Raw genomic sequence first — 60,948 nt, forward strand, 5'->3', positions numbered from 1 at the left:
TTCAACTGTAGCAGCTGATGGTTTAAGGAACCATATAGGGAATCTGCTGTGGGACGTTTTTTGCAATTTTTTAGACATATTTCCTAAATTTAGGGAACAGACTCCCTTATAGGGAGTCTGCTGGGAATGCTCTAATATATATATATATATATGAGCCTCTCATAACATAATTCTAATGAAGATTCGAAGTTTATAGAATTTTTTAAACCCAAGGCCGGCCCTTTGAAATATATATATATATATATATATATATATATATATATAATGGTTTCTCCTCATAACGTGACACATTTTCACAACTTTTTTTTTTTTTTTTTTCCCTCTCAGCAAAGTAGATGTTGATTATTTTTTTTTCTGAGCACATTATGTTGATTATTAATTCAGTGGCTTTATTGTTTTTCTTTTTTGGATAACTTATTCAGCTTTTTTGAGGGGAGAGGGTGGGGGGCCGCAGACAAAACAGAAAATCAATTACTTAAATTCTGACTCCGCCACTCACCTCATCCTCATGAGTTCATGGAATTATTTATATTATTACATATTCTCATGCAGGACATATATAGTAGCATTAACTTGCTTTTCTATAATACACCAAAAAAAAGAAGAAAAAAAATACACAAGAAAAAAATATCTGCCTGAGTTTATTGACTTGTCCTAGAATAACTGCTTGTAATTACATTTTGCACCATGCTAATTAACATGAGAGTAACCATTTTTTTACTTGATTAACTTGTTAGTTGTTAAAAGAAGGGTGTCCTCCCTTCCTTTGCCTTGTCTAACAGAGCTATGGCTAAAACTATAGAACCGTGGAGTGAAATTTTCAACTTTCAGGATATGCCAATATTGCAAATGTGGATCAAACACTGAGCTTTGGGTGGAAATCAGAGCTAATCAATGGTGTGATGAACTCATCCAAACAAGCCATTCGGATGCGTTCAGGTGTTGCTGGATTATCCAGAGGAAACCAGTCATTACAACCCACTTCAGATCTTGCAGCCATAATGGCATCTTTGATGGCAAAAAAGACAGCAGAGGCCAGAAAGAAGGGAGGCTCTCCAACAGCTTTAGATGAATGGATAGCCTTCACATTTGGATGACCCTGTCAATTAGCAAAGAAACACATAAGCCAGAGAAGTTTAAAAATAATAAAAAAAACTAAGATTTAATTGAGTAGCTGCACTGCAGCTAACTCATGAAATGCATGGGAAGCCAATAAGTTAATTTTGAAATTAAAAGTTCAAATCGAAAAATCGCAGCTCTTACCAGCAAAGATAATATGATCTACTTAAACTTACCAAATGGGACCAGTGGCGGAGCCAGGCAATTCATATTGGGGGTGCCGCAAAAAAAAAATTTTGCGTCCTAAAAATGTTTTTTGGCGTACTAAAAATTTTCTCCACCCTAAAAATTTGGTAATTCACATAATATATGTATCACAGAAAAATATCTATAAAAGTTCATAAATATGTGCTTAAATTAATATATTAGAAATGTAACATGCCGGCACTATATCAAAAAGACAAATACAAAAAAAAAAAAAAAAAAAAAAAAAAGTGTCTAGAACTGCACTTTACGGTCTCTTAGAAGTACAAAATCAACAAGTATCGAATCTAAATCATATTTTGTATAATGAAATGCTACAAGCAGGCTATCCACAACAAGTCATGCTTCAAATGTCTAAAAGATCCTACACATGTTTTAGGAAAGAAATTTAACAAAGATTGCACAGCTCTCTTTTTAAACCTTTGAAAAAAAAAAATTAAACCACGGCACCCCCAAAGGCTAACGTGGCTCCGCCACTGAATGGGACTCATCATTTAAGAAACCAGGATATAAGCAACAGAATTTCATTCCTATACCATTATGTTGTTGCTTTATTAGGTTTGACAGATGCATGGCAAAAATAATTGATTTAACTTGGCTAGAAATGTATGTCAGAAGAGCCATACTGGTACAATCATGGAAAGCATAGGCCAGTAAAGATTTTTTGTACTTCGAAACGTTTCGACAGTTTTGGAATTTTGATGCAGTTGCTGTTAACTTGGTTTATTAAATTAATTTTCCTTTTCCCACCTTATCCATCCCTAAAGTGAGATAATTAATTGCATGCTTACATTATGGCCTAAAAGCATCTCTTCTTTCTCTATAATGGGATCCCTCAAGTACAATACATATTTGTGTTTTTTCACATCATATAAGTATGGGGGTTCTCAACACTTGCTTTAATTGACGATATTATTTCTAATTATGTTTTTCGTTTTCAACCTAATCTCCAGGTTTGCATAGACTCTTTATGATAATAGAGATGATTCCATATCAAAACAACCAACCATAAAGGTATATTCAGTTATTTGGAACATCAGGATGCAACCCCACCCCCCTCCCCACTCTTGCACTTTTTTGACAAAGGTAATTGAGAAGCAATTAGTTGAGTGTACCTTCAGAAGGGCAACATTGAACTTGAAGGGGACATCATTCATAGAAGGAATTTTGTAACTTCCAGGCCCGCATGTGTAAAGGCAGCCAGGTGGGATCCACTTATGAGCTGCATCTCCCCACTTTAGTTCTTCTAGGGCTACCCAACCTACACCTTGGATAAAGGCTCCTTCAATCTGTTAGAATATCAAAGCATGCACCAAATCATGAGAAGATAATGTGATTCAAAGATGTACTAATCCAATTTTTTTTATTTTTCTAAAAAAAAATTAATAGTAATAAATTTAAAAAGAAAAGCTAAAATTTGCAGGTCCTGCATAAAGGTGTCATAATAACTTGACACCTTAGAATAAAATGAAGGAGAAAATGAAAAAGGAAATTAAAAGAAAAGAACCTGTCCAACATCAATTGCTGGATTGAGAGAATATCCAAGATCCAAGAAAATGTTTGCTGCCCTTGTGTGAAAATCTCCAGTCAATGTATCAATTTCAACCTCTGCAAACGCGGCACCATATGTGAAGTACTTGAATGGGTGTCCTTGACCAGTACTCCAATCAAAGCCAATTTCAGGTGTAATATAGAATCCATGTGCTGAAAGATCTATTCGCTCCATATAGCATGCATTTGCCAGCTGGGAATAATTGAAAACAACAAAGTTCTCATCATTAGAAAATTTCCAACAAAAAGAAAGGAGGCCAGTATAAAACCTTACTTGGAGTTAACAAGTTAATGATAAAGAGAAGCTATACAACATGGATTTCTTTAGTCATCAACCGTTCCATGTCTTCTATAGCTACCGAAATAAAGGAGCATATAGTGCAATTCTACAATCAATTGCATTCCGAACAGTTTAATTGGCGACCAAAGGGTAGTTTTTGGCATGATGTGTGGTGTGAGGATAGTCCGTTGAAGATATCTTATCTGGATTTGTTCAGTATTGCACAAAGAAAGGATGCGTGGGTGGCAAATAACTTGCAGTTTTGAGAAAGGACTATTCATTGGATTTTTACTAGACCAGTTCAGGATTGGAAGGTAGAGGTGGCATTATCTTTCTTCGAGTCTTTTAGACTAAGAGAAGGAGATAAGGATAGAATAGGATGTAGTCCTTCCAAAAGGAGCAAGTTTGAAGTGAAATCGTTTTATCAAGTGTCAATTAGTCTGAAAGGATCCCCTTTTCCATTGAAGAGTATATGGATAGTCAAGGCTCCCTCGCTGGGTGGCATTTTTTGTGTGGACAACAGCCTTAAGGAAAATATTAGTGCTGGATAATTTGAGAAAGAGGAATGTTGTGGTGGTTGAGTGGTGGTGCATGTACAAGAAGAATGGGGAGTCCATCAATCACTTGCTGATTTATTGTGGATTAGCAAGAGTTATGGAATTCCATTCTTAATCAGCCTAGAAACGGGTGATTGATTTGTTGGTCAGTTTTGAAAGACAAGAAGGGTGTGGTAGAGTTATGGAAGTATGGAGGTTGGCTCCATTGTGTTTAATGTAGTGCCTTTGGCAAGAAGGGAATGCTCCGAGCTTTAAAGATGTAGAGACTTCGGTGTTAGATATGTTCAACACTTTCTGTACTTGGATATTTGCACATCATAGTTTGCTTGTCTTTAGTTTTGAAGATTTTTTGAACTTGTGTTCATCTTTTTCTTCAGATTATGGGTTCTCTTGTATACTCTATATGTACTAGGGTTGCGCCGCTTTGCGCTTATTTAATGATAATGAAATTACTTACTAAAAATATATATTTGCAGGAATTCCAACAAACATTTTCTTACGCATAACAAACTCAAACTTACTTTTTTTTCGTAACCTCACTATTTATAATAAAACACAGGAGAAGAATACTATACATCTAAGATATCATTCACATCAAATACTATGTTCTCCTTTTCATTAACCATTTCTTTGTTCCTCTTGGAAGAAAAGGAACTTATCCATTCTATAAAAAGAAACAGATCATACACTTGATGATTGGATCATCCAAGGGTCGATGCAGTAATTTTATGTAAAATTATGAAAATGAAGGTACCTCAGCAAACGAGCTGAAATTATTTTGTCTAGAAATGGGCTCCATTCTTGCCTTTATTTGCTCACATGCATCCAAAACTGCATATCCATACATATCAGAACTTGCAGAAGCAGCTGTCGGTGATGAATTGGGAACCTGACTCAGTACCACCATGAAAACAAAATGAATATATGATTGTTTCTGTATACAATATATGTATTTATGCATGAAGCATAAAAGAATTCAAGACTATATTTAATTCTAAAGCAATCCATGATCTATTTCCAGTTCACATGCAGAATCTTGTAAGAATAAATTCCTTTCACTTAAAATAATGTTATTAAATGGTTCTACGGAGACTGGTGACAGAAAACATATCTTGTCACAAAACTGCCAATACAGAGAGCTTCAGAATCTATTAGAAAGCACAAACACATTTTCCTTTTGAATTGTTCTGAAAAATAGAAGCAAGTGGAAGGGGCATCCTCTCTTAAAGTGGTGCAGCTCTCTATGTCAGATAGGCATACGGAATTCCTATATGTTTGATTCCATCATCATCTCACATACATCAAGGCTTTCTATAAATATAAGGAAAAGTATTATACATTCGTGCCATTGTATTCAACATTGCTAATACTTAGCTAACAGGAACAGCCAAGCAATGTCCCACCAGTAGTACCAAGGAGTTTTTTCCACCGAATGTGGTCAACAGTAAATTACTTTGCAAGAAACAAGATGAAAAACTTTTAACAAAAACAGGGCTGATTACCTTGTCAGTACTTGTCTCTGATATAAAGACAGAACTGAGAGGGATATTGAACGCAGAAGCAGCAATCTGAGCAATTTTTGTATATAAACCTTGTCCCATTTCAACACCTCCATGTGTAACTAAAACAGTTCCATCAGTATAAACATGAACAAGAGCACCAGCCTACAGTGAATAGGAAAACTTGCATAATCAGGATTCTGTTAACATGATTTCGTAATAAACATAGAATGCAAGAGTCATATCCCAAAATAATAAACACAAAACCAATTCCACCAGCAATGAAATGGTTGAAACATCTGTAAATATTCAGAACAGATCAATACGTGCGTTCTAGGAAAATGTTAAGACTTGAAAAAATGATAAGAATGAATTCAATGCATCACGTGAAGCAAGTTAAAGATGTATTTTGCATCCAAGAACTCATCAGAACTTGGAATGATGAAACAAACTGTATCAAAATTTGGAATGACAAAACAGACTGCAGTTAACACTTCAAGAAGGAGCATAGACATAATACCGTGCAGAATATGCAGCATACGTCAATCATACACCTTGGTTCCATGTTTCAAAACCATGCTCTTAAATGTGCAAACGTACTATTGAGGTTTCAAGAAAGATAAATGTGCAAAATTTTTCTCTTAAATCACACAGCTATGTGTATCCATAGGTTTTCATACATTTTAAAATAACACAAGAATTTCATAGTGGCAAGACTAAAATAAAACATTTTGAATTTAAATAGGAATTTAAGGAATCAAAAGAATAATGGTAAAAACAAACAATAAAAAGAAAAAATTAATTAGTGAGTTCATAGATGCATCGATTAAAATAAGAAAAAAGAACAGGAAAAAAATAATAAAGAGAAAAAAACACAAAACACAAAACACAAAAGCAAAGAAAAGAGCAAAGGAAACAAATGAGTGGCATGTAATAGTTATTCATTTAATAAATGAATTTGTTAATATTTAGATCATGCAATATTTAGAATATACAACAATCCAATACAACCATTAAATGGTAAAATGGAAGTTTCAAACTTTCAATAACTTAAGTTGTGCCACCTCATCCATGACGCCCACTACACATTTCTGCAATTCAAGCAGGTTGGATTAATTGAAACATGATGGGAGAATTGATATGTGGAAAGGAAAACACACAGTATGCACCACCCTCTAGTACATAATAATCAAATCAAGCATCAGACAAGAAATCTTACCCCAAAGATCTCTCTGTCCAATCGATAGATTCAAAGTGAAGAAGAAAAATATATAAGCAAAATTTTGGAGCAGAAGTGCCTCATCTCCCAGTTCATATCCAAGGGAGTTCTATCCTGTTTCGCTAGCATAGGTTATATGAACCAAGAAATTATAAATACAGGAACTTCACCTAGACTCATCTCTGACAGTCACGCCCCTGCTCTCATGCAGCAGGAGCATATCCTATCCTCTCAAGTAACAATACTTCTTTCAGAGCACACAACCAAACTGATCCCCAAAGATGCCAGTAATTCCATATAGAGCCACTTTATGTGATTAAAAATAAAACACCAATCATGATTCTAGAACTAACAACTAATATTGTTTCACATGTTACCTGGTTCATAAACTTAGCCGTAAAGGATATGCCGAATTTGGTTGGAACCATAGTGATTCCACGCTTCCTCCACCGGTTGTTAGCATTGAACTGGTTAACTTCGTTACGGGCATTCAAAAAGTCACAAGATAACTTCAGCTCATTCCAGAGCGGGGCCAAGGTACAGTGTTGAAGTTGTTGGCCATAGTGCAATATTGAACCTTCACCTTGAAAATTATTTTCCTAAAAAGAAACCCAAATGACAAATTCAATAGGAAAAACAATTAAGAACAATGAGGGTAGTGATTATAAACTGCAGCCATATCAAAAGAATGACAAATGAAGGAGACTATATAACTTACCCTTATCTCTTCCGGGCTTTTCTCGAGTTCTACTGCAATTCTTTGAATCCAATTTTCAGTAATAATCATGCCTTGAGGACCACCAAATCCTCGAAAGGCAGTGTTACTGGGGATATTGGTGAAGCAAGCCCTTCCAATAATCCTCACATTAGGTATCTCATAGACATTATCCGAGTGAAACATAGCACGCTCAAGGACAGCAAGAGAAAGGTCCAGTGAATTTCCAGCATTATTGTAGATTTCAAGATCCAGTGCAAGCACTTTCCCCTCATTTGTGAACCCGACCTAAGTCATGCCATTTCATCATTATTTTGTTCCATTACATCAACTTTCAATAAAAAAAGAGAAGTTAGTTGGGAATATTCTGAATTGGAAATTGTTTTCCATTGACCAACATCTTTCACCCACATGCCGCAACTAACACCAGAAATTACAGAAAACATTTTATGCTGAAACAAACACAGCCTAAGGGTCAATTTCAGCTGAATACATTATCTTTAACGACAAGATTTAAAACAAAATAAAAAGAAACAAAAAGAAAACAAAAAATAGAAAAGAATTAGAGGAGCAACAGTTTATAGAAAAATTCAACATGTGCACGAGCTACAGTTTTTTTTTTTTTTTCACATTCCTCTTCTTCTCCATTTCCTTACATGAAATATTAAAAATAAAAAATAAATAAAAGAAGCCTTCGTACAACCAGCAACACCCTCTTACTTTACTTCAAACAGAAGCAAGACTTAAATGATATTAAATAATTTTGGTCAAATTTTAATAAAAACCATGTTCTAGTATAGATGCTAAATTAATATGTGCTGCTGAAAGCTGAGGTTACTTTTTTTCCACTTCAAACACAAGCAAGAGTAAAACCAGATTTAAAAGATTTTGGTTACATCTGGTAAAAAACCATATGATAAGATGTCATCAGGCCTCTATATACTAAAAGCCAACATCTTAACATATGGAGTTGAACGAAAACTCTTCTCTATCGGTTTATCCTTCTTTCATGTTTGTCAAAGAAATTCAAAAACTAAAACAAAACTGAATCCTTTAGCACATATCTATGTTCAGAATTCATCTTAAACATTATCAAGTGGTCTTGTAGAAATAGAACTAATTGTTGAACTTCAGTATACTGATTCTACAGCATAATCAAATTAGAGTAACGAATATGATACCTTGTACTTCCCAAGAAAGCTATGCCGCTGCCCAGTTATCATCATGTCTATATCCCTGTCTAATGTCAATTTCACTGGTCGATTCAACAGATATGATGGTACAGAAGCCGCAGCAGCAACGAAAGCTGATCTTGTCTCCTTCCCACCAAATCCACCACCAATTCGCTTGGTTTTACAAACCACTTTTGACATTGGAAGACCAAGAACATGAGAAACGTACTTCTGGTGCTTCTGAGGGGCCTGCACAAAGTGTTGTACTGTGATCTTAAAATAGAAAAATGTTAAGCAATACGAGAACCATCTTTGAGGCATCCGAGTTGACGTTGGCAACTAATAAGCTTCTAGGCAGTGAAATTTGAAACTTTTCACAACAATATTGCTAATACATAAGAAATATGTGCAGACCAGTGACAAGAGACAAAACATACCATAAATATATACAGTGAGTACAAAGGTTTTTATAAGAGGCAGCCTTCAGAAAGCTTTACAAAAGGTAGTAAGCAATAACAATCAGAGAGGTCACTTCTGTGGCTTTGAACCAACACATGCCGACAAACAGATGTGCAAGAATTGCTAACATAGACTCTACAATCTGAAAATTAACCACAAGAGATGCATTTACTTTAAAACAATAACTAGGAGCAGTAAACAGCTAGGCACCTGGGAAGACTATGGCAGATATCAAATTGACATATATGGAAAGAAGAATCAGAATATCGAAGCCCATCACTTTGATCAGGTAAAAGTCATGCCAAATCTTTATTCTATAAATGAATTGCTGGGAAAATTTCATCATGCCAATTCATCCAACTAAAGAATAAGAATGTGTAAAGCCAATGTTGAACTTCTTATTTATTATGTAAACATCCTGCGTTTCCACACAAATATTCAGCTGATACAAAATCCCTAAGTTTCATAACAACAGAATACACTCATATAGCAGAATATATCCAGAAGTTTGTAGTAAAGAAGCTAAATACTGCAAAAAGCGGCTCAATTCATATTCTATTTCATCAGATATCTTATTAAATCGGAATTGGTTCAGAGAAGCCCATGGCTTGGATAAGTCTATGAAATAGAGGTGACAAGCTAACTTACTTGGGTGGATGAGATCATATAAACTTCGTTGCCACCATCCGTTGTCCATATCAAGCTGCTATGTGGCTCTAAGTAAAAATGTTCTTGACCTCCCACTTGAACCTCCCCCTCTATGATCCTGTGACACTGAGAGGATTTAAAACAGAGATCCACATCCCCTTTTCTCAAGCATCTCTCGGTATTAGGATGGAAACTTTTAGCATTGATGGCATCCTCTATTGATAAGATGGCTGGGAGCTCTTCATACTCAATATGAACTTTTCTTGCGGCTAGTTTTGCATTTTCATGTGTATCAGCAACAACAACTCCTATAACCTGCATACAGATTCATACATAGTTCCATGGATTAAAAAGGAAATAGGATAAGGGATATCCAAAACATCCCATAGAAAAAAGAAGAGTGCACCCAAATGAATGAACATTAAATTAGATTAAAAAAATTTATTCAGGAAGCTTCATACATGACCCACACAAGTGACAAATTCTGTAGCAAATAGTTCCTCATCATGGATAACTGCTCCAATATCATTACCGCCAGGCACATCTTTAGCTAGAAATATGCCTGCAAAACCAGGTGAAGCCATGGCTCCTGAGTCATCTATTGAAAGAATACGGGCATGAGGTTTTCTGCTCAATACCAATGCAGCATGCAAACCATTAGGTGGTAACGGTGTATCATCAGTGTATTCTGCCTCTCCTGTAACCTAGAAGAAGTAATTATATCAACAAAAATATCATGATGATACACTTTATCAACTAAGAATAATTATATAGACAATAACTACCAACTCTAGCACTTTTACATGATTTAAGATACAGGCAAACCCAATTTAAGACAATCAACAAATGAGAAGATAATCTCCTCATACTCTGCAAATGTGAACAAATTTCCAAATGTCCACATGTGATGAGTATGAAGAGCAACAGAGTAGAAGTTATGCAAGCCTCATACCTGCAAATTTCTATTATAAAATACAGAGAGAAATGCATATCAACATTTGATAGATCAACATGGATACAACACCATAAAAACTATAATTTTTCCCATGTACATACCTGAAGTCTTGATGAGAGATGAACCTCAGGAGAACCCACAGCAGTCCCATGTTTCCTAACTTCATAGTCCTGACTTCCTATAACAGGTGGGCGGTGGAATGATTGTATAGCAGATAGATGTGATAATTGTACATTCTCAATGGATTTCTTTCCATTTATTTGATGAGATACCCATAGAAAAAATTTGAAAAAGAAACTAAGTATTAAAGATTTCCGAAATTCCACCATCCCACCAGGAGCATCTTCCTTTAGAAAGATATCCTTTTGCAAAATTTTCAAAGCACCCTTCAACAGCTCCTGGTTCCAATACTTCCCAATGAGAAACTCTTTTGTTTTCACTGCAGAAAGGGAGAGTGGAGCAACACCACCATAATCAATGCTAGCATCTGAAACAATCCAGTCTTCACATTTTTCCGCAAGATAAACACGCATCCCAGCATTTACAATTGCAATATCATCATCTCGACGGTGAGCCTGTTTAAATTCTTTCACGTACTCAAAGGGCCTAGTCCAAGGTAAGAATACAGAAAGTAAGATTTCATCACTTGCCATATCCACCTTACGATAACCCAGGAAGAAATTTTCAGCCATGACCGTTCTAATGTTTCCTTTACAATCAATGATTCGAAACTTTGCACCAGCAGCCATCCAAAGAGGGTTCAAATCAGATATCGGACTGGCTGTACATATATTCCCACCAACAGATGCAACATTTTTTATCTGTGTTCCAGCAAACCATTTCAACTGTTCAATGAAGGCCTTACAGGAAGAGGTTTCCTGAGCATCACGCTCTTTTACAACCTTTCTGAAAACATTCAAGAGTTCAGAGAGCCTTACTGCAGAGCCTATCTCTAAGCCATCATCCTTAACACTCAATACATTAAGTTCAGGCACATGCATAATAGAGATCAAAACCTGATATTGCATTCTCTTCAACCTCATTTCAATTCCTACTTCAGTATTACCTACCAATAACTTCGCATCTCGATATTTTGCTTTTAACTCTAGCACATGTTGAAGTCTTAAGGGTCGATACCACTTAAGCCCACCAAATCCACTCAAATTCAAATAAGTTAATTTCCTCAATAATAGCTCAGGGGGGAAGATAAGCTCTTTTTCTGTATATCTGCTTCCATCTGTCTCACTGTAAGAGACAGGTTCATACCTATCATTACAAGGCATACTTTGTTTGGTGGAGTCTGTACCACCACTTGGAGATTTTGACCTACATGAACACGGCTTACCAGTAGAAGGACAAACAGAATCACCTCCTTGAAGGTTTAGTGAAGAGATATCAGAGTATAGAACATCATTTGTTTTGGCAAAGACTCGAAATGCATCAGCAATTGGTCTGTATCCTGTGCATCGACACAAATTTCCAGCAAGGCATTCTTCAATCTGCTCCTCACTAGGTGGTGTTTGACATGACCTTAGTAATGCATACATGGACATGATAAAACCAGGAGTACAAAATCCACATTGTGAGCCATGAGATTGTGCCAATGATTCCTACAGAACATTGTGGACAAACAAATATGGTTGATGACCTCAGTAAGTCAAACTCAACACCAAAGAAAATAACTGCAATAAGTTTGATTCAAAATAAACTTTCAATTAATGAAAATTTTACTAAACACAACTGTAAAAACAGTTCCAAACAAAAACTCCAGCTCAACAGCCAGAATTCAACTGACCCCGCAGTAACCTGAGATTCAAAATAAACATAACTATACTTCTGCACTTTCAAGAGCAGAGAAAATTGATCAACTAAAATGCTAGCTACTAGGGTTTTTTTCTGAATCTAGCTACTAGGTTTACAAGGTATGAGCAACTTTCTCTAGAAGAGAATAATTTCCCAATGCTTTGAAGAAACTGGTTTTGCAATTATATCAAGATGAATTGTTAAATTTATTAATACATCTTTATCTTTTCATCTCTAGAGAAAACACTCGTGATGAAATTACTAAGCGCTACATTCCTTTCTGATACAAATCATACACATACATATTGCACCAATTTAGATTAATTCCACAACAACAGAAAAAAGTTTATTGTCTTACCTGTTAGAGGCAAAAAGAAAACGAGGGGGGGAAGTTCTGGACCAGATCTAAATTCTCTACTCCATTAGCAAAATATTGTAAAATTCCAATGATGGAAATAGATTTCTGAATAGCGCATTATACAGATATTTTGAATTATTAATGACAAAAAAATTTTATTACTAACTGAGCATATTAATAACATAATAACAACAATAATAAAATTCAACAGGAGTAGATACAATCATGAAAAGCAGAGAATATTACTTGAATTGGGTGCAAGCCATGTTTGTGGGTCCCTACTCCCTCCACTGTAATAACATGCATCCCTTCTACAGAATAAAGAGGAGCCAAGCATGCATTTACAGCATAGTGCCTGAAAGAGAGCTATCAGAACAAGATTTTCAATTCCTAACATACCCCTCACAGGAAGGAGACATGAGAGGCAAACATGCAGACAGAGAGAGCAAGAGAGAGAGAGAGACTCACACGCATCTCCTCAAATTTTTATCATAATGAGAAACCATAACAGTGCAGGCTCCACAACCACCTTCTCCGCAGCCAAGCTTTGTCCCCGTCAGACCAATATCTTTATTGCCAAAATGGAAAATGAAGTTTTATGATGAGGTTTTTCCCCATAGAGGACTACATACACTGACACTAAGAGGAAGTATATAATAAACATTTGAAGAAATGATAAAACCAGAGCTCAAACTGTTACTATAATAAAACAAAGAAAAAGAAATGAAGATGAAGACATTTTAGTCAATAACAGAACAATGTATTGCCACCAAATTTATAACGAATAAGCAATCAAGGGATAAGACAGGAAAAGGCACGGGCAATTAAGGAAAAAGAAAGAACTAAAAAAAAAAACATTTTAATGAAATTAAAGATAAAATATCCACCCCGAAACAACTTAAACTCAGGCATTTGAAATACATGCAAGTTTAGAACCAAAGAGTAACATTTTTTTTTTTTTTCAAAAGTTATGTCCAGGTAAAGCATATTGTATGATGAGCTTCATAAAGAACAATCAGCTCTGCAATTCAATTATGCTAGAAAAAAGCCCTTTCAAAAGAAGCACCGGCCACAATTATAAACTATTTCTTGTGGTACTGCAATTTAAACTGCAAATTTCCAAGATTTTGACCTCAATCAAGTAGGCAATTAGATTTGGAATACTACAATATGTTAGAAATGATGATTACATTATAACAAACGACCATTAGAAAATATTATCAGAACATCAAAGAAAAATTATTAATAAGATGTTCCTTAACTTCTATTAGTAAGCTGCTACTCTGTTGCCGATAAATTGTGGGGCAGGGAAAATAAAAATAGCAGATTATTTTAAGCACAACAAAAACATTGCTTTAGAATCGGTGAATAGTAATTCTTTTTTTCTTTTTCTTTTTCTTTTTTTCCATTTAACTCCTTTCTTTAATCTTGCCAGAAATCCGGGGGAGACAAATCAACAAAGAACAAAAAACAGCATTCCGTTTATCAAACTTCTTAGCACCCAAACAGAGTCTTACATTTTATCAAAAAAAATAGCATAACTTACGGTTAACTGGAGGTGAATGATTCTAAATTAAAGTCTGAAGAAAAGCAAAAGCATATGTTAAACTTTATCAAAAATAAACATAGCTCAGAAACAAATGTCAATCCTTTCTAGGTTGCTGACAAAAAAATGGGATATGGTAAAAGATACTTTTCAAGCCTAGCCCACATATAAGGCAATTCAAATCAAAAAAGCATGATTCAAAAAGTGTAAGAAACTTCAAGTGGGGCGAACCACCAGACTTGATTGATTCGCAAATAACCCAATATATATTAGGCAATTCTACATCATATCAAAACTAAGTCAAAAATTCAAAACTCTTTCCCTTTTCTCTTCTATTCCTCTAATTTCTAAGCAAGCAAACAAACTAAAGAAACCCAGATCACAAAATTATCTGAGAAATGGATCATAGCTTGAGAAACCATGTTGTACCTCTGAGATACTCCAGAAGAGTCATGTGGGCCAACCCATCAGGCAAAGTTCTACGAACTCCATTAACGTACAGTATCGCTTCCCCTCCGACTTGTTCCAGCTCGTCATCTTTGTCCTTCAAAGATCCCATGTTGTCAATTCGAATTCGAAATCAGACAGAAAGTATCGCTGTTCCTTTTACGCTACGCTATTCTCAAAGTGTGTTTATGGAGTTTTTTGCGTTTGATTTAGTTTTGGTAAAGAAATTGAATGGAATAGTTGGTAGGAGACGATAATTCATCAACAGAGAAAACTCCGTTCTCTTTGTTTGACTGATGTCATGCAAGAGAGTCGGTCCCCAATCTAATCGTTTCTACTTTCTACACGTGTATAAGAAAATCCATAAGGAGAAAAGGGAAAAGCTCAGACTCATGAATTTGGCCACGAGTTCCCATTTTATAGGGAAAAATAAAAAAATAAAAAAATAAAAATCCCATCAGTTACAGACGGGTATCACTGTCAGATATGCGCGTGATTTTTTTTTATAATTTAATTTTAAAATTTAAATGCATCTCTATATTATTTTTCATATAAAAAAAATTATCATGTCTCTTTTAATGAAAAGATATACTAAAAGTTATACATCAGTATATTATTGAGCATGCATTTTTTTTTGAAATGTAATGAACATGTATTTAATAACACAATCACACATAGATGAATTAAAACATAAGATCATTGAATTTAATTTAATTTATATAAACTAAAACATGGTAAAGTCTTTGTTCCGGTTAGAGTAGTTTAAAATGAAAAAGAAATATAAAGCCAAAAAAAAAAAAAAATAGTGAGAATAAAACTTGGATTTTGATTATCAAAGCATTAATAAAAATTAGTAAGAATTTATCATATTGTTGGTGTAATACTTATTATATTTCAATACAAATATCGTATACTTATGAACATTCGAAGAATAAAAAAACAGAGAAAAAGAAACAAAATATTTTTTTATGAGTATAACACAAACGAACAAAAAAAAAAATCTCATAAAATATTCAAATGCATTACAACATATTTGTAAAAATGTTAAAATATTTGTTCTCATGTGAGTAGTTTAAAATGAAAATAATAGCAAGATGAAAACATGTGGATTTTGATTATCAAAGCATTAGTTTTTAATATTATTGGTCTGATACCTATTATATTTCAATGAAAATTAAAATTCATATAATTCTAAACATTCTAAAAAAATACAAAGCAAACTAAACAAAATATTTTTTTTATGAATACAAAACAAAACAAAATATTTTACTGACTCTTTAACACAATCAAATCAATCCTCACATAAGGTGCAATGTTTAATATTTCTTTGGTCTTTTGAAAGTATTTATGTTCGATTTATGCTTATTAATCAAATAAATGTTTGCATTGTTTTGCTTTCAAAAGCATAAAAACACTTTCAAAAATGGTCGAAAATCAACTAAATCATATAAACAAAACAAAAAATCAGGTAAAACACAAGAGCCTTTATTTTAGTTTAACTCATATACATTAAAACATGTCTAAATCTTTGTTCGTATAAGTATATATAATTTAAAATGAAAAATTATAAATAAAAAAAAAAAGTAAGAAGAATACATGAATTATAATATAAAAAATTAGTAGGAATATTTAAAAAATTTAGTGTGATATCTATTAAAAAAACATATTAGCACGTTGGTAATCTGTTTCCAATTTCATAGCACCAAATCCTATATATTGTTAAAAAAATCTTATATATGGTTATATATATATATATATATATATATATATATATACACTACGGTTTAAAAAAAAAAAAATAGCAAGAAGAATACATGGATTATAATATAGAAAATTAGCATGAATATTTAATATTTGTAGTGTGGCATCTATAATATTTCAATATAAATCAAACGCATAGAATTTTGAACATTTGGAAAAAAAAAAAAAAATACAAAGGAAAATAAACATTTTTTTAATAAAATTTTGTTCCTATAGATATACACGGTTTAAAATGAAATGTATAAAGAAAAAAAAAATAGCCTTTTAAAAAAAGGATTTTTTATTTTTTTTATTTTTTTAATTCTTTATGACTTATATGGCCGATTATGAATAGTTAATTAATGTAGTATGTTTTTAAATTCTAAATGTTGTCTTTATATAGTTTTGGAAAGTAAGAAATTTTAAGAAAATAATATCATACATTAAAGTTTTGAACTTAATGAAATCACATATAATGAAAATTATTGAAATATAATTAAATGCTCTTAATTATGCCTTAAAAAACCAGTTTAGCCTTTAAAAAAAATGGGTTCATGCCACATGTCGCAATTTTTTTTTTAAAAAAAAATTTCAATCTCATTAAAGAAGGATCACGAGCATAATGCTCTTACATCACAAAGCAAAAAGTTCGGAAAAATCACAGCGAAAGAAGCTACGAGATAACAAATCATAGATGCTTACATAAAAATCAAGCATTTAAGACCTATCTATGACATCAATATCCGCTAACCTATGACTATTTTTCAATTGTAACACCAGATTTGTTCCAAACAAACTCAACTCAATGCATAAGTAGCTCATCTTCCTCGCTTTGAAAACAAATCACATCCACAACCCAAAGTCTGGACAATCCTTATTCAAACAAAAATACAGACAACAAAAAATAGTTAAAACCCAGCCCCAGCAGAAAAATAGCCATAAAAGCACAGATCTGCTCCTGAGAAGACTAGATCTACTCCTCATCGACCCAAAATGGTTGAGAAACTACATCATTTTTCTCGTAGATCGCTCACAAGAGCAAATCTAAAGAGAAAACTATTATTCAAAACAAACAAAACAAGCAACACAGCCAGCAAATCAGTAGTGACTGGAGTGGAGGAGATGATGGGTGTAGTGTCCCAGAATTTTCAAAGCTATTTAAATAGATTATGATGTTATTTTAATATCCATTGTAGCTAAGGATTTTAATTCTTGGGAAATTTATGAGAGTGGTAATTAGAGAATGGTAATTGGTGAAATAATAGGATAGTAAATGGTAGGTATAAGGATGGTAGAATAAGAAGGTAGAATAGTATAGGTAGAATAGTATAGGGTTGGTAGAATAGTATAGGGTTGGTGAAATAGTATAGGGTTGGTGAAATAGTAAAATGAGGGTATAATTGTAAATTGAAGGTAGAATAGTATTTGATTTTCTCCTATAAATAGAGCTCTTCTCCTTCACAATTTTCACCACTCATCTCCTCTCCCATCTCTTGCATATATTCTTCCTTCTTCCGCTTTTTACTCGGTCTTTCTTCTTTCTAAGAGTGTTTACTCAGAACAGAGAGAGAAAGGGCGAGACCAAGCGCTACAAGAAAGAAAGAACACAAGAGATAGCGGACTTTAGAAATTAGTTTCAAAAGATATACTAGTGGTGTTAGTCATATTGGAGCAACTAGATTCCTTCATACCACTTTTAGCTTCAGTCTAGAGGTAAGTAAATTCATTACCCCTTCTAAAATTACTTCATGTCATGCTATTTATTCATTCTTTAGTAAATTGTAAATGATTATTTTATTTATGTATTATGAAGTTATGTTGCATGCATGAAGGATTTCTAAAAGAATTATCTAGAAAGTTTCTATTTATTTAAACGCTTTTCTAAATACAACAAGTTTATATTTGAAAAGGTTTTCAATTTGAGAAAAGAAAGTTGAGAAATGATGATGATTATAAGAAAGAAAAATGATGATAAACCCTCCTACATGTTGCCCTAAGATGCATCAAAAGAAGTACAAAGAAAAGTACAAGAGATGAGATAAATGTTTATGAAATGAGGGCACATGTATGGAGGAGAGTATTTTTGGCCCCAAGATAAGTAAAGATGAGAGTTCGGTACCGATACTCGGATGGAGGCGAAACCACTGAAGGAGGCTATGCCAGAAGGTGGTATTCCATCAACTAGACTGTTGAGTGCACCAAGAAAGAGTTAATTGACGGTCGGGCATGGCTGTGGCCACAGTTCAGTGCCATGGTCACAAGGACCCGCAACCCTCGTGCACAGGGGTAATAGTGTACATGGGCCCTATTATGAGAAAATGATACTATATTTTCAACGATGATATGCTATGATGATTTACAAAGATTATTTATAATGATGCATTATGATGATGATTTATAAAGATGATTTACAACGATGATCTATTACTAGATGTAATAGTATGTATATGTTACGGGAGATGCAACCGTACATACAGATATTATTATGGCTAGAATTATATTTATTTGCGAAAACGATTTTCAAAACTGAGAACAAGGAGTAAAACTATTTATGGTTGTGGATTTTACTTGCTGGGCCCCCTTTGGGCTCATTCAGTTTTATTTATTGTTTTCAGGTAGAAAGGATGCTGGAATAGGAGGCCGGAATGGGGACGAGAATAATTATTAATTTTCAAAGTCTTTTCATATCAGTGATTATAATAATATGATATTCTGCAACTAAAGTTTAATGTTTTCTAATTTCGCTTGTAATAAAATCTCTTGAATAATGTTTTATACATATTTTGTATCCTTTAAAATCAAGTACTCTGATAGACCTTATAGATCTTTGCAAGAACTTTTGTTGTAACAGAAGAAAAGTGGCAAACTCAGCCTTAACGGGCTGGGAATGTTACAATGGGCACTGGCAAACGTTGGCACGTGGTAGAGCGGATGGAGGAAAAGGGAAGGGCAGCACCTTGGAGGGCAGGCGGTAGCGGCCGGAGTTGCTGATTTTTGGCCGAAAAACACCTACAAAAACAAAGAAAACTAGAGAATCCCTCCTCCTCCTCCTCTCTTTGCTTATATATGATGATTAGAGGTGAAAATACGGATAATAGTTCTGGTATTCACATCTTCATCGAATAATTATTATTTGTATCTGTGCGATTATTGTGGTTAATAAATATGGTTATCATCTACTATTCGCATATAAAATAATAAGCGTTTTGCACCTTAAAGTTGTAATGTTTGCTTCTAGTAAATACAAAAAGACATTATCTATAATTGAACACTATTTTTCAAATCATTTTTGCTAATCATTTTGCCAATAAATTCTCATCTCATACATTATTTCGCTTCCTACATCATATGATTAAGAGTTTCTCATGAGTGAAATCCAATAACACTACAAATGCAACCAAAAAAAAAGAAGGTTATGTTTGCGATGCGTGAGGTTGACTTTGAGATGATAGTAGGAGAAAAAAAAAACTAACATAACCTAAAGTTCATAAACTTATCAAATCCAAAATGACGTCGATTTAGTGAATTTAATTAAATATAGGATTTATATGTTATATATAAAGGGCTTGCAGATGCGATTATTATCCGCATCTACATACCCTAAAACGGCTATCTGCATTCACATAAACTATTCATTTATATATGAACAACAAATAAGTGCGGATAGCAGATGCAAGCGGTTATTATTTGCCCGCTTTTTCACCCCTACATTAAACTACGAATATGTGGCAAAAATACCACTTTGTGACCGTTAGATTTCCCATCGGTGCACATGACCACTTTCTGTCATTCTTCCTAAAATGCTCTGATTTTCTTAAAAACAAAAATTAAAATTAATTGAGAAAACTAAAATCAAAATAAGAAAATAAAAAAGGGTATATTGCAAATTTTAATTCACGTGGAATCTATTCTTGTTTTACTATATCAAATGTTGCAGCTTTACCAAATTGATGCCATAATCCTGTCGAACTGTTTCCTTGAATGTTCTTACCCTTTTTGTTGGCTACTGTTTTGATGTTTATGGGATAAATCAATAAATCTTTCCTTTATAGGCATGTTTGGAGGATTTGGTCAACAAAGATGCTGCAGAGAAGGTTAATGCTGTAATAGAAGCTCTGTTAACACAGCTTGCTCTTAATGCCAAGAACACTAACAAAAGAGAAAGACAAGGACCGGAAAATCAATGAAGAAATTAAAGGATCACAGAAAGGCTAAAGTTTCTGAGGTTTGTATTACTGGTTTTGTCCTGTTTCTTTTTACTGTGGCAAACGTTGTCTTGTATATAAAATGTAGTATACAATAAAGTAATGTCTCAATAACATACAATTTCTATATTGTAGCTTGAAAAAAATCGCCTTGCTGAGAAAAATAAGAACATTGGTGGCACCAGAGCAGAGAATGTCATTTTACTTTCATTTGGGAGTAGTTTCAGCTTGTCATCAATCTATGCATAAGAAAGGTGGCCCCATGGATTCAATTACTGTATAGTTACTGACAATGATAATGAACATGCATTGAAAAGAAGGGTTCTTGGATATGTCTCCTTTCCATGAGGATAAGAGATAAGAGCATTGAAAGAATATGAAGATGCAGTAGACAAGGAGACATATCCAACAAATTACAACCTGTTTGCGGAGCAAAATCAGATTACAAATGAGAAAATGGATAATAACTTCAATTTTGTTCAAATTATGAGACTGTTATCTTACAAACAAAGACTTTATGGGTCGACCAATATTGTTTTTGGTGTTGTAGGTCACTGAATGAGTCTTTACAAAATTATCTCTTCAATAAAGCATCCTGATCAGTTAGAGAAAAGGGAGAAAAAAAAATTAAAATAAATAAATACAGAAAGAAAGAAAACATAAAACATTTATATGCATTTATAGCTCCTCAAAATAAATAATGACACCTACTATTATTATTATTATTTTTGGCTCTCTGTATTAATTATTTTCTAACTTCCCCAATATACCACAGAAATTGGTGCCAAAAAGCTGAAAAGCTTTCTGGGAATTGCATTAGTTTTATAAATCAAGAACTTATATTGGGCCCCAATGACCCATTAATTAGTATTCCCTTGTAGATTCTCAAATTTTGAGGGTCTATAAATATTATTATCCTCATTTGGTGCCAAAAAGCTGAATAGTTTTTTTGAGAATAGCATTAGTTTTATAAATCAAGAACGTATATTGGTCCCCAATGACTCATTAGCACCCCCTAAACCCTTTGTGGGTAGTTTCGGCCACTTCATTTCAGTCAAATAGGATTTCTTAAACAAATTGACGCATACTAAATTTTAATTTCAAAAGAAAAATGGAAGAAATGTTTTAGAATCTCTAATTGGCAATGTAGTAGCACAAAAGGTTAATAAGGATTAAGGCATTTGTTCTTAATTTTGTTCTTGGCTCAAATCTAATAACCCTTCAAATATCCAATAGTTGATGGCTTGTCAGCATAATCTAAGCTTAAAACGAAGTGACTTTTACTATAAATATACCTTATTTTGTCGATGTAGTAGCACAAAAGGTTAATAAGGAATTTGTCCCTTTTTTTCTTGGCCCAAATTTAATAACCCTTTGAAATATCCAATGGTTGATGGCACGTTTACAACTTGATGAAGTATTAGCATAATTCAACCCTGAAACAATGTAACTTTTGATATAAATACTTCCTTTTTCCCATTGTATTTGGCACAGGAGAAAAAAAGTATGGCTAAAATTATAATATCCATTTTTATCGTTGTTATCCTCATCAACTTCGGCTTTCCTGTAAACGGAGATAAGTAGTTTTAAGGGTAAAGTCTACTTAACCCCCTCGAATTACCACCCCAATGACAATTTACCCCTTAAACTATCAATTACGACAATCTACCCTCCAAACTACCAAAACAATGAAAATGTACCCCCAAATGCTAGCAAAATGACAAAATTACCCCTATAAAATTTTCAATAAGACAAAAATACCCTTAAATTTTTGAAAAAAAAAGTTAAATTTTAATACTTTTGTTTTTATTTTAATAAGAGTAATTTCGTCATTTTGTTAAAATTTGGGGTACATTGTCATTGTTTTGGTAGTTTGGGAGGTAAATTGTCGCAATTGATAATTTGGGGGGTAAATTAACATTAAGGTGGTAGCTTGAAGGGGTTAAATGGACGTTACCCTAGTTTTAATTTTTCTTTGTTATACCCATATATAGCATAAAATATAGCCTTTAACTTGGAATATGTCAAGCCAAAAGTAGTTCATGTCATTATTGTGCATGTTATATAATTTTTTTTCCTAATTATTGTCATAGTATTAACTAAATTCTTAAGTCAACCATTTTTTTATAAGTTTAACTTTTTGGGTTAAATTGTGATTTGACATGATTTAACTTTGGCTATATATATATATATATATACGGTTTATCCAATTTCAATTAATCATTCCATGTGTTAGGCGAATGTTAGAATATAAATTAAATTATTAAATTTACTTTTTCCTAGCAAGTTAAGCTTTTGGAATAATTAGTGATTTAACTTGGTATAAGAGCAGTCTCTGTAATTCACCTCCTATTTTAATTAAATATTCTACATATTAAATCTCACTTGTGATTTAAAAATCTTGATGATTCATATTTATCTCATTCTTAAATTTGCACTCATTGATATATATTTCACCTACAATGTTAAATTTTGAGTAGCTCTAAACCTTTATTGATTTATAGATGAATTTTACTCAAAGATCAAGAAAATTTTCTCTAAACATTGTTATACAAAAAAAAAAAAAAAATGCTATATGTATCGGTGTTTTAGAAATTGTATTTATAAAATTAACACTATTTTATAATTCACAATGTCACTTCAATAACCGTGAGAATATTGAGCAAATAAAGTTCTCTTTCTTTGTCGGTCTAATTGGCTTCAAAACTTTCTCATATCGTAGAAGGTGGACATGAATTTCCTTATGAAGTAAGCAAAAAATTCCATGGAAGATGTGTGAGCACCAAACACTTACAGGTTTGGACTTGATTGCAAGTCGGAGGGTTATCAAAATGGAGTATGCTTCATGGGTAAGTGCTGCTGCTTTCACAAGAAAAGTCACAAACCCTAGAGGCCAAGGGATTAAGGCTAGCATACAAAGATGAAAGAAGGATACAATGAGCTGCAGATGGTTGGCTAATAAATCTTTTTCTTTAGGCTTTTTTTTCTTTAAACAATTGATCATATCCTCCAAAAATACGTTGAGCATCCAAATACATACGATTCAAAGTTTTGAATTGTTGAAGATAAGGAAATAAGTAAAAGATACCATTAACTAGGATTCAAATTCAAAGCGTAGACGTGTAGATAAGCTTGAGATGTATTTGTTGTGCAACAAATCCTCCTCCTCTGCACCCTCGCCCTCCGCCGACCGATCCCCCACCGCCTGATGGCTCAAGAATACGATCACACCGTCCAGTCTCTCAGCGAAGCCGTGGAACTAGTGGAGGCCGCGTTTTCCCAATGCGACGACGTTCCTTCACGCTACGAGGCAGTACTGATCCAACAATGCGAGCGCTCGTTGATGATCCTCGAGAAATCCAGAAAGCGACTCATGGAGATTATGGAGAAATCCCAGGTGAAGACAGAGGCCAAGTTCGAGGCTTTGCAGCGGAGAAAGAAGGGCATCGGGGGGTTGAAGGATCTGGTCGACAAAGAGAAGAACATTGTTATGGTAAGACAAGAACAGGGTTTTCTCTCTGTTTTCGCAATAGTTGTCCTGTCTCTGTTATAACGATCTACAAATCTTGTACTCTAGGCAACTGGTGGCTGTCACTGTGAGGAGCAGGATCCTCTGCATCAGGAAAATTTGGAACAAGCGTAAGTCCTCAATTGTTTTGCATTTTTTTGAAACTTTTGTCTTCTTTTTTGGCTAAAAAATACATGCATTTGTGTTTGTTTTACCCTGTATTATATATGCTTCAGCTGCTTTCCTGCCGCCCATGGTGGAAAGATTGGCAGTGTGGAACTGAGTCAACAGGAAGAGGAATTGAGGAGTACTGTGGATGAAGAAGATGTTGGTTCAATTGAGCAATTACAGCACTCTGAAGTAGTTGGCTCAAATGAAGAGGAATTACTTAATTTGATTATCTCAACGATCATCACAAATTTCTGCAAAAGATCGCATACCCATTTCATTTGAGTGTCATTTTCTGTCATTTCTGAACCCATTATTATGGCTTTTGGGAATTGAATTTTATTTTATGGTGCTAGTTTATTTAAAAACGACAATGATGCATGTCTTATGATTTTACATGCATAGAGATCGACATGGAAAGAAATTAAGGAACCATGCATTTATTTTTCATTCTTGATATGGTATTTATCTAGAAGGCCTAGCTTTATTTAAAAGGTAAATATATTATAAATCTATGAATCAACGGGCTAAAACTGAAAAATTCTTAAGCTTTTTTTTTTTTTTTTTTTGGGAATTTTTACTCATTTGGTTAATGCAAATAAAACCCTACCATTACATTTTCCCCCAAATGTTTAGCTCCCATAAGTCCCAACTAAACGCATTGTTTTGCGATGTCAACATATTAATTTTTTATTAATTTAATTTAAAAATTAAATCTAACAAAAAAAATTGAAGGAGTGGCTTGCGGCAAGAGTTGTTTCTCATCCCTCTTCCCTTTCCTTTTTGGTTCCACAAGAGAGAGAGAGAGAGAGCTGGGCGAGAGGCAGAGATAAGAGATCATGGTGCTCTGAGTTTTTAATTTGTAACTAAGCTCTCTTTGCCAGAATAACATACAGTCATTATGACAAGCCGAAATCTTCTCATACCCATGTCCTATGTCCCTTAGAAACTTTTTGGCCTCATATGTATTAACTGGCAAAGTTCTATCATCCGCAGGCAGCAACTAATTTATGAACTCAAGGAAAGACAAGAATATCGTGTTACTAAGTCAATCCATACACTTCAAGTTGTACAGATGTACAGTAACACTCAGTTTGCTATGTTTGGTCTTATCATGAAGTGACTTGTTTGCCTTTTTAACCTTCATCGGCTTCTTCATACACAATTTCTTCATCCCCTGCACTATGATCTGAGGCTCACGATTGTCTTTCCTGACTTCATGCATGCCGAATATATCACGCAACATGGCGTGCATATTTCCACCATGTTCTATGCTTGCACCCACATCTGCGGCCGGACGATTCAAATTAGAGCCTTCAATAGGAGCCTGTACAGGCTTTTCACTGTGATAAAGCAGGTGTCATTGGTTAAGGCGACACATCTTATAGGGACAGTAAATTAATCCATCAGGTATTGTACAGTTCCTAACTGCACATTCGATGAACGATCTACACACGTCTCTGTATTCCTTCGTACCCCTAGACTTTGTTATCCAACTCTTGTCTATAGCATTACTACGTACATTACGAACAAATATATAATACTTAAAAAATAACACGTCACTAAATACATAATTTAGTCTAAATTCAAACTAATAAATATAGTCCAAATTGAAATGCATTTGTTATACATAAAAGAAACATGCATTTTTTAGTGACGTGTCAAAGTTCAAACATAACTAATTTGTGACTTGTGAACTTTAACACGTCACTAAAAATTTTTAGTGACGTGTTAATTTTTAACACGTCACTAAATGGTGACGTTCCAAAAATAATATGTTGTACAACAGCTTGTAAGAATTACTCCATAATATAATAAGTTGTGATGCTTCTTAGAAATTAATTTGTTGTACTTGTATGTTGTTAGTTTACCTTTTTAATTTTGTGGTATAAATAAAATAAGAGGGTATCCTCTTAGGAATTAAATTCAGCTATTTCTTTTATTGTCTTTTCATAGCAAATGCAAAGATGAATTAATGTAATTTTTTATTTATTTTATGGATTTGGATCTGTCGGGACTGACGGGGCTCGAATCCGTAGTTTTTGCCTTAAGAGGCAATGCTCTACCCAATTGAACTACAATCTCAATGCTTTAGCTGGTTGGCTTTCATCACTTAGAGCACTCACATTAGAATAATCATATTGCACTTTTATGCAAAATGGCTAAGCAAATGAGTAAAAGTGTTTCCACATCAGATTAGCCATCTAAAATGTATTTTACGATTTGGATTCATTTGTGCATATGACCACGCCACATGTGGCGCTTTGTGCACATATGCATCTGTTTTTTTAAACTTTCTTTCTCTCACTCACGCTTTCAATTAATACTATTCTTCTTCTCTTTTTATTTATTTATTCTATAACTTTTCCCGCAACACTCATTCTTTGCCTTGAAGCAAGTCACTGACGTTTTTATTTTAACTATTGATTGTCAGAAGTCGGACGGTAGGCGGTTGATAATGGGTTGGGAGCGGTTGATATATAAGTGGCAATCGGATATTCTGTCCACCCCTAACAAACGGAACTACATTGGGGCTTGGAGGGCTCAATGTGTTCCTTCTTAAATATAGTTATTTAAAAGTATCTCTATAAGCTTTCAAAATCAGAGCTTTACCCCTAATATGTTTTATTATTTAAATTTGCCCCCGCAGTTCTACCCGAAAATTGATTACATACCCTGTTTAAAGAAGAATATTCAACAGAGAGAGAGAGCGAACGACGTGGTTGGCATTTGAAAGCTGAAGTAAAAATGGCGAATCTGAGATGCCAAAAACTCAGCGCTTCATTCAACGATAAAACGAACTCTTCGTTGAGATCCCCAAATCCTCTCTCTCTCTCGTTGGCTTTGGTCTTTGCAGTTATCTCTTTAATTTGTTGTCTCTGCCCCATCCCCATAGCAGGCAGGACAAGGCATGGCGATCCCAGCTGTACTTGCCGTTGTTCCTCTGGGCATACTGTTCATTCTCTCAGGCCTCATTGTCAATCTCATCCAGGTATTTGTGATACTACCCATTTGGGTTTCTTCATTTTATCGTTTCTTTTGCTATGTGTTTCGCTTGAGCTTCTTGGTTTTGGGGTGCTGGATTATTTAGCAGCATAGTATGGAATGTGGTGCCCTTGTGTTTCACTTGGACCATATGGCAGGCGACTGGAGTTTTGAGTGGCTGAGGTTTCCATGGATAGGCTTAATTTTGTGTTTTTGAGATTGCTTTTTATTGGTGTCTTAGGATGTCGAATTGTCGATTGTCCATTTTCTTTTCTGGATTTCTTTTGAATTTTCTACAATTTTTTGTTGTAATGTTAGGGGGAGACAGCGCAGAGCTTCTGACCTTAGTCATCCATTTCTGTTTATTTTCAATGAGATTTTGTTTACTTCTCAGAATGAGGTTCTGTAATGTTGCCACTGAAGGGATAGAAGATAAAAATCTTTATTTCATATGAAATGCCTTTATGCATTTGTTCAGCTTTTATGCATATTTTGCTTTTTCAGGCAGTTTTTTTTATCCTTGTTCGTCCGCTATCAAAAAATATGTACAGAAGGATCAACAAAATAGTTGCAGAGCTACTGTGGTTGGAGCTTATATGGCTCATTGATTGGTGGGCTGGTGTCAAGGTGATGGATTTCTTTCTTAGAACTGTTTATGCATTTGCTTATTTGTATGCATCTTTTTCTCATACTTTCACCTTGCATCCCAGATGCTTATATAGTCCACATTAACGGTATGTTTTTTGAAGTTGTAATTTCATTTGGTATTAGGCATGGTTCTAAAATAGCTATGATTAAATAAAAATCTAATTTTTTCATACTGTAACATACAAACACTATTAGCCTTAATATTACAACATGCTGACACATCTAACCAAATTAATTCTGTGTGCGCGTTTTCCTTGTCCACTCTTTGGAATAATGCTATAGAGGCTTCCATATTGGTAAATTCTAGATTGTTTCCTCCAAAGTTCTAGCTCTGCTTATAGTTGTGAAGCTCAGTTTTCTCTGTTTTTCTCACTCTAAATCCTCCTTTGCACTTGAAAAACATTAATATTCATAAACTGCAGGAGTTGTTTTCCCATGCATGAGACTACATGCCAGAACTAGGAATTCGCCCTAACTGTAGGAATACATTTTGGAGAATTAGAAAGAAGCTATTAAACAACATGAATTTTCATATTGAGGAAGTTAAGTATAGCTAAGTTTACTAAGCAAAACGTTTTACGAACTTCATAACATATTGACAGGCAATCCAAGAATCAACAAATTCAAATTTGTAAGATAAGAAGCTATTGCATCTGGATATTGTCAAGAACATGTTATTTGCACGATACTAAACATTATATATGGAGATACTACTTAAATTGTCCACTCATTGTCAAGTAGAAGTTTTCAGAACTGGTTCCTTGATGAGTGTCATCTTCAGGCTTGTGTACTGAGGGAAATGTTCATCTTAAACCGTCTCACTCATTTGTGCATTCAGGATATAGTTGAATGTAACTAAACACAGAAACACTCAGGTTTTATCCATTCTTATGTTCCATATATAGAGGCAAGGGAAGTATAGAATCTCTTCCTACACCCTGAAAACGTGGAATGTCTAAGGTCATGATAGATGGACATACATCTCTATCTTTGTTTTTTTTTTTTTTGAAAAAAAAGAGCTTACATCGCTATAAATATAATAAGAAACAATATAGTTTGAATCTATACCTCAATTATTCTACATTTTCTCCTTACACTGCATAGTAACCAAGACCAAAAGTTGCCATTTTGAGTGACCTCCTTGCCAGAGTAGGTTTTCTTTGGAACAAATTTTTATCTTTTCTTTCCATCATGCTTTTGGCATGTACAACATCCAAGGTTGCAAATCAACCTTCACTTTGTTTAGCAGCAATAAAGTAATCCAAAGGCATCAAAACCTGAAAGAGAATAATCCTCTTCCAGAGTTGCCACAAATAAAGTAAATTATTTGCTAATTTTCAATACATAGGTATACAAAATATTTATGAGGTGAGCACACCCCTGGTCAATTGTGAATCCTCCTAACTTTAAAGTGTGCCTACAAAATTGTAAGGGGTTCATTAGGAAGAGAGGCGATGAAAGTAAGGAAAGAAGGAAAAATATATGCACCTCAAAATAAGAAGAAAAAAAAAATCACTTTTCATTTTTTTTCAACGTGTTAACTTGCCAGTATGTTGAAAGTGATTATTCCATGGAATTCATGTGTTGCTTTGTTTTTTGTGTACAAAATTCTGCTTACATTCTCTGTTAACACCAAAACTATGATGGTTTGGGAGATCCAAAGTTTAGTCTAAATCATGTGATATAATAGTGGCTATGTTTTTGCATATTGATCCACTTACCTGCCTAGGATTCCTCACCATTTGCGTCTACATGGGTTTTTATATCCACATTGCAGTATAACTAATTAGACCTTCTGCGTGCAGGTTGAGGTGTACACAGATTCAGAAACCTTTCAATTAATGGGTAAGCCAAAATGTTTCTTCTTCTTTTTTTCCCCCTTTTTGTTCATTGTGAAACTCTAACACCATGACAGTTGCAAATCTAACATATAGTAAATTATCTTTTGTTGGAGATATATTCAGGTAAAGAACGTGCACTTCTCATATGCAATCATAGGAGCGACATTGATTGGCTTGTTGGTTGGGTTGTGGCTCAGGTAGCTTACCCTTGAGAACTGTAATTTTGAGGCAACTCTTATACAATTCTGTGTGTCCCATATGCAATTTCTAGAAAACCACTTCTACCCTCTTCCTTTGTATTGGGAAAGCGCAAGTGGAGGTAAAGTTGGCTTTATTTATTTTAGACTAAGTTTTTCTTAAATCACATTTTGTTCCTTGTGCTGAATCTGAATTGATCAGAAAACTTATAATAGCTGGCGAGCATTTAAAAACCATCAGGTGTACTTCAATATTCAGAGAATGTGTGCATGTCATAACGCTATAGGCCTTGTTTGAAATTATATTATATAGAAACATTGATTTTTACAGCGTGCTTATCTTACTGCTCCTTTTCTTTTCTTATTGGTGTGGCCCATGACAGCGCTCGGGTTGCCTTGGTAGTACACTAGCCATCATGAAGAAAGCAGCCAAATGCCTCCCTGTGAGTTTTAAATCTAACCTATATGCCTCTGTTGTTAAATTTGACAAGTCATTTAGGAATGAAAAAACAATATTAGTTAGATCCTACATTTAAGATTTTATTTGGGTAGCACTGGCAATTCGCAACTCCAGATTCATTGATGAAGATGATAGTTCATGAAAGGGTTTCTTAATCCTTTATATTTATATTTTTTGTGGGTTCGATTCCCACAAACGCAGGAGTGGAACTACCTCTGGGCTTGGGCAGTCCCCAGCCCCCCCAAGCCAAGGGGGGGTGCCCCCAAAAAAAATAAAAATAAAAATAAAAATACCTTTAAAAATTAACTTTTGCCTCCCCCACCCCCCGAAAAAAAAAAAAAAAAAATTGCCCCCCAAAACTAAATATTCTAGTTCCACCCCTGCACAGACGGCGGCTTCTTGCATTCTATTTTTCTATAACTATCATCCTTCATATTTTACTTATCAAAAAAAATATTTATATTTTGGTAAGCATGCTTTATTAAAAGTATGATAGACATAATTGATGAAGTAAAAGAAAAATGAACTTAGTTTTCACACATTGATCACCTTAATCAATTTGACTAAAAATAATTACATCCTAAATCTTTTGGTAATTGCGACTTGAGGAAGCCCAATTTGCAATGAAGTGCAATAAAGCATGAGCGAATTATTTGGTTTAACTAAGTTGAACCAATTTTTCTAGAGGCTGAAAGAACAATAGACCTAAGTTATTAATCTACCTTTTTCATATATGTTTTCTAAGTGTAGCTCTAAAGATTTTATCTTATTTTTGTTTTCTGCAACTCTGTTACACAATATCATCTCATTGATGATATCTTTATGTATTCTTCACTTTCTTTTACTTATTTTCTACTCCTTTTCCAATGTGATACTCATTTGGCTTCTCTTCTGATTTCTGATAGATTTTTTTTACTATTGCGAACTTTGACATATTTGCTTGCTTTGCTCCTAGTTCTTCTAAACTATTAGAATGGTCATGACCTCCATCATCATCTCTGTCATCACTGTTGTTGTGAAGAATCAAATCATCAAACTAAATGCATCACTTGTGGAAATTTTTTAGAGGAATGGCTAGTTAGATAAGTTACTTGAAATATATATTTAGTGTCCATTGTTGGTATTTCTTTCCATTTGGGTTTGTGTAATTATTTGTCTAAGTTTCTTATTTTGAGTCGTAGGTTATAGTTGATGTTTCTTTGTTTGATGATAAAGGGGTAAAGGATGGGGTAAAATTTTGCAGGTCATAGGTTGGTCAATGTGGTTTTCTGATTATCTTTTTCTAGAAAGAAACTGGGCCAGGGATGAAAGCACATTGCAGGTACCTTTCAATGCATTTGAAGAGACATTAATACATGTGTGCTTTGTCACATTCATATCAAATATGGTTCTTCTGTGCTGCAGTCAGGTTTTCAACAACTGGAGGATTTTCCCTTGCCTTTCTGGCTGGCTCTTTTTGTTGAGGGAACACGCTTTACACAGGAAAAGCTATTAGCAGCTCAGAATTATGCTGCTTCAAGAGGATTGCATAGTCCTAAAAATGTTTTGATTCCCCGCACTAAGGTGAATTTTGCTGAAAATTTTGCTAAGATTAGATGCTATCTGATTATTGCTCAACAAGTTATTGCCACTCCTATTAGCACACAGACTTTACTGTATATTCTTTTCTTTTTATTTTTTTCTAGTCATCTGGAGTATTTACTTTTGATATTGATTTTAATTGCTTTCAGGGTTTTGTTTCAGCAGTAAGTCATATGCGTTCATTTGTTCCAGCAATTTATGATTGTACAGTAGCCGTTCCTCGAAATCGGGATCCACCTACAATGTTGAGGATATTTAGAGCGCAATCTTCTGTGGTAGGAAGACAAAACACTTTTGACAGCTTTATTTACCATCCTAATATTTATCAATGGTATTGTAAGCAATTGATTAATGAGTCTGAATTATAAATTGGCCTGATAGATGATTAAGTGCTTGTGCTTATTTGAACCCTGTGGAAACCAAAACAAATTTCTGTTAACTGACATGTACAAAAGAAGTCTCACTGGCTTGTGGCTAGTAGCAAACAACGGATGGACATTTTATGCTGAGCAGGCTAGGTGGGTCATTGTAGCCCAATATACGTTCTTGATTTATAAGCCTAATACTATTCTCAAAAAAGAAATTCAGCTTTTTGGCACCAATTTTTGTGTTATATTGGGGAAGTTAGAAAATAATTAATACAGAGAGCCACCATTAACTATGCCTTTTTTACAGGGAGTTGTGGCAAGAAAGTCATGAGAATATCCTTTTCATGTTAATAATAGGTGTCATTATTCTTTACTCTTATAGGTAAAGGTGCAAATCAGGAGATATTCAATGCAGGAATTGCCGGAAACAGTTGATGGCATTGCACAATGGTGTAAAGATATATTCGTGACGAAGGTATGCAATTTGATGTTTTAATATAATTGTTGAGAGTTGAGTGTGCCTAATTTTGAGGGGCTATAAATGTTTTATGTTTTCTTTCTGTATTTATTTTTTTATTTTTTTTCCCCTTTTCTCTAACCCACCAGGATGCTTTTCTGGAGAGATACTTTTGTAAGGACTCATTCAGTGACCTACAACAGCAAGACATTGGTCGACCCAAAAAGTCTTTGTTTGTAAGATAACAGTCTCATAACTTGAACAAAATTAATGTCATTATCAATTTTTCTCATTTATAATCTGATTTTGTTCTGCAAACAGGTTGTAATTTGTTGGATATGTCTCCTTGCCTACTGCATCTTCATATTCTTTCAATGGTCTTCTCTCCTATCCTCATGGAAAGGCATTGCATTTTCAGCAACCTTCTTGGTCCTTGTTATAATTGTTATGCAGATTCTAGTCCAATCTTCTGAGTCGGAGCATTCTACCCCTGTCAGTATACCGCCACAAGACCCAACGGAGGAGCGGTTTCTTTAGAAATAATTCGAGATTCAGCACTAGTTTGTAGCCAGTCCATTTGTGATCACAAAAATTTTCTGATTTCATCATGGAATCACCTAGCTCACCTATACCCTTATTATATGGCTTGGAAAATGTAGTATATGTTCATAGGTTATTATTATATGGGCTTGGAGAAGGCAGCACATGTGCATAACTTGCATTTGAGTTTGTTGGGACCGGGATCTCCTTATAGATTAAAACAATATTCCAGGCACAAAACCCTTCTTTTCAAAACATGTTCATTTATCATTATCATTAATTCTCAGTAACTATACAGTATTGAATCCATGGGGCCACCTTTCTTATGCATGGAGCGATGACAAGCTGAAACAAATCCCAAGTGAAATGGCTCCAGAGAAGTATCTATGCTTTCATATTTATATTCCTACTCTTATTCAATTTGCCTCTTCAAATCCAAATTTTCTTCAAGCTTTCTTTGCTCCTCTTCATACTCACCCCTAACTAATTTCCTCTTCCTGTTGGGTACTACCAACATCTTGATTAGGTTCAGAGGAGACAAAAGGCAGCTGCTCCTCACTACCACCTGCTGGCTACAATTAATACAGGAATTGTATGTTACATTTTATATACAATGAAAAGAAACAGAAGAAAACCAGTAATACAAATCTCAGAAACCTTAGCCTTTCCGCGATGATTTTTCTTCTTTTCCTTGTTTGATTTTCCCGGTCCTTGTCTTTCTCCTTTGTTGGTGTTCTTGGCACCAAGAGCATACTTTGCCGACAAAAATTTTATTGCAGCATTAACCACCTCTGCAGCATCTTTGTTGACCAAATCCTCCAAACATGCCTATAAAAGGAAAGATTTATTGATTTATCCCATAAACATCAAAACAGTAACCAACAAAAAGGGTAAGAACATTCAAGAGAAGCCAATGCAAACCTTGATGAATGATTTCAACATGGGCACCACGACGAACTGATAGTCAAAAACACATGCCGTCCCAGCTGGCTGCCTAATCTGCCGCCGCATGGCGGCAAGAGTCGACAGGATTATGGCATCAATTTGGTAAAGCTGCAACATTTGACATAGTAAAACAAGCATTGATGTTATTTTATTTTTGTCAATAAAGAATAATAAATAAAAAAGCATTAATTTACCACTCGAACCAGGCGATTTTTCAGCCTCTCGATTGCCAGTTGAACTTGACTCTCTTCTTCTGTTTCTTTCATAATGCTCCATATCATATCCAACTCAGCATTATCATCATCATCATCATCCTCGGTCACAGTGTCCAGCTCTTTCCACCGTTTGAGCAAGAGGGATACATCATAAGCACATATGTTCTCAACATTCTCCAATGCTTTCAGATAACTCAAATACTCGCGTTTTCTTTCACACATTCTGCGCAAACGGCCACATTCATCTTCAACGATCTTGTAGAACTCCATTGCTTGACTTTTGCTAGCTTCTATCAAACTTTTCCATGCATTTATTTGCTCCCCAGTTGTAGGACCTTCCGCCCAAAGCCAAGAAACAAGATCAGTCTCTCCTCCCAAAAACCTGTCATCAAAAAGGAGAGTGGATTTGTCGCAGCTGAGAACAATCGTCTGTGGAGTAATCCATAACAACTTATTGCCTCTATCGCCATCATCCTCATCCTCCGACGTGCAACCCAATTGGCAAACACCGGCCAGATCTTCCAAGAACTCAACAACACTGTTGAGTTCCGGAACTTCCAAAAAGCATATCAAGGGGAGCGATTGGTGAAGCCAATCATCTGTAACTGTAATCATCGATTCTGGAGGAACATGCTTTTGCAGCAATTCGATTATCAAGCTCTGCAGTTTATTGAGATGGCTCCAAGCAAGACATCCATTACTCGTAAACAATTGCAGTTTCTTACGAATTCTGTCGATGATTTCTGCCCGCTCACTTTTCTCGTCAATATAAGGCCAATCTGCAGCAGCAGACCGGCGTTCCATGATCTTGGCAGCGGAAGTCGATTCCGCTGGCTTCCAAACGCCGTTTATGGCCCATTTGGGGGCTTTAATCGGCATAATCGATTGAAAACTCTCAGACAGAGGACCTAAATGTAACGAAATATGCATGTCAGAGGAATCTAGATCACAAAGCTTCTCTTCACAGCAACAGCACGCCCAAAACATCCATTTATTGGTCGCCTTAGCGAAATCTAACGCTTCCGTGAAAACCTTCATTGCCATTCGCAAATCATTCTTTTCCAAATACCCGTTGAGGTCTTCGATTCCGATTCTGAACAACTTCCTCTTGTCTTCCACACTCATTTTGTCGTTCCAGAAGGCCCTGACTCGTCGGATTGTAGCGACGTCTTTTTTCTCGCCTTTCTTTAACTTCCTTTTCTCTCCCAACCAATCGTCCAGCGAGGGCCTCCACCCTGCAATCTCCTTCTTTCTCCGAAGCGCAGTCTCGAACTCGGCCTTTACCTCCTCCAGGGAATTATCATCTACAAGCCGTTTCCACTTGTCCCTCCTGTTCCCACCTCCAAGAACGATGATCTTCCACTTGGATTTCTCTGTCAGCTCCACGAGTTCCTTCCTCAAATTCTCGAGCTGCGAGGCCGAGAACGGAATTGGGTCCGCCGAATTCTTGATCAGCAACCCGCGTTCGCATTCTTGGACGACGGCTTCGTACGAGCCGGCTTCTTCTTGGAGCACGGCTTCTTTTTGTCGGGCGATTTCGAAGAGTAAGCTGGCGTGTGTGTGCGCTATGGAGACAGAGTTCGGGAAAAGCGGTAGGGCTTGGCGTAAGGACTCAAGGGCTTCGTTGAACTGTTCGAGTCTACCGGTGTGGTTGCAGATGAATGACGCGATTAAGCAGAGTCTGAACAGAATGGCACTTCGGCTGACGTCGTAAAGTTCTGGGTGGCCGGTAGAGGAAAAGGCAGCCTTCAGGGCTCCCCATGATTCGTCGTAGGAAGTTTCGAGGATTCTATAGGGTTCTTGAGCGACGGATGCTGATGGAGAAGCACCGGCCGATGATGGGGGATCGGTGGAGGGAGATGGCGAAGCAGGGGAGGACTCCATTTTCTTGGAGGGAAGTGGAAGGACCTTCGATTTGATTTAAATATATACATATAAAAGAATGGGTGGGTCCGTGGGTGGGAGGGGTAGGGGTTAAATAGGTCATTTAATAACAAACCGGATGTTTCAGTTTTTTTTTTTTACTCTTTCATTTCTTTATTATTATTATTATTATTATTATTATTATTATAAAAAATAGTGTGTTTAGGTTTAGCGCTATCTTATTTAAAAATTGTTCTTTGACTTTTATTTATTTTTAAAAATTAAACCCTTTTTTTTTTTATCTAAGCAAATTACAAGTTGAAGGAAATGGTTAAATTTATGACTGATAATTTTTTACACGACTCGTGAACTTGATATGAATTTAACACAAAATTGCAAGATTATAGTTGATGAGTGGTTGACCTATAAAATCTTATATATGACTGACAGAATGGGTTGGCGTGTCGAGTTCGTGTTAACCTAGTTGACCTGCAAACTCGTTTATGCCAACTCAAACTCAACACGTCACACATTTTCTTAACGAGTAACATGACACGACAAATGTAATCCATTTAGATAAACATGTTGTTTTAGGTTGACATGGCCCAACCCGACATGTGAGACACATTTTATTTAGATGCCAAGGCATTCTGACCCACGACAATGAAGTCATTTTAATTTTTATAGCCTAACCAAAATCTCAGGCTCCAACAACTGAGTAGCAATGTGACAGTTTTTAATTTAAAAAGAATGGTGGTTGAGAGAGGGAGATTGGAGATTGAGACCTGCGACAGTTTGAGAGAGAGCGGCTATCAGTTGAGGTAGAAAAGAAAGGGAGAAAACTATGAAAAGTTAGGTTACAAATTTAAGTTAAAAAATAAAAAAGGGGTCAACCCGCGAACCTGTAGGTTGACACGATCCGACACGTCTATTAAATGGTCCAAATGGATAACCTGTTTATGACCCAAACTTGTTTAACATAAACACTAACCTTAAAATTATGTGTTTGCAGGTCGTGGGCTAAATTGCTAGCCCTACTCTTATATTCAAAGCTTTGACACAACTCGAATTGGATATGCGACTCACATGACCTACGATTTTTTTTTTTTTTTTTTTTTTTTTACATGTCCGCACAAGAGGAGGAGAAGAATTTGTGGTCTCCGCTTCATTATGCATCGTTCCAACTAATTGAACTACTTTTTGAGAATAGGTGATCTACAAACTCAACATGAATCAAAAACAAACTTAGAGGATAACGAGGAAGAATTTAACACACCCAGAATTAAAATTAATATATAAAGTATCCATCTCGACATAGCTGCGCGAAAACGAATTACCGCCCTCAAATTAAGCTTTATCCTGTGAGAGAGAGAGAGAGAGAGAGAGAGTAATAGCAGCGGTGGGTGATGAGCGCGCAGTCACAACCCCACCATTACCAAGCATATACAACGGCAACAACAGCGATGGCAACGATGTCGTCTCAGGGTTACCACCAGCCAACTACCGTCGAGGAAGTCAGAACTCTCTGGATAGGTGATTTGCAGTACTGGGTCGAAGAGTCCTACCTCCATGGCTGCTTCGCTCACACCGGCGAGGTCCTCTCTCTCTCTCTCTCTCTCTCTCTCTCTCTCTCTATATATATATATATATATAAATGTATGTATTTAGTTACACTTGTAAGGAAAATTTAATTCATCCAAAAAAAGAAGAACGAAAATTTGATGCTTGTCTTCAAATTCAGGCGCCCAAATGGAAGTGTTAAACTCCCAGTTGGTTATGGGTTGTTATCTTGTCTTTCGCTTTCTTGATGTGGGGTTCTTAGGGTTCCTAATGCTGCTTTGAGTTTGTGATGTTTCTAGGTGGTAGAGAGCTCGGATTTGAAAATTTTCAATTGCTTTTACATGTTCACATACTCAATAAAAATGGGTATTTGTTTTTTTTAGTATGAAAAATGAAATGCCATTGTTCGGGTTATTGGCTTTCGGTGTGGGGGAGTTGTAAGTTAATTTGTGATTGGTGTTTAAAATTTGAATTTTTCGTAAATATAAGCCAATCGATTAGGGTATGAATTCGTGATTACTTGTGGGGTTATGTGAATTATGGGCATATACAAGTTCTGAATGCGTGTTGGGGCAAGTTTTGCTCTATCTATAGGCTATGTGAACTTGATGGGATTCAGAGTACCTTTGTACCTTGTCTGATCATTATAAAACTTGGTCAATGGAAGAAAAGGAAAGGTCTTGACTGTTATGTTGTAATTGATTGAGAAGAAGATAGAGGAGGAAAATTAATCTTCGGTTGAGTCAAAATTGTTCCATGAGTCACTGCCTTTTGTGTTTGAATGTCATAAATATACTGCGCAAAAGTTTCTACATTTTCTTAGCAACCAAAGACCTCGATTGTGAAAAGTGACTATTTGAGTTTGTGGCGAGGGAGTGTTTCAGTTTGAATAATTCAGGATAGGTATCTGTTTTTCAGATTAGATTGGATAGAGGGTTAGTGCTTATTTACAGTTGTGGGAATAATCTGAGTCTTAAAATTAATCCTACTTCTAAGGTTGGAGTTTTACTGAATTTCTTGGCATCTCTTAGCTTATCAAGTTGCGTTGTATGCATCCCTTCTCCTCATTTGGCTCTTTTTGGAAGTCTTATGGGCCTTCTTTTCAGGTAGTTTCAATAAAGATTATACGTAACAAGATCACTGGCCAGCCTGAGGGTTATGGATTCATCGAGTTTGTTTCCCATGCAGCAGCTGAAAGGATTCTGCAGACATACAATGGGACTCTAATGCCTGGGACTGAACTAACTTTCAGGTTGAACTGGGCTTCTTTTGGTATTGGGGAAAGGCGTCCTGATGCTGGGCCTGAGCATTCTATTTTTGTGGGGGATTTAGCACCTGATGTTACTGATTATCTGTTGCAAGAGACTTTCCGAGCTCAATATCCATCTGTTAGAGGTGCCAAGGTTGTGACTGATCCAAATACTGGGCGCTCAAAGGGATATGGATTTGTTAAATTTTCTGATGAGGCAGAAAGGAATCGGGCAATGACTGAAATGAATGGTGTCTATTGCTCAACTAGGCCAATGCGTATTAGTGCGGCTACACCGAAGAAAACCACTGCTTTTCAACCATATCCTGCAACTAAAGGTATCATTTGAACTTTCATAGAAATAATGTCATGTTGCAGTCTTAGACGACTCATTTTCTTATCTTCATATATTCTTTCTTTACCATGTTATGCCCATTGTCTGGACAAAACTATCTTGATGGAGATCTTTTGTCATGAGGTCTCCTTGACAAACTTCCCCGTCCTCTTAGATTTACTGTTTTCTTATCTTGTGCTTATTGTTAGAAGTAAATTGTGATGAAATGGGCTGGTGCTGTACTTGTCTAGAGAAATTGAGTGACAGCTGCTTGGGACCCTCTTGATTGTGTCATGATCAATTTTGTACGTCTTTGATTTTGGTACTCAGGCTGTGTATACTGTATACCAATAGCAATTATAGTAGTTCACTATACTCATACACTCTTTTTCAACCTGTAAAGCATACCTACTGCATTGAAAATCTTCTGGGAAAGAAGTAATGAATTTTGTCTTTCACTTGATGGTTCTTTCATGGGAACGTTTTTCCATTTGTTTAATCTCTTTTTTCCACGCAATAGTTTTGCTATCAGGAAAATTATGTCCTTTTGAGAAAATCATAGGTGAGTGTTCTGTGAGCATCCATATCACACACAGAGATCACTACCCAATTGAAGATCCACGTCTGTGTATGTATAAGTGAGAGAGTCACAGAATTTTCTGCACAATTTCTTGGAATGTAGGTAGTGATTATGATCGATTCAATGGAAGAGAAGGAATTTGGGGGGGGGGGGGGGGGGGGGGGGGGGGTGGGGGAGGGTGCAACGAAATTCCTGGAAAATTCTTTCAAAGTCATTGGATCCTTTTCCTACTTCTAAAGAAGTATCGTTAATTTATTCATTGAAGTGTTTAGTAGGCATACCCATGACCATGCCCTTGCTGCAGTATCTGGTAACAAGGTTACTCATGCAGTTAAGAAAAGGGTCTATATAATATGGAAAAAAAATGCCTCTTTAATATATCAAAAGTATAGTAGCTTAAGAAGGTGTCAACCTGAAAAAAGATAAAAATGAATAACAGTTGAAGCTTGGACAAGGTATCTTCTTTCTGCTTTTGGTTACTGTTCAAGTACTGCTTTTTATTCATATCTTGCCTACATAGCAGATGGGTTTTGTCATGCTTCAAGTATGCATTTCATGCACAATTTGGTTTTCTGATACTATTTTGGGCCTGATAAGTGCTCTTACCTGTGCACTTTTCTAGCAGCGGCATATCCTGTTCCGTTGTATAGCACACCAGTGCCTACGGTGCCAGCAGATTCTGATGTCAATAATACTACAGTAAGTCAGAGATACTGGAGTCTTTTGGGTTTTTATGTCTCGTCTCTTAATTCTTACTTCTTCTTTTTTTCTCTATTGCAGATTTTTGTTGGTAACTTGGATCCTAATGTCACAGAAGAGGAGTTGAAGCAAACCTTTTTGCAGTTTGGGGAAATTGTCTACGTCAAGATTCCTGTTGGCAAAGGATGTGGCTTTGTACAGTTTGGGACAAGGTTTGTTATTTGCTTGCGTGTGAAACCTTTACTTGATTGCCCTCATAAGTTTGATGGTGGGTGTATAACTTTTCCATACTTTCTTTTTGGTGATAATGTCTCATGCAGTTACTAGCATACTAATGAACCTTTCTTTTTCCCTTTTCCTTTTTACCCTCTTTTATAAAAGCATTGGTAGTTATGCTAGAATGTTGACTTATTTTAGGATAGCCCTTAATAGTCCATTTTGCATAGACAAATTGACTTGCAAAAATATGAACCATGGAAGAATATTAGAAAAACTTGTAGTGCAAAAAGTCAACCCTATAATTCACAACAAATTATTTTCAAGTCTTTTCTTTACTTATCCTTTTCTGTGGTCAACGGGGTTCCTGATTTCTCTTCCAACATTTGTTTATGTAGAGCATCAGCTGAAGATGCCATCCAAAAGATGCAGGGAAAGATGATTGGTCAACAAATTGTCCGCATTTCTTGGGGTAGGAGTCCAACAGCTAAACAGGTGATTTTTTTTAGTTCATCTCTATCAAGTGCTCATTTTGATCCGGTTAATAATGATATTGTTGCTCATGTCTGCCTCGTAATGTAATGCTTTATTTCAAAGCCAGGAACACCTGAATGTACAAAATTGAGACTGATAATGTAACAAACTTCAGGTGGAATGGCAATAAATTAAGCTATTTATTGTCTTAGTAGTAGGAGGGAACAAAGAATGAGATTGAAGGCCTTTATCAAAGAACTCCCCAACAGTCAAAACAACTTTTGTAAACACAATTAATTTTTTGTCTGCACTTTTGTAATTTTAACTATGTTTTACTGGTAAGGCATGATTGAGGTATGTATGCTCCGTTTTACCTCTTATATGGTTACCCATTTGTATTGTACTGGAATTTATCTCCATGCATTTAATTTTCCATATACATTAGTCTAGCCTTGACAAAATTTTGATACTGACTTATTGTAGGACTTGCCTGGTAGCTGGGGTCAGCAAGTAGATCCGAGTCAATGGAGTGCTTATTATGGTTATGGACAAGGCTATGATGCCTATACTTATGGGGCTACTCAAGATCCATCATTGTATGCATACGGTTCATATCCGGGTTATGCACAGTACCCTCAGCAGGTAGGTTGTTTTGATATTAGTTTCGCCTGTTGCTGTGGATATTATTCCAAAACAATTTTTATTTCTTCTTATGGGCTGCTGTATTAGCCAACAGAAATAGAACCATTTGTTCTTTTTATGGCCAATACTTTGGCCAAGTGAGCCATTGTTTCTAGTATCAACTAAGTTGGTGCTAGAACAAGTGAAAGTGAACAGCATATATGAATTAAGTCGTTGAACCATGAAATTTCTTGACAATTTGAATGAGAAAAATTCAAAATTGGAAATAATTGGTTTTTACTCCAAAATTGGGTTTTGGAATATGTATGGTCATTCATGTATTGTTGTTACCCTTCCTACACATGAGAATCAGGTTTTGACTACTTCTAAACAACCATGTATAGTTATTGCCCATCCCACATTTGCACTTAACAGAGAGAACACATATTGAGAACATATTTGGTTGCCTAAATGGATCACAAGTCTCTTGAAAATGACTCTATACCTAAATGGTTAATTTCCAGGTTGATGGTGCTCAAGATGTGGCCGCTATGGCAGGTGCTGTGCCAGCTGTAGAACAAAGGGAGGAGTTATATGATCCCTTGGCTACGCCTGATGTTGATAAGTAAATTCTCTTCTCTACTGTTTTCAATATAAATTTAGGAACCAAACCACAAAAATACTAAAATATTAATTTCTTGTTTATTTGTTTTGAATGTTGGATGCTAGGTTAAATGCTGCTTATCTCTCTATTCATGGAAGTACTATTTTAGGGCGGCCCTTATGGCTGAAAACCTCGTCGCTGTCGCAGCAAGCATAGGCATCTCTAGCATAACCTTTTTGATATTCTGGTTTTGTTCAATGTTTCCCGGAGCTCTGACAGATTAAAAAAACAAACGCTAGTAGTTGGACATGGTAAATTGCAGCCTGGAGAAAAAACATTCAGTATGTGCTTCACATTGGTGCGCCATTTTGCCACTTGGACTATGATGTAACAATCTGGAGTTGAAACAGGCAGGATATGCTTGAGTTCAGTATACCTTGCTTTAGAGGATTTGAGCTTTTTCTTTTTCTTTCTTTGTTAATTATCTTTTTGTTTACACTTTCCTGTTATTTGCGTTGTGGATGTTGATACTGGAAGAATGCTTAATTCCAAGTAGCTTGACTTGAAAAACAAGCTACTATTCCTGGGTTTACTGGTTATAAATAGCTCGTTCCATGTGTGATTTCATTGCTTGATTGTTTGTGCGCCAACCCAACAGGGTAAAAAACGTCCACTTTTCAACTTTCAACTCAAAATGCCGACGTGACAATTCCAACTAATTCTTAAAATCTTTTTAGGATAAAAATGTAAATTTTAGCATAACTCAAGCCCAAACCTTATTCAAAACTTAAGGTAAATCATATTTTATTTAGTATTTCCTTCGCAGAAAAACAATTTCGACAGCCAATACATAAGCTCGAACCTGGTCTGAGGTTGAAGGTAAATAATTTCTATTTAGTTGTCTTTCGATTGAGTAATCAAAGTCCAAAACGGTAGTAACCAGAGCTAAGGAATTCAGATTAATTTGCATTTAGGTGGTCAACATTCAATTAATTCACTGAGGCTAATGATGGGGCCAAAGTTAAAGAATGTGCAGATTGAATAAAGTTCAAAACAAAGTAAAATTTGAAAGTTTATTTGTCTCACAAAGTTTACAATAGGAAAAATAACAACGCCTCATAACAAGATACAATTTCTCCCAGATGAACTTAAAAAGAGAAGGAAAGAAAGATGGAGGCATCTGATAAAATAACATGAATTAATAGGAATTTAGAAATAATAATAATAATAATAAAAAGTATCGAAATCCAAGTCAAAATTGCTCTGAATTTAATATTGAATGTGATTCTGGGTCTTGAATTATAGATACTTAGCCAACCAAGGGATCTCCTTGCTGTCTTTGAGTGCAAATGACACATCATCGCTGCCACATAGCAAAATGCAATTAGTCAAAATTACAATGCTTTCAAAGTTTTCTGATATGCTTTCTTGTATGCCTGAATGATCGATTTTAAAATGTTTGTTTCCTTCTGTCTACTGCAAATGCATAAAGAACATCACAATTAACCAATAAATGTTTTGTTTCTTCTCCCTCTCATGTCTTGAAAAATTTCCCTCAATATGGTGGCCATGGCAATCCTAGAGTAAAAACAATGGGTCTAAGAGGTTAACCAAATTTCAGGATTGGGCAGAATCCAGCAGGACTACCTTAAATGTCAACAAGAATCCTGTGTCTTGTCCTTGTAATTTATATTAGAGATGCAGCATTCAAGGGACCAATAAAGGATAAAATTAGTGAATGAAATTGGAACTATATTTGTTATTGACAGTCTCCTATGCTATAGAAAACCAAGAAAGTCATGCCTGGTGGCAGAGTTCAGATGCAAGACACTTCCTTTCATGCTTGTATAATTAGATTGCAGGAGTTGAAATTTATATGCTAAGGTCAATTGGATCCAATCTGTTTTAGCTGAGCGCTTGATAGACAACTAACCTTGGAAAATTGAGCTGTAATTTTTGCAACCTGTGTTTAGCCCCTGATTCGCATATAATTATTCTGCATTCACCAAGCTTACAGCTGCAAGAAACAAATTGAATAAAGGAATTTCAGTTTTTCACCTAAACATGGAATTCATTAACATCAGCTCTACTAAATGAATTCCATATCATTTTATATTATTTAAGAGGTCAGCTAGAAGAAATTGAAAAAGAATAACTTCAACTCGTTGTTTTTCAGGCAAAATGATGTTACAGATAGGATTATTCATATATAGGTCAAAAGTTGTGTTAGAGTAATATTTTATTTTTTTTGATAAGTAAATCATGACAAAGCTAAGAGTAGGATTTTATTTAATAAGGACTAATGGTTATTTTAAGGATAGTTTTATCAATTAGAATTTAGATTAGTTCTGTTGTCATTATTTTAAAATTGGGTTTATCATTAGTGAATATTATTTATCTTATCCGTTTGCAAGTATTTTTAAGGAATGCTTAATGCTGATAAAGGAATCATTCAGAAAATTATTTTTCAAACGTATGTTTAAAGGAGGCCCAAGTTCCCTCTTAACACTTACACTAATTTATCCCGTCACGGACTTGATATTCAAATTTCCAACAAATGATGTATTATAAAGATGGAAGATATTTACATCCACAAGCACATAAACAAATTAATAATAATAAAGCTTATATAAAAAAGGGTCATCCCTAAACGGTCAGAAAATAAAATGAAATCCAATGAGGAGAAAGGATTATAGTTTTAAAAAACTAATATAAAAATGTATGTAAGATGACAGAAAGCATAAAACAATTGTTTTGAAATGACACACGAGAGAGAGAGAGAGAGAGAGAGAGAGAGAAAATTCTTCGTCATGGTTTCCAACTTTCCATATGCCCTTTGAAGTATATGTCAAGGTTATGACTGTGAGATCATGTATTGTTTCAATCTAATTTCTATGAAAAGAAAATAATAGTATGACATGACTTACCCAACTTTCAAGAGTGTGTCATATCCAGGAAATGCTTCTCCATTGCTTGTACAGAGACATGATACAGTCATTGCCAACTGCGGTACAAATAAAAGTTAAAATACATATACACACGTATTCTTAAGCTTAAATTTCCTACACTCGTAAAAAGTTTCCACAGTTCTGGCGGGCTGAGGGCATCAGAGGGTGATGGTGAACTAATAGTCATGCTTATTGAGTTTCTACTTGTGATATCCAGTGACTACAGTCGAGCTTTTCACTTAATATTTTCATGTTTGCAAAGCACTCTAGTTGATCTATTATGCAAAGAAGAAGCAAAATTCAGGATACAGAAAGCTCCAAGTATTCACCAATAGATCTGCACAAATTGTGTAAATGACTCTGGGTTCAGTCCTTGGATCTTCCATCAAGGAAACTCTCAGATTCTTCGAGGGTGCCAGCTATTTAACTGACCCAAGAAATAATGAAACAAAAAATATACTCCACGGTTTCCACTAGTTGGCATGTTTGATGAGTTAAAGAGGTTTCTCGCTTTGAAATATTTGTGAAATGTCAGAAATGCAAATAAATCCAAATATAACCAAAACAGAAAGCAAGAACACAAAATTTACGAGAGAAGTTTGAGAAGTTGACCTTTTCAAAGGTAGTTTCACCCATTCCTGTTTTATAAAGCTCATGCACCATAGCTGTCAAGAAGATTTTGCTCAGTTTGGAACAACTTTTCATTATCTGCAGAAGGAAAAAAAAAATTATGAAGGCATATCCCAAGAAGATCACAACATTGTTGTCACTCTGCAAATGTAATATAAATGAAAAAAAAAAAATTATTGTAACCCCTACGAAATGGTTATTTCCTAAGCTAGCAAATGAATCCTGTTTGTCGACTGATGTGGCAGAAAAAGCATCAATAAGACAATGGTTATTCAATGATTTGTGCCAGTGATAGTTTTGGTCCTATAACAGTAGCTTTTCTTCTGTGAGTTACAGTTCTTAACAAGTCTGGCACTTATATTGGTTCTGAAACACTTGAATCATCATGTTCACAACATATCAACTCTCCAAGTCTTCTGATATCTCAAAGGAAAACAGCTTCTTCTCCCCTCAGCATACTACCTTTTAGAAAGGCCATCAATCCACATCTAATTTGTCTCATAGCATATTAACATAAACAGCACAACATTATATGCCTCATTTGACTATTTTGGAATCTTCTTCCAAAATGCCATTTACCACTCGAACAAATGGAGGACAAGTGTCTACAACAAATAGGTCCTAATTCATTATTGACTACATATACACGAAGTATTAAACTGACCTGTATATGAGGTGCCTGGAACATTTCCTGGATTGCTGCTTCCACCTCAGCCATACTAACAACTGATTTTCCTGCAAAATGGAGAGATATTATATTAAACTAGTGAAAAGAACAAGCAAATCCTACTTCTCATGACACAGTGGCTTACTTTAAAGCTACTAGTGACGGCAAGGTTTCATCTTACATAGGAAGAAGGGTCAATTATGATTAATGGTTTAGCTAATTTCTCTAGTCCCACTCTCATTCTATACCTTAGGAACTTTGCCCTATTATGATGTAAAAGCGCCAAATAACATCTCATATGCCACCAATGTCATAAAAGAAAACTAAAATAAAGCTAACAAATTGGACTGAGCTAAAAACATGCAATCACAGGAGTATCTAAAGTAATGGAAAGGTGTAAAATATGATCACAATTAAACACATTATCTCCCTAGGGGGAAGGGGACCGACCACATGCAAATTGTTCTTCACACAGATTTACTACTCTAATTGATCTTGAACATTGACAAGATCAAGAATAAAAAAAATAAAAAATAAAAGACAACTGATTTTCAAAATGAAATCAAATGGATATACACATCAATCTGCCCAATGCTGGACACTACATATGTGGAAAAACGTTTTACACTTGTGCATGGGTGCAATGGACTCAAAAGAAGATTTAAAACGACTAAAACTTTCCCGGGATCATCCACTGTAAGTGAACAAATTAATAAGTCTATATACCTGAAGGAACAGAATTGGTAGTTGACTTTAGTTTCTTAATATTGTAATCTTTTATTTCTGCTGCCCGCCTGCATATCTCCAGAGCACGACGTGCATCTCCTGATATTGCTGCGACCTGAATATTTTTTTTTTGATAAGTAAAGAATTTATTAGACAAGAAAATTAACAAAACAATATCATAGAGTAAGTGTTTATCATCTGCAAACAATTTATTAGACAAGAAATTAAAGAGACAAAATCAAGTTGCATGATGAAACAAAGAGCAAAACACTGACCTTTCTTGATGCAAATTCTATAGCTTGTTTTTCAAATGCATCAATGCCTCTAAGACGACTTAAAATGATTTCTTGAAGCTGCTGATAGTTATAAGGGCCAAAGCAAAGCCTTTGGATACCCATACGACTTGAGATACGAGGTAGCAACTTTTCTGGAAGATCCATGGTATTTGCTATCCCTGAATTTATATTCATTAAAAAGAAATAAGATTGCAGCCATCATCATCATCATTGTCATCACCATCAATATCTAGCTTTTCTGTTTTTGTTATTTAGATTTGCTGGGAAGAAGCCTAATCAATATAAGACATACCTATCACAATTAATTTGGAATGTGGCTTAGTAGGCCAATCAAGAATGTTATATAGAACCTGTGAGAAAAAAAGGGCATATGGATAAGTGACTTTTTATCTTTTACAAATGCCTAAAACATATGACCTTAAAATTATTATTAACAAACTTTCACATCACAACATGAACCAGTTACCGACTGATTTCTTGTTACAAGAAGATCAAGTTCGTCAATGAGCAGAATACAAGGTCGGTCATCCTCTTTTCCAATTTTCTTTCCATCTGAAAAACGCTCATTCAGCAAGTGGAGAGCCTTTTTCCAACTGACTCTGTGCCCACTTAATGCTTCGTATATAACCTGAAAGAACGTAGGATTCACTATAGGACAACCGGAGAATACAACCCCAAAAAGAAAATAGGGTTAATTTAATATGTTTACCCTGTATATACTCTCAGGGGATGCCAACTTTAGACCATTAATCTCCACAAAACAGTAGGGTCTTACACCTCCTGTATCAACTTCAGACCTCAGATTCCTCATTGCTGCTAGTACACTCATTGTCTGTAGTTTCATAAGCATAAGAAGATCAAATAAGTAAAATTTGTTTATGCATGAAGAAAACTAGGGAATCTGAAGCATGTCTCAAACAACAGAGTTCTATTTTACACATTATAACAGATCCTACCTTGCCAGTTCCAGGAACACCATGAATGTATAGGCAACGTCCCAAACATTGATCATCACAGATGGCACCTTTGATAAATGAAGTAATCTCCTCCATCTCTCTGGAAGAAAAAAAAGTGTCCTTCATTGGAATGTAAGAATAAATGAACATAAGAAAACCTATAACATTTCAATTTGCACGTACTTATTCCTGCAAGGTGGAGATTTAGGTAATGATGCCAACAAAAGTGTTGCCTTTGCTCTTTCAAGTTCAGTCTGCTTGTGGCATCTTACATGCTCTGGGATTTTCTTGGTCCCTATCTTTTGAAGTCCGAAGAACTGTCCCTTCCTTGAGTTCTGTAGTAATTACACATAGAATACTTTGATTTGGGCAATCACCAAACTTAAATCTACAAGTTTGAAATAAAGAATAGTGTCATACTGCAGCCAACTCCTGAGCTGGGGATAGTTTGGTTAGTAATTTTTTTAAGTTCTCCTCTTCATATCCAAAGTCCTCATCTATATCAGAATCTGAATCCTTGCAGAGTGTCCAATCTTCATCACTGTCAACTTCTTCACCATCCTACCAAATAACAATTGGCCCATAAATCTTAAATGCTAATTCAATTTTGATATCATTGAATGCCCCAAATGCTGCCTCTATCGTCTGAAATGCTTACCTCTTTACCATTATCAATATCAGCAAGACGCTTGAAACTGTGCCAATGAATATCATATTCATATTCACATAAAAAAACATCATCCCCTTCATTAATGGCCTTGGCATATTCTTTAGGATTCATGACAGAGCAGTGTCTAAGAATAGAATCCATCTGCAGTAATGTGCACGAGCATTGTTACAAACTAAAGGATGATAACCAAGAAAGAATGGAAGCTGATGTCTGAACTATCATTAAAAGCTAGTTCAAGAAATTAGGAAGATTTTGCAGTTTCAGACTACTTCTGAAGTTACAGAACCTAATAGACCATTTAACAAAATTGTTCAGTGGACTGTGTATATAAGTAGGAAGTTATCATACAGGGGAAATGGTAAAAGACAATTAGCATGATGCCATACTTTTATGTACTTAATTGGGTTGAATTCAATTCACCTGCCAATGGAAACAGTCAAACAATTATTGATGAATGTTCTATCCTCAGGAAAAGAAAAAAAAAAAAAAAAGAAAAGGTATTTCCGCGGATTATTATGAAAAACTTGTATATCTAACTTCACCCAACTGGATAGTTATGTATATGCTATGGAATGTTAAAATAGATCATTTGGGCTTGCTTTAGGAGGTAAGATGTCCTTGGTTGTCCAACATTACAGCAGAGCGTGACTTGGGACTTTTTCTTTGCTGAACCTTCATCGGTAGTCAGAAATTGCTACATCACTATATCTAAATGTATGCATTTTTTTTTACATCCTCTCACATCCAGAATGAGAGCTGAATCAGTCATTTTCTCTTTTTTCTTTATGCTTATTTCCTATAGTAAAATTTAAGTATGTTAGGGTTTTCTCACTCATTTGCTAGCGGCTTTGCGATTCACACTGATAAACAAGGAAAACATGTAGTATTTTACAAGAATAGATACAGAATTGACTTTCGTGCAAAAAAATTCCAAAACAGAATACTGCAGGCAACTTTACGAATCCCAGCTATAGTGGTATCTGTTCTATCAATAGCTATATAATCAAGAGAAAATACAGGCTACCACCTCAATATCAGCAAAATCGTTTGTGCGATAAAGCTCCCTCCTCAAATTATGTGGTTGTCTTCCAGAGGCAGTCTCTTCCGGGATTATATACCAACATACCCGACACCAAAAGCTACCATCCACTTCTTTCCACATACTGCACACCTCCAACCAACAAAGCACCAAATCTACACACATTACAAACTACAATAACATCACAAATTCACATAATTCAGCTAAAAAAACAACAAAAAGCTACCTTTCAATGCTGGCAGCCCACAAATCGCTTGAAAGCAGCTTCTCCCTCATCGTCCTCAACCGCTTCTTCCCCTTCGGTGGCAGCGGGAGCTCAATCTCCTTACCTGATCTGCGGGCCTCGCAAAACCCACATATCCAACCCCCTTCCGGAACCTCCTTCAACGGCGGCTTCAGGCACTTCAAATGAAACCCACCTAAACAATCGTCACACTCAATCATCACAGCCCTCCCCGCCTTAAAGCACACCCTGCAGTCCTCCATTTCCGGCTCCTCATCATCTGAGCTTGCCTCCTCCCTCCTCTTCACATACACATCGTCCCCCACCTCAAACTCGCCCCCATCATACACCACTTTCTTGTAATACACCCGCCTTCCCGACTGCCTCCGTGGCGGTGCCGAGCCCCTCTTCTTCTCCGACTTTGATGAAGCCATAGCTCTCGTGACCACCATCCTGTCTCCCCCTCTCTTCCTCTTCCTCCCTGTCGATTCGGACGGGTCCGGCGACGCCGGCGAGAACGATACCTGAACGTCAACGAAATCTCCCCCATTTTTCGGCCCTGGTTTTTCAATCCTCTTTGCAGATTTCGGTGCTTTCACTGATTCAATGCAAGCTTCTTCGTCATTGTTGATCGACTTCCGGGGCGTCTTTGGATCGGATCTCTCCCTGATTTTGTTCTTATTTCTTGGGGTTCTTGCGAAGTCCTCGATGGGGTTTTCGATTTGGTCGTTGTGTTTGTGGGGATTGGGGGTTGGATTGAAGTGTAGGGACGTTCGGCGAGTGGATCTGCGAGGGGTTAGGGTTTGCGGGGTTGCAGGGGTGAGAGAAGGCGAGGGCTTGGGTGTGACTTGCGGTTGGTGTTTGGAGCTTCTTGGGGTGTGGAAGGGTTTTTTCGGGGTCTCCGCCATTGATGTACGAACAATGCAGTGGTGGCGGTGCAAGGGGTTTGAGGGAGGGAGGGAGAGAGAGAGAGAAAGAGAGTTTTCTAGAGAGAGAGAAGAATTGGCGGGAAATGTTCCCTCCATTTTCGAGACCTTTTGAACGTTGAACGAACCGTTGTGCGGATGTGGAAAGCCCTTCCCAAATGTTTGTTAGACACAGTTTTTTTCTAAACTCAGTTAAATGAAATTGTTTTAATTTAGTTTACAAAATTGTTATATGAATCTTAACACGTGAGAAATACATATTTAAAAACACGTTAACAAATACATGACAATATTATAAACTGAATTAAAGGAAATTTCTTCAAAAACTTCTTCCATATTTATTTTAAAACATTTAATTTATTTAGCATCAATATGAATATTTTGGGGAGGAAGGAAAGAAATCACTCAAGAATAAAAGGATTGATATGTACGGATTAAAAAGTGTTACTTAAATATCTTAACGGCAGTTTTCGGCCCAAGGAGTAGTTCAATCGACTAGAGACTACGCCTTATGAAACGGAGGTCACTAGTTCAAATTGTCATTTTCTCGGCAGTAAAATTTTCTTTCAGTGAGTTTTTTTTTTTTTTTTTTTTTTCAGAATATCTCAATTCACATTAATTAATTTAAAAGTTTCTTTTTGTGCTTATAGAGGTTAAACTAATGTGATTCTAATAATTTTTTAGTTTTTTTTTTTTTTTTGAAGTGGTGCTTTCTAATAATTAAGAACAAAAAAGTGGATAAATCTCACTCAAGTCATGTGATGTGAAATTAAAAATAGAAAATAAAAGATCGTCTCAAACAGATAATCAAGTAAAAAAGTTAGATGAATTTGAAGGATTTATTAAGACAAGAGAAAGCGTTACAGAAAACCATTGTAGCCTCAACAGACATGTAATGCGACAACATACTACTTATCTTTGCCTTGACAGCCTAGAGGTACAATGGCCAATCTTATTGACTTGTCAACATTTGATATCATGTGGATCTAAACTGTTCAAACAAATAATCAAGTAAAAAAAAAAAAAAAAAGGCAAAATCTAGAGACTTATTGAGACCACTAATTTTGCTCTCAAGATTTAGAACATCGTCCAGGAGCGGAACTAGAACTTGGGTGGCAGAGAAGAGGAAGGTCAAAAATAAATTTTACAATGAATATTTGCAAAAGCGCCGAAAGAAAAAAGCTATTGAGGCGAAAGATATTGCCCTAATAAGCTAGAGTCGCCTAAGTGATATGAGTATTCTTGAAACATGCTAAATAAAACAACCTTAAATTTGAGCAGGACAATATCTCAAAGGACATATCTCTAGATCGGGTCGAAAGAATTTTCTCCGAACAAAAAATGTTAAATACTACACCGTCATCCCACCCAAGTCATATTCGGCTGATATAACACAAACAGCATTATATTCGGAAATAAAATAAAAACATAATTGTTTTGAGAAATATTTCCTCTCTTTATACAAAGACAGAAAAGAAACTTGAGAGTTGAGAGAAGATCATGTGAATGCATCTCTCAGTTAAAATATGAAGCTCGTTTAGACCTTTTCAAGCCCAGAATGACAAGGAGTAATCCAATATAATTGTAATTGTAGGCACAGTCAAGGAGTTGCAGTTTCTGAGTGTTCCATGGAGGAAATCTAAACCACAATTCAGTCAGGAAACTTCTTCTTAATATGGCCTTCTCATGGCTGAAAGTGTCAAACGAGAACTTTCCATGGTATCTTCCCATCCCACTTTCACCAACTCCTCCAAATGGGAGGGTGTCAGCTGCATACTGCACACATAGCCAATACAAGCCTTTAAACTATCAAGATCATATATATATATATATATATATATATAGCAGAGAGTTACTGATAACATACTTGAACAAGGGCATCATTGAATGTGATGCTTCCAGATGATGTTTCGGATATAATCCTTCTCTCTAGAGATTTATTTTTGGTGAAGCAATAAATAGCAAGTGCTTTAGGCATTGAGTTTATGAACTGTATACTGTCCTCAATATTCTCCAACTATAAAACCAAGAAAATATATGGTATTTTAATCAATTATATAAATATATTGTGCTAACGAATTTAGATAGATGTACATAATAAGTATTTGTATATATATATATATATATACTTGCTTATGTATATCTTACTGTAATTATTGGAAGCAATGGGCCAAAGATTTCTTCTGTCATGATTGCTGCTTCAAGCGGGGGATCCACCAAGATTGTTGGCTCTATGAACCTGCATAGAGGTTTATAATATGCAAATATAAGAACAAAAAAAGAGAAAGAAAGAAAGAAAGAAAGCTTAAATAATATATATAGGCAGCATATATGAACAAAAAAAGAGAAGAGATTATGCTGTTTACAAGTTATCTTCGTCCAATGAACCACCATAAACAATAGAAGCTTTAACTCTGGGGTCGTTCAAAAGATCCTTCAATCTCAAGAAATGGTGTTTGTTTACTATCCTTCCAATACTGCATGATTCCTTTGGGTTTTCTCCATACATTTCCTTGATCATGGCCTTAATGTACCCTACCTAATTACAAGACCATCTCATTTCAACATATTGCTGCATTATAAACTAATTAAGAAACTTTTGAATTACACATATATATACTTCTGCTACTTTCATACCAAAGTGGGTGTAGATTTCTTTTCTGCAAGCATATAATCTATTGCAATGCATGCTTGACCAGCACAGGACCCACATTTCGCCATAAGAATTCGCTTTGCAGCAAGCTTGTGATTAGAGCACAAAATGAGTCCAATGAGCAAATTGTTAACATGAAATTTTTATATAATAAATTTTGGACACTAAAATAGAAACAAAAAGGTGTTTAACCAATCATGTGACAACAAAAAAATCATATATATATATATATATATAAATGTTGAACTTACCTTAGTTTCCCAAGAACTAGAAAGGGAATCAACAATAGCAGGGCATTTTCCACCCAACTCCAGAGTAACAGGTGTCAGATGCTTCACAGCCGCAGACATAACAAGCCGTCCATTCCGTGCACTTCCTAGGATTAGTTTTAACATTTAATTCTATTTTCCAAATCCCAAATACAGGAAAGAATGATAAGATCAGCTTAGCTGCATAATCTATTGTATTGAGAAATGCTACGTGCACTTTCAAGTGCTTATTCCCTGACGCGACACTAATGATATGGAATATACAAATTTTTTGGCTCAAAACTTTTTTACAACATAAAGCATAAGAACATGATAATTTTCAAACCGTTTGATGAAAAGAATAACTTGAATTCACGTAATTTTAGAATCTACAATTTTTTTGAAAACTATAGGGGATCTTTATCTGCATTTTTCTACTGTTTTTACCTGTAAAGAGGATTTTGTCCCATTTCTGCTGTAGGAGTTGTTCACCAACAGCTGGTCCACCTTGGACAACCTTGACAGCATTATTGTCCATGTAAATTGGGATATTATTTGCTAGAAAAGCGGCACATGAAGGAGCCAATTCCGAGGGCTTCAGAACCACTGTGTTTCCAGCAGCTATAGCCCCTATCAGAGGTTCCAAGGACAGTCCTATATTTTGTAACAAAATGGCAATAATTTTATCATAATTAATTATGTTGGGAAAAAAAAAAGAATGAATAAAAGCTATTATAAGGTTTTGAATTTTTGTTGTATAAAGTATTTCACTCACCAAAGGGAAAATTCCAAGATGATATAATGAGGACAAGGCCAAGAGGCTCGGGAACAACTTCTGCAGTGGTGAGCAAAGCAATTTGTGGCAGTGTAGCCTATCAACCATGCATTACCAAAACGTTAGTATCTGCATATCTTTCTCTCGAAGAGCTTCCTGAATTTATTATTTGGTCACCCAAAATATGGGTTAAATACACTTAAGCCCCCTAAAGTACCTATTAAATCATCATTTGTCCTAAAAAATTAATGAACCGATAGAAAGAGGTAAATTTAATAATTTAATTTATATTATAACATTTTCCTTCACATGTAGGCTCAAACTCTCACTTAAAACGTGATATGCCTCGGCCCTTCTCCTCAGAAAACAAATTTGAGAGGAGGAGAGAGTAGATCTGCTCCCTCCTCCTCTCTTTTTCTTTATGTTTGCAGGTGTTTTCCAACCAGATCAGCAACTTCGGCCTCTCCACTTCCACCGTGTTGTGCCGTTAATCTCCTCATTGGCCGCTGCCGCTGCTGCTGCTGCTGCTTGCTGATTGTTTGTTTGTGTTTTTTGTTTTGAATAAGAAGTTTATTCTGTTTAGATCTGCCTTCATGAGTGAGGAGGAATAATTAGGTGTGAGTGGTTATTTCTGATGGCCTGGATAATTAGGTGTGAGGGGTTATCTATCACAGCCAGTTTAAATAAATTTTGTTAGGAAATTTGGCTACCTATGTCTTAGATTTAATTTGCTCGGAGCAGATATATATGCTCTTTAACTATATTTGTGCATGGGTTAGCGGAAGATTGAAGTCATAGATAGCACATGATTGTAAGAATTTTTGTTTATATCTATGACTTTTTAACATCATAACATGTGGTTATGATTTTTGCAGAACTTTATGCTTTGTGTTGTAAAAGCTTTTTGCTTTGCTTTGTAAGAGCTTTATACTCGTGATCTTTAATCAATGAAATCCTCAGATTTCCGTTCAAAAAAAAAGGGATGCCCAACTCGTAAAATATTTAATTGAAATGGTAAGTGAATGATTTGCTCTTCCTTATTCCCCCTTACAAGAGTTGCGAGAGATCTAGCTAGTACTCAAGGTAATTTGGGTAAGTTTTCATTTCCTCCCACCCACCCAAAAAAAAAAAATTCATCTTTTCTTAAAGGGCAAATTTAGTTTTTCAATGGTCAAAGTAAAGGTATTTTCAAAAGATTTTGGTCAAATTTGGTTTTTCCATTCGTTCTAATGGAGTAGTGTTTTGCCACAAAATGGTAATTTGATGTATCCAAATGTCACACTTGTCAGTTTGTGAGGCTCTTTTGAAAATGATAAGTAGTTGGGAGGGCTTAAGTGTATTTATGTATTTATCCGGCAAAATATTATAACCTTTTTCTGCAGTTCTTCATTTCTAAAGCCATAAAAAATGCATTCCTTAAATGCTATATAAAGCCTTGATGGATGAGCTTACCTTTCTGCCTGACATCCATTCTTGTAAAGAACCCAATGCTAAATTCAGTGACTTTATCAAGGTTCCAATCTGCAAATGAGGACAGTGTACATATAGTAAGCCAAGCAAGAGATCCAATGTCTTATAATTTCCTAATCTAAAAGGTATACTGCTGATTTCATTCTTGTAAAGATATTGTTATATATAAATTTGTGATTATTCTCAAAACCTATTTTAAAATTTTATTTTCCAAAACACTTTCTGCTTGTGCTTAAATCAAGTAAGCGAACTCCTTCATGCGGTCGTCCTTCAACTTCTAGAGTGACAATACCACCTCCATCGGAGCATGAGCAGTAGATCACTGCCGTTCATCATCAACAATGTATTCGGATTTCTCGCGGAGATTGAGACCGTAGGAAACATTGGAATCAGGGCCATGGACGGAGTACTCAAGCCGAGTACTTGAGCTCAGGAATCCGATCTTGGCGACCCAAGCTCGAACACAAAATGAAACTTGTGTCAAGTTCGAGCTCGAGAAAAACTTAAATGAGCCGAGCTGGAGCAAGCACTAAAGCTCAGCTTGTTTTACACCCCTAAGTGTATGTAAAAAAGTACTCTTAACCCCATACGCTTAAAGTATAAATAGAGCTTAAAAAAGAAGAAGTTATAGTAATTTTGAAACAAGAAAATGCAAAAAGACATTGATACCTCATCTCTAAAAGCCTCAATGTGATGTTTTCCCAAGTCTTGCTTAAGAACCTTAAAGATATCTCGATCTTTCTCCTTTAGGAAAGTAAGCAAGCCTTTGAGCTGTGACTTCCTCCAAGATGCTTCCTTCGTCTTTCCAAGCCTATAATACTCCCTCAAATCCTCTACATCTCTTTCCAAACCTCTCACAGTCTTCATGGTTTAGAGCTAGAGAAACAGAAGTAACTTGACTCTTTGCTGCCTGCCTTGTTGGGGTTCATAAAGGCCTCTCGGCAGCATGAAGTGCACCAGCTCTCAGTTGTGACTGTACACTATACCAACCAGCGTACGTACAGTAATGATGTGGGCTCAGATCAGATTCACTCACAGTTTTTTTCTAATTTATACCTGTTTTCACTTTTTGTTTTTACGAACTTCAAGAGAATTATTAGATAATATATATAAGGGGTAACTTTACTTTAGACTTTTGAATTACTTTCACAAGTTCCTCTCAAATTTTAAGACCTCTCAATTTGAATCTCTAAACTTTCAATTGCAGTCAATTTGAACCCATCCGTCAGATTTAGCCGTTAACTTCTAATGAAAATATCTAAAAGACTAAAAGATCCCCGATTTTCGTTTTTATTTATTTTTTAATTTGGAATTAAGGGTGGTTTTGAAGTTTGAGGGGATTTGTCAAATCACATGGTAATTCAGGGGTTTAAAGTGAAATTATCCCTATATATAACGTTTTGGGAAAAGTCCACATACCTCCCTCAAACTACCACCTAATTGACAATGTCCCCCCAAACTTTAAATTACGACAATGTACTCCCCAACCTATCAAAACATTGTCAATGTCCCCCTCATTGACGAAACTACCCTTAGTAAATTTTTTTAAAAAAAATACTAAAATTTCTGGAATAACCTAAAATTAAAAATTAAAAAAAAAAAAAATCTTTTTATTAGAAAAAAAAAATTAAAAAATTTCGATTTTTTTTTTTATATAAAAATTGAAAATTTTTCGTTTGTTTTTTTTGTTTTTTGTTTTTTTTAAAGAATGTTTTCTTTTATAATTTTTAAATAAAAATTTCCGTTTAAAAAAAAATTAAAATATTTTCGTTTAAAAAAAATAAAATTTTCTTTTTTTAAAAAATGTTTAAAAAAAATCTAAAAAAAATAAAAATTTTGGTTTAAAAAAAATCGTTTAAAAATTAAAATTTTCGTTTTATTATTATTATTTTTTTGAATTTTAGGGGTATTTTTGTCATATTGATAAATATATAGGGGCATTTTGATCTTTTTGTTAGCTTTGGGGGGGATATTGACAATGTTTTGGTAGTTTTGAGGGTACATTGTCGCAATTGAAAGTTTGAGGGGGACATTGTTAATTAGGTGGTAGTTTGAGGGGGGTATATGGACTTTACCCTAACGTTTTTCATAGTTGGTAGCGATATGGATGCAACAATCATGCATTTCAGAAGGCAATAACCCTATTAATAGGGCACTATATTAATAATTATTAATTAGAGGCAAATGTGATATGAATTCTGAGTCTATGTATGGTGAACAACGATAGGAGAATTGGTAGGAACATAACAATTTGTAGTATTTATGGGAGATGTATAATCATCTACACTAACAGTAGGTCATTGTAGCATATATATTATAGCCTAGGTTTCGACAAGGTTCGTGAGGAGAAGGGGTAGAACTAGGTGTATGCGTGGAGAGGTAGCCCCCCGAAGTTTTAAAATTTCTCATAAAATTTTCATGTTTATCCTCTAAAATTAATTTTTTACCCCGCCAAAAAAAATTCCTTTGAAGTTTTGTCTCCCCACCCCCTCCCAAAACCTAAATTTCTAGTTCCGCTCTAAGCGATTAAGGTCCCTTACAATTATTTGGAATTTCAGGGTCTACAATTCTTCGGATCCAAACCCTTCATTCAAAACTAAACGTCTAAATCTTTCCATGCCAAAAAAAAAAAAAAGTAAGTAAATGGGTGATTGGCCGCCCTTTAAGGTAGGAGAGAAGTACTAGAAAGCCAAACAAATGAACTCAAAAAAAATTTTAAATTGACTTGACAAGAATTTTTAAATTAAAAAAATGCAATTCTTTTTTTTCTGGTCTACCACGTCAGTTTAAAATTTTTTTTGAATTCATTTATTTAGTTCCCTAACAACTTTCCAAAGTAGAGTGCATGGCCGACACCGTTTTACCATTTGATGGAGTGGTCGTTTCGAGTCTCTCACTTTGATCTTGTGTCGGCTAACAAATTTTGCCAAATCTATATGGGACAACATATTTAATGCCCTATGATCTTGGGTCGTACATCGTCGACCCACAAATTATGCATAATCTATCTGGAACAATTGTCACCACCTAGCTCCTCAAATGATAAAATGTTAGTCATCCGCTTTTCAAAGGAGTGGCTGACAACTTCAAGTGATATATGGTCCGTTTATTTTTCTTTATTTTTTAACCCCCAATATATATATATATATATATATATATATATTAAATTCACATGAAATTCGATAAGTCTCCCTCAAATTATATATATATTAAATTCACATGAAATTCGATAAGTCTCCCTCAAATTATATATATATTAAATTCACATGAAATTCGATAAGTCTCCCTCAAATTAATTTGTAGATAGGGAGTGGGGGGCCGGGGGCCATAATACCTGCCCCCCCTCAGTCTCCGAAATCGCCACCACATATTTAGTGCCCACAGCCTTTACTCCTCTCCTCTCATTTATGTTTCATAGCAAACACGCAGAGCTTGCTCCTCCCATGCCCTAATATCCTTGCTTTATTTACACCGCTTGCTTCCAATAAGTCATGCATGGGTAACGGGATTAATTAATGCCCCAAAATCAAATGATTATTCCTCCCATGCCGTTCCATCGATCCTATTTACTAATTCGTTTTACCAAATTGGGTAACTGAAATGCCCCATAATGAAATGATTATTCCGTAATTTGGTTTGTTTACTATTTTTGGAAATAACTATTCTTCCAAAAAAAAAAAAAAAAAAAGAAGAAGGAAAGAAGAATATGCATTTGTTTCCTAAAAAACTCATTGTGTGCTTTTTCTTTTACAAATAAAAAAATAATAATATTAACATGGGTGGCCGACCATCCCAGCCAGAGAACGAGATAAGCATTGAGGGTGGTGCAACCACCCGAAGCCTTTGGTTGGGGTAGCGGGTGGTTGACCACTCATGGATATGATTTTTTTTTTTTTTTTCATAGGAAAAAAATAATGCTTGTTTTGGGTAAATAATTTTTAGAGCTAGGATATTTTAGAAAGTTTGGACAAAATATGATTCAATTCTAGTAACAAAAACAAAAATTGGTCATAATAGACCCATATTTGGGTATAGAAGATACAACCCTAGTTTCGTTATTGAATTTCAAGCTAAATATATAGACCGTTTTAACTGAAATTAACATCATGTTGAGGAACCGGATCATTTCCA

At 35.3% G+C, this 60,948-nt stretch overlaps 7 protein-coding genes and 1 non-coding gene across 11 annotated transcripts; 3 read left to right on the forward strand and 5 right to left on the reverse strand.

Moving 5' to 3' along the window:
* Positions 1-619: 619 nt before the first annotated feature.
* On the reverse strand, positions 620-14,900 carry LOC132164659 (xanthine dehydrogenase 1). Its single transcript, XM_059575201.2, has 14 exons — positions 14,515-14,900; positions 13,008-13,107; positions 12,786-12,894; positions 10,480-11,988; positions 9,885-10,127; positions 9,424-9,738; positions 8,326-8,565; positions 7,148-7,432; positions 6,807-7,028; positions 5,214-5,375; positions 4,466-4,600; positions 2,831-3,067; positions 2,439-2,612; positions 620-1,099 (listed from the first exon to the last, which is right to left on the reverse strand). Exons 1-14 carry the CDS (start codon positions 14,642-14,644, stop codon positions 857-859), a joined length of 4,104 nt encoding a protein of 1,367 aa, XP_059431184.2. The 5' UTR covers positions 14,645-14,900; the 3' UTR covers positions 620-856.
* Positions 14,901-23,685: 8,785 nt separating this feature from the next.
* Positions 23,686-24,438, forward strand: LOC132163808 (uncharacterized). Its single transcript, XM_059574179.2, has 3 exons — positions 23,686-23,970; positions 24,055-24,116; positions 24,222-24,438. The coding sequence occupies exons 1-3, from the start codon at positions 23,686-23,688 to the stop codon at positions 24,436-24,438; spliced, it is 564 nt and encodes a 187-aa protein (XP_059430162.2).
* Positions 24,439-26,836: 2,398 nt separating this feature from the next.
* LPAT3 (lysophosphatidyl acyltransferase 3) lies at positions 26,837-33,542 on the forward strand. 2 transcript variants are annotated; one of them, XM_059575382.2, is made up of 11 exons: positions 26,837-27,145; positions 27,643-27,765; positions 29,592-29,631; positions 29,751-29,824; positions 30,208-30,267; positions 31,528-31,605; positions 31,689-31,847; positions 32,015-32,140; positions 32,616-32,708; positions 32,840-32,926; positions 33,012-33,542. In XM_059575382.2, the coding sequence occupies exons 1-11, from the start codon at positions 27,065-27,067 to the stop codon at positions 33,225-33,227; spliced, it is 1,137 nt and encodes a 378-aa protein (XP_059431365.2). In that variant the 5' UTR covers positions 26,837-27,064; the 3' UTR covers positions 33,228-33,542. The 2 variants fall into 2 exon arrangements, with proteins under 2 accessions (XP_059431365.2, XP_088375118.1); XM_088518992.1 differs by having other exon boundaries at positions 27,075-27,145; positions 27,690-27,765; positions 33,012-33,539.
* A 167-nt stretch (positions 33,543-33,709) lies between these two features.
* On the reverse strand, positions 33,710-36,274 carry LOC132163809 (uncharacterized). The gene is made up of 4 exons (XM_059574180.2): positions 34,370-36,274; positions 34,152-34,283; positions 33,888-34,058; positions 33,710-33,802 (listed from the first exon to the last, which is right to left on the reverse strand). Exons 1-4 carry the CDS (start codon positions 36,272-36,274, stop codon positions 33,710-33,712), a joined length of 2,301 nt encoding a protein of 766 aa, XP_059430163.2.
* A 1,284-nt stretch (positions 36,275-37,558) lies between these two features.
* Positions 37,559-43,217, forward strand: LOC132164128 (RNA-binding (RRM/RBD/RNP motifs) family protein). Of its 2 annotated transcripts, none has more exons than XM_059574555.2 (8): positions 37,559-37,848; positions 38,920-39,400; positions 40,599-40,675; positions 40,757-40,887; positions 41,290-41,386; positions 41,849-42,007; positions 42,511-42,611; positions 42,716-43,217. In XM_059574555.2, the coding sequence occupies exons 1-8, from the start codon at positions 37,660-37,662 to the stop codon at positions 42,804-42,806; spliced, it is 1,326 nt and encodes a 441-aa protein (XP_059430538.1). In that variant the 5' UTR covers positions 37,559-37,659; the 3' UTR covers positions 42,807-43,217. The 2 variants fall into 2 exon arrangements, with proteins under 2 accessions (XP_059430538.1, XP_059430539.1); XM_059574556.2 differs by having other exon boundaries at positions 40,602-40,675.
* A 460-nt stretch (positions 43,218-43,677) lies between these two features.
* On the reverse strand, positions 43,678-51,758 carry LOC132164074 (origin of replication complex subunit 1B). Its single transcript, XM_059574487.2, has 16 exons — positions 50,749-51,758; positions 50,511-50,646; positions 49,472-49,624; positions 49,234-49,374; positions 48,997-49,148; positions 48,814-48,913; positions 48,567-48,689; positions 48,324-48,485; positions 48,150-48,207; positions 47,837-48,015; positions 47,562-47,676; positions 46,833-46,903; positions 46,151-46,246; positions 45,518-45,594; positions 44,524-44,607; positions 43,678-43,953 (listed from the first exon to the last, which is right to left on the reverse strand). The coding sequence occupies exons 1-16, from the start codon at positions 51,651-51,653 to the stop codon at positions 43,890-43,892; spliced, it is 2,616 nt and encodes an 871-aa protein (XP_059430470.2). The 5' UTR covers positions 51,654-51,758; the 3' UTR covers positions 43,678-43,889.
* On the reverse strand, positions 49,487-49,564 carry LOC132164833 (small nucleolar RNA snoR28). The gene has a single exon (XR_009438435.1). It is a non-coding gene; the product is annotated as a small nucleolar RNA snoR28 (small nucleolar RNA).
* A 1,212-nt stretch (positions 51,759-52,970) lies between the features above and the next one.
* LOC132163925 (aldehyde dehydrogenase family 3 member F1-like) lies at positions 52,971-57,747 on the reverse strand. Of its 2 annotated transcripts, none has more exons than XM_059574302.2 (10): positions 57,487-57,747; positions 56,800-56,868; positions 55,348-55,444; positions 55,020-55,226; positions 54,576-54,700; positions 54,309-54,413; positions 54,038-54,210; positions 53,820-53,910; positions 53,539-53,688; positions 52,971-53,447 (listed from the first exon to the last, which is right to left on the reverse strand). In XM_059574302.2, exons 1-10 carry the CDS (start codon positions 57,682-57,684, stop codon positions 53,187-53,189), a joined length of 1,476 nt encoding a protein of 491 aa, XP_059430285.2. In that variant the 5' UTR covers positions 57,685-57,747; the 3' UTR covers positions 52,971-53,186. The 2 variants fall into 2 exon arrangements, with proteins under 2 accessions (XP_059430285.2, XP_059430286.2); XM_059574303.2 differs by having other exon boundaries at positions 53,260-53,440.
* Positions 57,748-60,948: the final 3,201 nt, after the last annotated feature.

The sequence above is a fragment of the Corylus avellana genome, chromosome 8 (assembly GCF_965113065.1).
Source record: "Corylus avellana chromosome 8, dhCorAvel1.hap1.2, whole genome shotgun sequence".
Taxonomy (NCBI): Eukaryota; Viridiplantae; Streptophyta; class Magnoliopsida; order Fagales; family Betulaceae; genus Corylus; species Corylus avellana.

What these genes read in the sequence shown, in the direction of transcription:
- LPAT3 (XM_059575382.2), top strand. Translation starts at nt 27,065, where the DNA reads ATGGCGATCCCAGCTGTACTTGCCGTTGTTCCTCTGGGCATACTGTTC. An exon ending in TCATTGTCAATCTCATCCAG is followed by an intron (nt 27,146 to 27,642) that starts GTATTTGTGATA and finishes TTGCTTTTTCAG; the next exon opens with GCAGTTTTTTTTATCCTTGT. An exon ending in TTTTGATTCCCCGCACTAAG is followed by an intron (nt 31,848 to 32,014) that starts GTGAATTTTGCT and finishes AATTGCTTTCAG; the next exon opens with GGTTTTGTTTCAGCAGTAAG.
- LOC132164074 (XM_059574487.2), bottom strand. Translation starts at nt 51,653, where the DNA reads ATGGCGGAGACCCCGAAAAAACCCTTCCACACCCCAAGAAGCTCCAAA. An exon ending in ACGATTTTGCTGATATTGAG is followed by an intron (nt 49,625 to 50,510) that starts GTGGTAGCCTGT and finishes ACATTACTGCAG; the next exon opens with ATGGATTCTATTCTTAGACA. An exon ending in TTCCAAATTAATTGTGATAG is followed by an intron (nt 48,016 to 48,149) that starts GTATGTCTTATA and finishes ATATAAATTCAG; the next exon opens with GGATAGCAAATACCATGGAT.
- LOC132163809 (XM_059574180.2), bottom strand. Translation starts at nt 36,274, where the DNA reads ATGGAGTCCTCCCCTGCTTCGCCATCTCCCTCCACCGATCCCCCATCA. An exon ending in AAAATCGCCTGGTTCGAGTG is followed by an intron (nt 34,284 to 34,369) that starts GTAAATTAATGC and finishes CAAATGTTGCAG; the next exon opens with CTTTACCAAATTGATGCCAT. An exon ending in ATCATCGCGGAAAGGCTAAG is followed by an intron (nt 33,803 to 33,887) that starts GTTTCTGAGATT and finishes TATTAATTGTAG; the next exon opens with CCAGCAGGTGGTAGTGAGGA.
- LOC132163808 (XM_059574179.2), top strand. Translation starts at nt 23,686, where the DNA reads ATGGCTCAAGAATACGATCACACCGTCCAGTCTCTCAGCGAAGCCGTG. An exon ending in AAGAGAAGAACATTGTTATG is followed by an intron (nt 23,971 to 24,054) that starts GTAAGACAAGAA and finishes CTTGTACTCTAG; the next exon opens with GCAACTGGTGGCTGTCACTG. An exon ending in CAGGAAAATTTGGAACAAGC is followed by an intron (nt 24,117 to 24,221) that starts GTAAGTCCTCAA and finishes TATATGCTTCAG; the next exon opens with CTGCTTTCCTGCCGCCCATG.
- LOC132164128 (XM_059574555.2), top strand. Translation starts at nt 37,660, where the DNA reads ATGAGCGCGCAGTCACAACCCCACCATTACCAAGCATATACAACGGCA. An exon ending in TTTGTACAGTTTGGGACAAG is followed by an intron (nt 40,888 to 41,289) that starts GTTTGTTATTTG and finishes TTGTTTATGTAG; the next exon opens with AGCATCAGCTGAAGATGCCA. An exon ending in GCTACGCCTGATGTTGATAA is followed by an intron (nt 42,612 to 42,715) that starts GTAAATTCTCTT and finishes GTTGGATGCTAG; the next exon opens with GTTAAATGCTGCTTATCTCT.
- LOC132163925 (XM_059574302.2), bottom strand. Translation starts at nt 57,684, where the DNA reads ATGAAGACTGTGAGAGGTTTGGAAAGAGATGTAGAGGATTTGAGGGAG. An exon ending in AATGGATGTCAGGCAGAAAG is followed by an intron (nt 55,445 to 56,799) that starts GTAAGCTCATCC and finishes CATGGTTGATAG; the next exon opens with GCTACACTGCCACAAATTGC. An exon ending in TCATTGGACGAAGATAACTT is followed by an intron (nt 53,911 to 54,037) that starts GTAAACAGCATA and finishes ACCTCTATGCAG; the next exon opens with GTTCATAGAGCCAACAATCT.
- LOC132164659 (XM_059575201.2), bottom strand. Translation starts at nt 14,644, where the DNA reads ATGGGATCTTTGAAGGACAAAGATGACGAGCTGGAACAAGTCGGAGGG. An exon ending in TCTTCTGGAGTATCTCAGAG is followed by an intron (nt 13,108 to 14,514) that starts GTACAACATGGT and finishes TTGGCAATAAAG; the next exon opens with ATATTGGTCTGACGGGGACA. An exon ending in AAAGCCCGGAAGAGATAAGG is followed by an intron (nt 7,029 to 7,147) that starts GTAAGTTATATA and finishes GTTTCTTTTTAG; the next exon opens with GAAAATAATTTTCAAGGTGA.